Here is a 60,191-nt window from a genome sequence, read left to right on the forward strand (position 1 = left end):
CTTGTTTTTAGTTGTTTACTGTTTTTAATATTTACTGTTTTCAAAAAGTTTCCAATAATTCTTGCTTCTCCAGATAGTAATTGAGTTCTAGTAGAAGATAGATACTTTGTGTACATCTTCCCCGTGTTCGATACCCGGTACTAACCTTTTGCTATACTATACCTACTCTGTATACTTGCCTAGGTATTTATAGTGCAAATAAAAAGTGCATCACGAAGCCGGATAACGGAAAAGCGAAACTACTTGAAAACTAAGCAGTCGAGGTGGGCTTTACTCTAAAAACTCTCTTTTATTTTATCAAAATGTTGTTTGGTGTTATAAGGGTGGTTTAACTGTTATGCCATGCCTATGTTTGTTTTAATGTGATGTTGGATATGCTTATACGAATTCGGGTCTGAGTATGGGCCGCAAGCCCTACCAGGCTGTGTACACGATGGGATCGGGAGCCGTCCTTGCTAGTCGGCCGGTCTCGTGGGCGAAAAGTGTGGCCACACTTTCGTCGCACCATGGAATATTGTGATTGTTATTCTGATGAGAAAATGGGGGATTATTTTGACTGGCCAGTCTATGAAAATATATATTTTGTGATACTTGTGATATTTCTTTTATAACTGCTTAAAACTCGAGTTCACTTGGTAAGGGTGGCATAACTTATAAAACGTTTTGGCAATGAGCTCACTGAGTATTTCAAAATACTCAGCCCTGCATGTGTTTTCCTTATGTGCAGGTTGAACGATGGCGAGTGGTGGTGGGTGTTGAGCTTGTTAATTAATTAAGAATGGTGGTTATGAACTTCAAGTATAGTTGTGTCTTCATACATATCTATTCTTTCTCTTGGTCGTTTTCCGCTGAATTTCGATACACTTTGGAATTTGTTTTGAAACCTTTGCATCTTGCCTTCGGTTTGAGGCCTTAGCCTTTTCCTTGTGATTTCGCCTTGGATATTTCGTCGTACTCTTAAGATATTTTGATCGTCATTTATGATACCTCTCTTTTCTTTAAACTTTTAGGAAGTTATGGTTTTAAATACTCTGATAATTCTTTCGATTCTTTTGGTCAAGCCTATGTTTACTTCTTTGGAGTCTGTTTGGGTAGCAGCCGCCGTATTTATTGTACCCTAGGAGGGCGGGCTGTTACAGATGTGCTCGAGATTATTGAGTATAGAGGAAGCTTTGTTTTGCCTTAGGAGTAGAGCACTAGTGTTTGATTTTATTTCTTAACTTATGTCAACATTGAATTAGTGGCTCATGTTATATCTTTTGGTTTTGGTTTATGCAATGAATGACTGATGAGATTTTGCGAACTTATATCATAAGCTGATTTCATGCTAAAAAAGAGAGTATAAAATTATTTCTCTAGTGGTTCAAAAGCTGAAAATTCCCGTGTGATTATATTTCCAATCAATCAAGATGTAACACTAAGAAGAACCACAAGTTGTACGATATAAAAAACACGATTGGCACGTGTTCACGCAACAATTGTTACCGATTGCACTAATATGAGTTACTCCCTCCGTCCGCGAATAGGAGTTCTGTATTTCCATTTTGGTCCGTTCGCAAATAAGAGTCATAGTTCATAATTACCATAAATGGTAAAAAGACCCCACATTTCAGTACACTAGGGGTGCTTCAACAGTTCTCAGGTTCTCGGTTCGTCCGGTTCGGAACCGGAACCGACCGGTCCTAACCGGGAACCGGATTGTAATTCAATTTTATTTTTTTATAATTTAATATACTAATAAATCTAGTTTAGTTGAATTAATTTTGAATTAAAGTAAAATAATTTGAAACATTGAGTGATTTTCAGATTTAAACTAATCCATTTTTTATGAACTAACTGCAAAGAGTAGGACGTCATAAGTTTGTTTTTAATTTTCAAAAGAACTTATACAAATACAATATCATTTCATATGATAGAAATTTAAATTTATAACAAACTTATGTAACAATTCATTTAACATACGATTTTAACTTGTTTGTTAATAATTTATTAACTGTTCTGTTATAAATCAAAAAGTCACAACAAGATCAATTAGTATTGGAAATTCCAATGAATATTTGGTTAGCCAAAAAAAGGAAAATGAAATTCAATTTTAAAACTAATTTTTTTTTTAAAAATTGCTAAGTTTAGAACTCCTATTTTTGTATTAGAAAATTGCTAACATAAACTAGTGTGACCTACTACACTTGGCATCACTGTTATCCATATATGAATATTATTGTATTGTCGGTTTGTATTTTTTGTGTATTTATTTTGAATTTTTATGTATTATTTGTTATATTTCTAGATATTGGATTATTATTTTTTTAGTATTGAACTATTTAAAATTATAAATAAATTCGGATTAAAATTACACATCGGTTCAGGTTCGGAACCGGAATCGACCGGTTCTGCGATTCCGAACCAGAACAAATCGGTTCCAGTTCCGGTTCCGATTATAGGATTTATGAAAATTTAAAACCGATTAATCGGTCCGGTTAGAACCGGAACATGCCGAATAAGCATCTAAGTACCACTATTCGCGGATGGAAGGAGTAATAGTTTAAATCTCAGGCATTCTAACCGGAACCGGCCGAATAAGCATGCCTAAGTACCACTGCTCGCGGATGGAAGGAGTAACAGTTCAAAAATCTCAGGCACTTGTGTCGGTGGTAGGATTCAACTGCGGCGTGCTATCATAGGAGGAATCTCTCTCACATAAACAACCATATTTTCTATTAAATGAGTAATTCATTAGTTTGACCTACTAAAGTTTTTAAATGTATTAACTAATTATTCAATAATATGAATCCCAGCTGGCTGGCTGGAAATTTGCAACATTTAAAAATATACCATGATAGCTGTACTTTCTTGAAAACAAACATGGAGATTTGGGCAATTTTAGCATATTTTCTCCCTCTTTTCCTTCTTCTTTTCTCGATCATCTGGAGAAACGCCTCCGATGATCGAAAAAAACTCCCTCCCGGCTCCCAGGGCTGGCCGGTTCTAGGGGAGAACCTCAGGTTCTCCCCCAGCCCAGAGAAATTCGTCGCAGAAAGAATGTCGAAACACTCCCCGGAGATTTTCCAAACCTCGTTGCTCGGAGAGAAAATGGCAACTTTCTGCGGCGCAAAAGGCAACAAGTTCCTCTTCTCGAACGAGAACAAACTCGTAACCTCGTGGCTGCCTCAATCCTTGATGAAAGTGCTGACGTTCGCCGAGACAGCCAAGAGCAACGCGGACGGGCATTCCGCCTTCACGCGCATCCTCCACCGCGACATCTTCTCGCCGGAAACCCTCAAGAAATACGTGCCCGAGATGGACGCGCTGGCGCGTGAGCACATGGCGCGTGACTGGAAGCCTAACTCCGTCGTGACGGTTCTCCCGGCGTCGAAGAAGTACACCTTCGAGCTAGCGTGCCGGATATTCCTGTGCGAGGCCGACCCCGAGCGTGTGAGGAAGCTCTCGGAGCCGTTTGCCGTGGCGATGAAGGGGCTTTTTTCGGTGCCCGTGGATCTGCCCGGGACGGCCTACAGACGCGCGATTCGAGCGGGCGAGGCTTTGAGGGAGGAGCTGATGAGGATGGTCGGGAAGCGTAAGAAGGCGAGGGACGAGGGCGAGGCACGGGACATTCTGTCGAAGATGTTGATGGAGAGGAATGGAGATGGGGAGTTTCTGAGTGAGAAGGAGATTTGTAACCGTGTAGTTGGTATGCTGGTGGCTAGCTATGATACAACAAGCTATGCGGTTACTAGTGTCATGGATCATCTTGCTCAATTTCCCCATATTTACAATGAGGTCTTCAAAGGTAATGTTTACTTTGTAAAATACTCCCTCTACCTCTGTCCATGATTAAATGTCCATATCTGATCGACATAGGTTTTAAGAAATTGCTTAACTTCATAAAGTAAAATAGGTAGGAAAAGTTACTAGATTAATGTGGGCCCTACTTTCGTTGGCAGACAGGACGAAAAAGGAAAAATGGAATAATTAATGGTGGACTTAGGGAGTAGTTGATAGACTAATTTTTGTAGATGGACCAAAATGTTAGTATCTGTTTCAAATGAAACAGAGCAAATGGCTATAGCAGAGACGAAAGGCCCTAGTGAGCTGCTGACATGGGATGATATCGAGAAGATGAAGTACTCATGGAACGTCGTCCGTGAATCCCTCAGGGTTACGCCTCCTGCAGCCGGAGCATTCAGGGAAGCCGCAACTGAATTCACCTATGCAGGTTTCACCATTCCTAAAGGATGGAAGGTATCTACATATTTTATATTTTTCTTCTTTAATTTGTTTGTATATATACTCAAAATTCAGTATTAGAAAAATCATAAATTTGCAGACGTTCTGGACGGTGTACTCAACCCACAAGAATCCTGAATACTTCCCAGAGCCGGAGAGGTTTGATCCATCACGGTTTGAGGGGAGTGGGCCAGCGCCTTTTACATTCGTTCCATTTGGAGGAGGACCAAAAATGTGCGCAGGGAAAGAGTATGCCAGGCTTGAATTGTTGGTTATGATTCATAATGTGGTGACAAGGTTCAAACTGGAGAAGACCATTCCTGATGAGAAGATTGTTTACTATGCTACACCTACACCGGTTCACGGCCTTCCACTTCGTCTTCATCCTCATCAACAGTAGGTCTTTTTTGGAAAGTAAAACACAAACCTAATGTTTAGACTTGTGCAAAGAATCTTATACACTAGTACAACTTACATCAAAATGTAGTTTGATACATTGCATTATTTGTTATATTAAAGTTATACTTCCTCCGTCCAGCAATAGAAGTCCCATTTCTAATGGGCACGGGTTTTAAGAAACTATTTGCATATAATAATAGTTGTGTGATAGTTGAATTTGGAACCAACTTATTTAATTTATATATTCAGCTTTTATACCACAATTTTCTGATTGTAGTATTCTTATTTTTTTTGTATTACTTTAATTACAATTGCATCGCTGAATCAAAGAATTCAACTAAATTGCAGGCATAATAGGGAGAAAAAACCGAGAACAAAACCCATTTCTAATCAAATTCACAAGAAATCCACACTCCAATTCAAATCCGCTGGGAATCAATTTTGAAAGACAAGATTGAATCAAAACGTTACAGAATTCAAATAAAAAAGTAAAACCCGTAGAGAGGCCATAAGAACAGATTTCTCAAGAGAAAATTTTGCAAAATTAACAGCCACTAACAATTACACTCAATGCAACAATTAATTTCACAACGGAAGATTAATGAATCAAAGGGCAGGAAGAAGAGGAAGAGAGTGTGAGGCGGCGGCGGGTGAAGGAGGCGGTGGGGACAACAAGCGAGAAGGAGGCGGTGGTGGCGACGGAGCGAGAAGCAGCGGTGGAGGCGATGGTGGCGACGGAGAGAGAAGGAGGCGGTGGGTGAGAAGGAGCAATGGAGGCGGCGGTGAATTAGGGTTTCGCGTAGGAAGAAGAGGGCGAGAGAGTGAGACCGACAGTGAGAGAGAAAGAGGGGGTTGAGAGAGTGAGAGTGAAATTAGACGTGTCACGACCACAACTCCCTAGTGCTAGTGAGCGTAGCTATTTCGTGACTAAACAAATCTCAAACATCAAGGGACAACATAAAAAGGATGAAATCACTCAAACCAAAAGTATCAAAGGCATATGGGTACATAATCAAAACGTGATCAGAGTATCAAGACTAGGTTCAAAGCTTGCTAGTACATAATTCTAGGTTTTGCAGCGGAAGAGTCCAAGACAAAATAGCACGTATGAAGACATACTACTTTGGGCTACCTAACTACTTATTTAATATGCTTGTCCCAACACCTTCGCCTGCTCGTCCACGTTCAACCTGCACATTTGAAAATAACATGCAGGGCTGAGTATTTGATATACTCAGTGGGCACATTGCCAAAATAGTTTTATATTTTAATTGTCAATGCCACAGTTGAGTGATCACGGGGTTTTACTTAAAAGACCCGAGTCACTAAAATACTTTTCCTTTAGTAAAGATTTGATTGCGCAATCACGTAACATAGATATACCATATCTGAACCTTGTGTGAACCGGGAATGTGGCCACATTCCACGACGGTCACTGGACCGGCCAACCCCTTTTGTTAGCTCACGGTCCCCTCATGTGTACACTAGTCCGAGTAGGGTTTGCGGCCCTACTGGGACCCGAATTCGATTTAACTAAATTGGCATAGCCAAGCAGATAGGTAATCATAAAACAAAACATGGCATGACAATATACTTGAGCAAAGATTCACATTTTCATACTGAAATCACATTTTGAAAGAAATGCCCACCTCAAAAGCTAACGCTCCTTCCGGAATTTCCTTAACTCGGTCTTAGATGACGTTCGAAGACGTCCCTTTAGGAAATAAAAGATACTTAATTAGATTTTTGAGGTATCCCTTAAGCTTAGACATGAATGCATCCTAAGTGCGATGATCATTTTATTCTTCCTTTAAAATTTCTAGAAGAGTTCTAGAATTCTTGATTATTAATTAAATCAGCAGATTTAATTAAATTTGAGAAATTTATTCGCTTTACTAGAGGGTGCTACCTCCTAAGCCATTTATTTAAGTACTAAAAATTAGGCTCGAGGTCTATTCATCGTTAGCGTATTATAATTTCTTAAAATTAATCATCCGAGCACTTAAGCTAAGGTCCGGAAAAATTAGACTTATCTTCGTGGAAATAATTAGCGGACTATTAATTAATCCATAACATATAAAGGCCCATGATTTAAATAAATTCTTAGTCCATACTTTAATTAATTGGTGGCCCAATCTATTACTAGAGAGGCCCAACCAAATAAAAATAAGGGAGGCCCAATTACTCCCTACCCTATCCATCGGCCTCTCTCTCTCTTTCTCCCTCATTTCCCCCAAATCAACAAAAACCCTAAACTCTCCTCCCTCTCCTCTCTCGGCTATGTCGCCGCCTCATCCGTCGCCGCCACCTCGCGGCCGTCCGGCGAGCAGGGCTGTCGCCTGTGGTGACGCTCGGCGCCGCTCCACCCCTCTCTGTTCCTTTCTATCTCTTTTTCTTTCTCCATCGGCGGAAATCGCCGCCTCTCTGCCACCGGGGCTCCTCAGTCGCCGCCGCGACTCCGCCTTCCTCTCTGTCTTTCTCTCTCCGCCCCGCTCATGCCACCGCTGTAGCAGCGAGCGCGGCGGCGCACCGCCGCCATGCCCGACCGATCTCCTTCCTCCCTTGCTCGGTCGCCACTGCCGCGGAATCCACCGGCACTCTTCCCTTTTCGGGTATGTCGCCGCCGCCGCCGTTATTCCGTCAGATAAGGTAGGGCAATTTATTTACAGTATTTAATTATTCATCATCTTTCCCTCTTTTTGTTTAAAGGTTGGTGCTTTTAACTTGTAGCTTGTAATTGCTAGGTTGTAGTGGCGGTTCGGAGTGTGGGGTTGTCCAACGGAGAGCCGAAGCTTGCTGCCGGAAGTCCGGCAGATTCACCTCCTCCAGATAAGTTCTCCAGTTGGCTTAGTCATTAGAGTGTCTACTTACTTCTGTTACTTCATGAATTCAGTGATTTTTGGAGCATTAGTCTTTTTGTTAAGGATGGCTTAGTGGTGGAAGGAGATGTTAATTTGTTGTGTATTTATTGGTGTTACTTGGGCAGATTCTACTAACAATTATATATACACATGCTTGAAAAAAAAACAAAAAGGAAGAAAAGGGAGGTTTGGGGGAGGGTTTACTGATCTTACTTATGTTGATTGAGGCTTCTAAGTTATAGAGCTTCTATATGATGACATGAAACTTGATTTGAAGGAGAGAAAAGGGGTGGAGGTGCATTACCTCTGGAAAGGTTGAAGGAGTGGCTGTCTTTGTTGAAATTCTCGGCTATGTGCCACTCTTCACTCTCTATCTTGCTGAAAATTTGAAGTGTGGGTGAAAGGAGTTGGTGTGTGGTGTGGAGGGGGATTTATAGGCAGATGTGTGTACTCTTGAGCCTTAAATGGCTGCTGCATCGTTTGTTGTCATGCTGCAGAAAATATCACTTTTAGTGATCTCCTTGTCTCTCCTTCATGGCTGCAAAACTTGCATCTTTATGAGTAACTAGTACTAGTTATAAATTGGGGTTTGTTGGGATCTTGTTTTTTTTTTTTTACTTATTTTGTAGGTGAAAGAAAAGGCTTGGCTGCCTTGCTGCTGCTTTGAGACGTGGGCCATGCTATCCCGGGCTCGACGGCTCGTTCGGATATGGCGCGGTGGTAGTGCGGCGTGGGCTCGGGAAAAGAAATCCAAGTGCAAGCTACCCTAGACTTTATTTCCTTGAGCTTTCGGTTCATTCAAGAGTATTGTAACATTAATATCCCATCTCATCCTTTTGTAAGACCATCATGAACTTCCAAAGAAACAAATTTTTGGGCATTATGTGGACCTTTTCTTTCGGGAACACTTGAATAGCATTCCTTTTTTTATTCCGCAGCGTACATTAGTTGGTTTAGTTCGTTTGATTATTTCTTTAACTTTTACTTTGCAATTAACACTATTAAGTTCATCAAAGGCTCGAGTTCCATTTATTTTCACGAAACAAGAGAACGATAGATTTCTAGTTCGACGTTAACATATATGAAAAGATAATAAAAGAAGCGGGTGCTACATAAAGTAAGAGAATAAAATAGACATATGAATTTGGGCTAGGCTAACATGTTTTGGGCCAAAAATAATTAAGGATTAACTAAACCCTACTTGAATTAATAAATGATAATTTAAAATTTAATTTGTGGTCGTGTAGGAGTATTAGTTTTAGTAAATTGAAGGTATTAGTTTTAGTAAAGTTTTAATTATGGCCATGTAGGTGTATTAGTTTTAAAATTTTAATTGTGGCAGTGTAGGAGTATTAGTTTTAACAAATTTTATCATCTACTTAAGATGACACATTTTTCTTTTTAGTTTGCTCCAAATAAGATGACACTTTTCTCTTTTTTGAAAACTTTACTTCTTCAATTAATACACTTAACCACGTTTCTCATTCCAATTAAAATATCGAGCTCTTTTTCTCTATTCATTAAAATAGTGCATCGTGCTGGGATTGAACATATGGACAATATTTCATTAGATGGATGGGGCATATAATGATTCGATTCTAAAGTTCACATATATCAATAATACATGATATGTACTTATTTGATTACTAAAAATATCGCCAGTTGCGCATCGCGCCGGGGCTGAAGTGTAAATCCAACACTCCAAGGGTTTAGTAGTACATGAGGTTAGGGTATAGTACCGACTCAATAAAATAGCGTTCGCTATGTGATCGAAGTTAAATCCATCTCTAAAGGGTTTAGTAATCCATAGGGCTAGGTTGTAGTACCGACTTAGTAACATAGTTTACAATTTAACAACATTGTGCAATATACCTTTTTTCTATGTAACATTCTATATGAGATATAAAATATTAACTATATTAAATAGATGAGTTAAGAACATGTGCTTCTCACGTTTTCAAAAATTATATTTTCTTTTTACCATTCACCATAAGAAAATGCTAATTTTTAGTAATTATTCAATATATCAGACTATTAGTCAATATATTATTTAAAATATCAATAACTATACCTATAATTAATTACCTAAATTTCATTGTATAGTTGTAATGGGCTTCAATGAGATCCTTAAATTATGGCTTTCATCTATTTAATTATTCAACCTTTAATAAGCCCGAATCAAATTATTCGATATTAACTTCTAAGTTCCCTAAAGTTTAATAGCACTCTTTATTTTATTATACCCTATAGTTATTATTAGGGTGACCATCATCATTAATAGATCTCTTTATTTTATTATAAACTATAGTCATTATTTTTTATAATTATATATGGATTTTGGTTCCATTCGGAGCTTTAAATTTGAAATTGAATTTCTTTCGATTTTTAAAATCAAAAAATCGAAATGATAGATTAATCGATCATATTTCTGATATGATTTTTAGTATGTCAAAATTATCCCAAGAATAGAGTATTGATTTGCTCTAATTATATAATTGGCAATAGTCTAAAATATGTTTAAATATGTACCCCTATAATCATATAGTATTTATCAATGAGTATTGACTTTGTTCGTTGAGCCATGAATATTTAATTAAAAATTAAAATTAAATTGGTAACCTTGAATTTCCAAAATTAGAAAAACAATATAATTGAATGATTTAATCAACTATGTTTTAAATATGATTTCAATGTGATCTGTTTGCTGATTAATTTTTTTTTATATTTATTATATAAATAAAAAACTGGTGGTAATCTAAAATTTAATCGGGCATGTAATCTATAATAATTGTTTTTTATATTCATCCTTTAGTAGGTATTGTATTGTATTGTATTGTTTAAACTCAAAAAAATTATGGTGTAAACTCAATTTTTTTTATTATACAATATGAAACTTATTATATTGAATGAAGGTATGAAGTTTCTACGGTTAACAAGTATTATACTAAAGCTTTGGATAGGAGTATGTGTGATATTATGTGAATTTGCTATAAATTAAGTATGCGCCATTTGAATAGGAGTTTGCATGTATTGTGTTTGGTGGTGATTTTGACAAATATTACACGTTATTCTTTGGGTTGTCGGTAGGATATTGTCAATGTTACTATTAATACTACTTCATAATTATAAATAGTTAATTAAAAATACGGAAGAATGTGAAGGGATTAATAAAATTGTATCATTGATATAATATCGTAGTAATTTTGTGTTGCAGTGAATGTTAATGTCATAATAATTAATATGATACATGCAAAAATATTAAAATGCTAAACAAATTGCAATAAAAATGATAATCTATTTCGAAAGAAATTTTTTATCATATGTTTATGATTATAAAATGCATACCATTTTTTATTGTTCTTCTATGGGAAATACTCTGAAGAATTTTGGCATATCAGCGTCGATGTATACATCTTTTGTTGATTTAATCATTCATTGACAAAGAGAAAGTTTGGAAAATGGAAATGGTGTAAGACTTGAGAGAAGATTCGGAGTAGTAATTGATTTTGTGTAATTGTAGTAGTTATTACTTTTATAGATTGGTAGGTGAATATTTATTCTTAGTATAGCATTCTGTTTGTACAAATTTAGTTGGTACATAACTTTTTTGTATGAAATACCTAAAATAATCTCCTTAATCTTATCTAGAGAGAGTATGTTTTTCTTATAAATTTATAAGAAAATATGTATTCTTAAATATTGTATTCTTCAATATTGTACCCCCTTTTCTATCAGTAAATTACTTTTAACTGTCAAATATGTAAAATATCATGTATTAGTAATTAAATAATATTATAATTAGATGAATATGTAATTTGCTAATATGATAATTAGATGAATACGTAACTAATTAATATTATTATAAATAGATGAAAAGTTATTAACTATTACTCGTGCATCGTTCAAGTATAATGTTGCATTTGATGTTGTTGTGATTTTTGTTTTCTATGTTTTGCCGAATCTATCTCCTAATTTGCATGTTGTTTTATAATTTTTCGCAATAATTTTTGAGGGTTTGTTGGAAAGATTTGTTTTATCAATTAACATAGAAAAAATTGTAGTTTGTGTTTGCAAATTATATAATAATATGATTTTGTATTTTTAATATTATAACTGGTAGTATTAATATGAAGTACAGTATGGATAAATATAAATTAGTGTACAAAATCATATGAATATCGCGTGTTTTTCTATTGAAATTGTTGGTATGATTTATTTTTAGTATTTCTATATATATTTTGTTTTAGAGTACTGAAGATTGTGAATAATTTAAGGTTTTATATTAATTTTCTTAGAAATAAATATTTGTCATTTTATAAAGAGTGAATGTTGTATTTGTAGAGGGATTTTGTTTTTCTTATTGATTTATAAGAAAATATCTATTCATAAATATTGTATTCTCAAATATTGTACTCCCTCCCTTTGTTTCAACTAATTTAGTACCAAATTATGAATACATATTTGGACGTTGTATACAAAAGATTTGACACGGAATATCGTCAGCAGCGCAACGCGCTGGGGATGTACTAGTAAATATATAAAGCCACAGTATTTTTGGAGAAATTTTGGGGGGAAATCAGTTAGATTTCGCTCATTTATAATACTCCATATCCAATCAATCTGTTAACCAATGGTTAGAAGAATTACTTAACAAAAACTGCTTTTACATGTTTTGACCAATAGTTAATAGTACTAATGCATGTTATCAATAATTCAAACAAATTAAATCAGTTTGCAAATTATGAATTTTCTTTATATTTTTTAATTTATGTATAGAAAATAAGTAGACAACTTACATACAAATTATCTATAAATATTAGTTCCAATGATTCTCTCTTTACCATCTTACAGTTTTTTTCTCTCTCTACGACTCTACCTTTTGGTGGATAACAGTGGGTTGATGGAAGCTTGGAGGAAAGCTTACTTTGAGCCTGTGTTGGCCTCCTTCGCCGTCTCGGAGCAAGATCAAGCATGGTGAGTTTGCCTCATTCTTATAAATTAAATAGTAGTGTTGTTTTTGGTTGCTGTAGTGGTATTTGAATGAATGAACTAAATCTACCATAAAAAAAAAAAATTTGTTGATGCAGTGAGATTTGGAGAAGTGAGACGAATAAAAGTTCTGTATAGCGTAACCACTTCTTCACCATTGCTTTAGTACAGTACTCCTATATTGCAAGGAAGAGAGAGAATGAGAGATATATACAATGAGATATAGGCGGCGCAGAGAGTTGGGATTAAGTTTAGGGGTTATTTTAGTTATAATCCATATATTATGTATTTCCATGGGACAATAATTAGTAGATATTGAGCTTTTAGCGGAGATTGGGCCGCAGAAGTTTATACATAGAGTATTGTTCAAAATACGCAACTTAAGGGTTGTTCGATTATGGCACCCCCTCAATGCTAATAAAGCACCATTCATTTTTTCCACTCAATGTCATTTCTTTCTTTAATTTTAATATAATATAATTTTTTTAAGCCCTAAAATTCCAACGAGCATCATTTATGCGGCAAAATCATTAACCATGTAAAACGATAAAATGGGATGAAATTTTAAATCTGATTTATTAAAATTGTGAAAAGGTAAATGATTTAGTCAAATTTAAGCACGGCATCTCAAGCCTTCTGCTCTTCAACGCTGACTAGAATGCCATATTATTAAATTATTTAACAAAAATAAAATAGAAAGCAAATGATGAAACATCTAATTACACGTAACATACGACATTTAAAAGCTATTGGAAATTTGGAATTACTATTTCCTATTCCTCCACAATTTAACTATTCTTTTGATATACTATTATTTTCTCTTCCTACTTAATCTATTTTCGGCAGATTTTATTTTATATCCTTTTTACTCCAAAAAATTTTCCACCAAAATTTACATTTGTACTGCTTATAAAAAGAGATGAGAGTTTTGAGGGATTTAAATACCCCAAAATTCATATCCACCAAATGATTTCCACATTACAAATTTATTTTGTTTAATTTTATTTTATAAAAGATGAAAAGACCGAAAAGATTGAAAACCTTAATTTGCAGACATTGAGGATTGTGCAAAGAGTGCAAGTTGCTTCCCATTTTGTTTAATTGATTGGATTGCACTATATTAAAAGTAAGTTTTTTTTTTAAAATATTTATATAGAAAATGAAAATTTCTTTAAGGACGAATCTGTATATACACGTGGGTTAAAAATATATCTTTTTGATAAATGCAATTCTTTAAAGTCAAATTCACCAATCAATAATTAATGCATTTGACAGTTACATTAAGTTAAAATCCTATTCTTTTGTAAAGTAAATAAATTTAGAAGAAAGATTTCAACAATCATTAAATACTAATGTAGTATAATATTACTAGGTACTAATATATACATTTTCCTCCCAAATTAATGAGCTCATATGTTTAAATTGTGAGATAGTACATATTACTATAAAACTTGAAACGAAGTACTTATATCATAAATTATAAAAGAATTTCACTTCAAATGAAGATTGGAGTAGTGTGTAAATGACAAATTTAAAAAAAGGTGTGTAAAATGCAAATCAGCTTCTCATTTGTAAAAAAGGTTATGAAGGCTATATTCCTAAAAGAAGTGAGTAAAATGCAAGTTAGAAGCAATGATGCAGTAGTACTATTATTTACCTAATAGGGAAAATGAAAATTCTCTTCTGGCATTGAAACTCACTCTGCTTTGATCTGATTGATTAGATATAATAACATTAAATAAATGGGATATTCTTGAATCATATAAATAATATATTAAATAATATATAAAGGGATATAGGCATTCAATATCATAGAACTTTTAAAAAGTTGGGTTTTTCCTATGAATTTTGAAATTGACAAATAATATCATGAACTTTACCCCGAGTTTGTTATTTCCCACCAATAAAAAAATTTCCATAAATAATAGTATGATACATATTTTTTTCATAATTTTTCGACTACAATTTTGAAAGCTTCAAGTTTTTCAATCTTTGAAGATAGTTTTTCTTGAAACGCATCCTCCAAAATTGTTCTTCAATCCATTAAAATAACATGAATTTTTTCATTCGTGGAAAAAAATAAACCCGGGCTAAAGTTCGTGATATTATTTACCAATTTTAAAGTTCATGGGAAAAATCCAATTTTTTGAAAGTTTCATGATATTAGATGCCAATATTTCCTATATTAATAGCAATGTAAAATTAATTTTGGAGATGAGCAAGAACCTTTATCATTTTCAATGAATAAAAGTTACTATGAGAATTCAAATTAATTTTTTGCTAATTCTATGTCGTAAGTTCTTCCACTACAAAAAAATGTCAGTTTACTGATAAGTCGTATTCTAAGCTTTGGTTACTGGTCAGTATGTCGTGAAATGCATGTATTATCTGCAAAATAGTTGCTCAAGTGTGCGGGATTAAGGGATCCAAGTCAGTAGGAGACGATTCAGGCAACGCAAGTGAAAAGAGCGCTAGAAGGGTGCAATACTGACCAGGATGCATGCCAGAGAAAAGGCTCGAGATGGAGAAGAAGGATAGCTGGGATGATCATTGACAAGCGCAGAAAAGTCAAATCGTGAAGGAAGTCTACCCTAAAAGCAAGGGCAAGCCTCCCTATAAAAGAAGCCACTTGGAGAGAGACAAGGGAGAGTTCTTAGTTCGAAAAGCTCTCTGTTCTCATACACACTTAGTAGAATTCTCTCTAGAAGATCAATCCTTCATCAATCTACTGTTTCAGCCAGTTTTCCGTAGTAGTATAGCAGTATCACCGCCCAGAGTGGCAAAACAATCGTTATTTGCTTTCTAGTTTAATTTTTACCTGCTTTCTTCGTTAGATCTGTTGCAAACATGTATCTTTGTTGCCTTTTGAAGTACTTGGTGAAGATCCAAATGTTTAAGTTATGAAATTTCTATTTCGAATGTCTCTTTGGTTTGAGTTTGCTTCATTTTGCCTAGGAAAGCTAGATCTAGTTATCGCCTTTAATTCTAAGTGCGTGCATGTATTTTCTTTCGAGTAGGCTAGATCTGTAGTTGTTGATCGAAATGTGTAGTTATGTCTCAGTTTGAGTTTTCGTGCATGAGTTTCATGTTCTGCACTGTGATCACCACCTTGCATGTTAGTCAGTAGACGTAGTCTGCAATTTCAGCTGTTAATCTTAAATTAAGCATTTTAATCAATGGGTCTTGAGTTTGAAATTATGAATCTGAGTTTAGTCATGGAGTTTGTGTTCATATGATTTCTGTCAATACTTGGTGAAGAAAAACGTCAAAATCAACTTTACCTTGGACCACTTTTGCTTTTTAGTTGTTTTTGCTTTTGTCCCCTACTTTTCAGTTGTACCTTCCAGACCTGTCAGAAAGCCAACCAGCCACCAGATATGCCTTGTTGTCTAATTTTCCTCTTTTAGTAACTGTCAACTTTTCACATGCCTCTGAGATACCTTGTCCCCTATTTTCACGACCACAACCACATGCCTGTTATTTTCACGCCTACTAGTCAGTAGAGTACCGTCTTTATTTTTCGCCTAGGTAAAATCCTAACCCCAAAAGCGTGGTAGCTAACCAAAAACACTCAGGAATATCACCACAGTTATCCGAACGTGTCCATCCTTGTGGGATTCGACCCTTACCTCCATTATACTAACTAGTAGAAGTGGGTTGAGGAAATTTGTTTGATACCAGGTTCCGGTTATCGTGCCAACGACTCAGCTAGGTCGGGAATTTCATCCTGATCAGTAGGATACACCCCTGCATTTACACCCGTTGACCGAGAAAACCTGCACTTTCATTTACCGACGGAAAATACATCAATTAAAAAGGAAAAAGTTTAGCAACGATAAATTCCGTCGGTAATTCTGTCGCTAATTCGTAGCGAATAATTTTCGTCACTAATTCCGTCGGTAAATTGACATTTTTTTGTAGTGTTTCTCTATCTTCATTCCAGAATCAACTTTTGTATTTGCTATGTTTTTATCTTGTTATTTAGTGTTATTATAGTTTTAGACTCCTAAATAAATGGAATTACAAAAAAAGATACAACTTTAAGTTTTTCCTTTTTTTCATCACTTTTCAATGAATGCTACAAAATTATAGCGTCAGAAAAAAAGAGAATTGAATGTATGGCTACAAAATTATTTCATCATAAAGTAGAAAATAATGATAGATATTTATATTTCATTTGTTTGTTATCTTAATACAGGTAAAGAATATCTTTTACAAAATTATGTTGATTTAAGGCAAAACATATTCTCAGGTCCTTATACTTTAACCAAAATGTTCATTAGGTCCTCATACAAATTTTTCGTTTTAATAGGTCCTTATACCTTTCTCATAAATTTCATCACATCCTCGTACAATTTTTTCGTTTTAGTAGGTCCTTATACTTTAATTATAACTTTTATTAGGTCCTTATACAATTTTTTATTTTAAGATATTCTTTTACTTTTATCTTAGATAATAATTTATATTTAATTAAATTTAATGAACCTTTTAATTTTATCATTTAACTTATCTTATAATTATAAATATTCAGGAAACGTATCTTTCAATATAAATATAAATAATCAATTGAAAATTCGGATAGTTATTCTAAAAAAACTTCGATTTTAATCTTCAATCATCACGGTTAATCTTTTTATTATTCTCTACAACTTATTGAGATTATTGGATAACAAGATGATATTATATTTATAGATTATGCTAAGTTAAATAATGAAATATTAAAAAGTTCATTAAGTTTAATTAAATTTAGATTATTATCCAAGATAAATGTAAAAAAATCCCTAAAATAAAAAGATTGTACAAGGACCTAATGAAAGTTATGATAAAAGTACAAGGACCTACTAAAACGAAAAATTGTACGAGGACCTGATAAAAATATTGTGAAAAGTATAAGGACCTATTAAAACAAAAAAATTGTACAAGGACCTAATGAACATTTTGACTAAAGTATAAGGACCTAAGTATGTATTTTGCCTTGATTTAATGTAAGATGCATGACATGATAGGTTGTCATTGAATAAAGATTATACGTTGCATAATATACATACGAAAAACATGAAGGAGTGTAATTGTCTTGATGTGATTAATAAGATGCTACTGCATAAACCAATGGTCAATAAATTATAAATAAATCAATTTACTAAATGACACAATCTCACTGGTTGATAAGTATTTTTTCAAAAATTTATATATCTTTTATCTATTATATTAAATAATTATAAAAATTATACCTAAATTCATAATTATTCATCCTCCATAAATAGAGACCTCATTTGCAATATTTTTTTATCATAAAAAAATATAATCTTTTCTCCTCATATAATCCTTCTGATTTGGTTGTAGTCTTCTTTATTGTTCACTATGAATGATGATAAAAGTAATATATTCTCCGATTCTCAAAATTACTATTACTAATTTTCATCTTATGTTTCATGTAATTCTCAAAATTATATTACTAATTTTATATTTCAATTATTGTAATTTATGTTGCTTATTTGTTTATTTTATAATTTTCAGTTTATCATTTATTGTTTTTTTTTTATCAATTTTTATTGTGCAATAATAAATATTTCATGTAATAATATTATTATAAAAAAATAGAAATGAATATATAATGGTGTGGTTGGATAGTTACTGATAAATCATCATAAAAGGTATAGTTGAGTTGGATGAATATTGAGCATATCTTAAAATATTATAATTCATTCTCTTATACATATTGTACAAAACAAAAGCTTGATTGCTTGACAGATTTATAATCAATCAACTATAATAAAAAAGTTCAAAAGTTACATCAATTATATAGCTTCTTTAAAAAGCTTTGCACAAAACCTAAATAGAAAGGCAAATGTATACATTGAGCCAATCTATGTAGATTTTTTAATATGTGAGATGGAAATAAACCATTGATTAATAACATAAAAAGGATTAAAACACATATTTCAATACATTTTTGCAGAATTTGTCAATTCTATATGCTCCATATTAATGGTTATAAGAAATATAAATGCAGTTTTGAAAATACAATTAAAAAAACATACAAATTTTTTGTAAAACTAGCGGAAACTCTCTTGGATTTCCTTCCAAAAATTTCCCCAAAAATAATTGTTGCTTTATATATTTATAGATTATAGATTATAAATTAATATGACAGATAGATATATTACAAATTATATAGATTACAGATTCGCAATAATTTTTTTGACTGTATTTTCAAAATTGTATTTATATTTCTTAAATCATTAGTCAATAGAATTATTTTAAAGAAACTACCTTTACGTATTCTCAACCAGCAGTTAATAGCATGAAAAAGTAGATATAGATAAAAGAAATGTGAATGATGAAGATAAATGGATGTCAACCAATGGAGTACATAAAGCTGCAAATCAATATATAGAAAGTGATGCAAATTGTGTTACAGGTGCAAAGTGTGATCAAATACACACAAAAAAAAATAAAAAATTTAGAGTTAGATTAGACATTCAATATAACCAACTTGGAGAAAGAGCTTCTCTGCATCTTGAATTGTGAAATCTGAATTAGGCAATTAGATATAATATCATCCCATTCTTGAGCCATGTGCTCTAAAAAGAAAATCAGAGATAGAGTATGAATCTCATCAATAAAGCCACAATTTTTTCACATATTGTAAGTGGGGTGAAAAGAGACGGTTGTATCTAATGTGTATTTAGTGCCGTGAAAAAAAATAGCTAATCCTCCAAGCTTCAGCCTTTATAAAAAGAGCCAAAATCTTTAAGCATTCTCCCACACAACAAATTCGAACAAAAATTTAATTTAAAAGGCTCTTAAGATCGAGAGGCCACGTAGCAATCGATCAGTTGTGTTAGCGAGGCCATGCAGCAATCGAGGGCGAGGTGGATCTAGAGACGGCAGCCGGAGAAGTATGTCGCAGCGAGATCGAGAGTGAGACAGAGACAATTAATGGGGTCGACCGAAAGAGGCAAAGCTCGTGTTGTGTAAGGTGGAAGCGACAACCGCTTGCTCAACGACACCACTTTTACCATATATATTTTGGTGTATATGCTAAGTATTTTTTTTATCATGGGTTGAGCTTATTATGTATATGTTGCTATAATAGTAGTCCAATAATCATTAATAGTTGTAAATCTGTTTTCATATATTTAACTCTATAAAATTTGAAAGGTTTATAAATTGGTGCAAAATGATGTTTGGATGCATCTTAAACTAAAAGATGGGTGATTTTAAGTATAAAGTTGTGTATCGTAATTTAAATTCTTTTGATATAAATTGAATACAAGATGCAATATTTTGGTTGAAGATGCCATTAATTGTCTCACTCTCAATGATGTATTTCTACTATGAGACCGTTATAATTTAAGTGTTTTGAAGAAATATACCGCCTCCGTCTCAAGATAAACAAGTCATATTCCTTTTTTGGGATGTTCCACAATAAATGAATCATTTTTCTTTTTAGCAAAAAATTCCCCTCTCTTACTTTATTCTCCACCTACTTTATATGAAATTAAAAATAGTTTTTCGATTAAAAATATTTTTATATATGAAATCACGCATAGCGCGGGTGGAAATCTAGTTTAGATAAATTTGAGCAATCAATAAAAAAACAAAAAAAAAATGGTAGCGCTTAAAGCCCTTGGCCATAAGGTGTTTTGCATGCATCTCTCTCCACTATCAATAATGTTGATAGTGGATAATCTTGATAGGGGATAATACAAGTTTTAATAGTAGGAATATCAATGTATCCTGTAACCCACGGACCGGCCCGAATAACCCTAAAAAAATACAGGGTTAGGGTTGCTATTTTGCAATCAGAATTTAAAATCGCGCTATTCAGGCTTACCCGTTTGGATCGTCGGGTTAGGCGGGCGGGCCCATTCAGGTTACGGGTCAGCCCGTCGGGTTGAAGATTTGAATAAAAAATATAATTAATATAGGGTTTATTTAATGCTAGGGTTTCTTACCTTGTATATGTTGGGGTTTGGTGCCCCTTGCACATCGGAAGACTTGTACAAAACAAATAAATCAGATAAGGATCTTTTTGACCGATTATGCGATTAATCAATTCACATGTTAAACAAATAATTACATGCTAGAACGCAAATAATTCATGCTTGGAAAATATAAATCATAAACATGATTTCTACGGTTTAGAGTTACCGATTTTGATTCTCCAAAGAATCAACGATTGCTCGCGCCTTTTCCACGTGATGATCTTCAATACAAGACCACAGATCTTCTAATTGGTTCATGAACTGTATCTCGATATCAGGGTGGGCTGATCTTATCAAAATACTAGGACTCGAATAAAGAAGACATAACTTTCACACGGAGGAGAGTTGAAGAATTTTCGAGCTCCTCTAAAAACTAGAGAGGGACGAAAATTTCATAATGAAAAAAACTGTCATTGTCTCTCCTTTATTCTCCTATTTATATTAAGTTCATATTTTGGCCCGGTCAGGGATCTATGGAAGGTTTTGGATATGAGCTCACCCCAATTAGCTTTTTACTAATTTATTGAACCCACAATTTAATACAATCTTATATTGGAATATTAATAGCAACCACTACAGAAGTAATATTGACTTCCCCATCCAAATCCAAAATTACAAGTAATCCGAGTTTTCGTTATTTATATTATTTATTTCTCATGCTTAAGATATAAATGTGCATAAATTAATTAATGTCTACTATGGACTTAATTAATTAACATCTTATTAATTTCAAGAGTGGACTTAGCAAGAAACACTTATTTATTATTCATAGAGTAATAAAACTCCAACTGACCAGTTTTCCGAATAATAAAACCTTGTTTGAGCTTCTCCTGAGAACATTATCAAACGAGACTCACCTCGCACACGATTCGACATAATAGCAATCCTAGCACCGCTAGATATTAATCACCACTACCCAATATATCAGTATTATTGGGTTGCAAAAAACCTGCACCATTTGATAAGTCAAAGTAGTGCATATCCAATACCGTATGCTCAATGCTAAAGTATGTAAATTAAGAAATAGTTATTTATCAAGATCTAGTCTTTCAGTAGATAGTATAAAGACACGTCTTGCTGTTAGATCCATTCAGTGCTATACCACACCAAAGTCATCTTATTTCAGAAAGACTTAGAAATAATCGGATTGACATTGCAACCTTTCACGATAGGTAGTCTAAGCCTATCTGGGTTTTGAAATTCTTCTTTCTCTTTTGCAAAGCATTGCATAGAACCGACTGTGTTACCTTAAAGTGGACGACGCCCACAACCAGTCTACTAAGCAAAAGACTTAGACTTTGTTTGCTTCTTATACATTTAAATGTTTATAAAACATCTTATAAATGCACAAGCAAACACAATGTAATAATATACTGATCCTATTCGTGCGATACTGCTCGAATAATACTGAATCGGGTTAAAAGTGGATTGTAGAGTTTTTCGTATACAAGCAAGATTCTGTTCGCACGAAACTTGCTCGAAATATGTTTTTCAGTATACCAAACCTAACAGTAGATCTTTGTTACAGATTCTCCACTACGCCTCCAAGTTGTACAACAACAACAGTACAAGTCTACAACTTCTCCCCTCCACTTCTCTCATTGAGTCTCTGCTCCACTTCTGCATCGCGCGATTACTCACACCGCTGTGGCCCAGTGGTCTCGCCTCCATTACTTCTCCACTGCACGTCTCCATCTTCTTAGTTCTTACACACACTGCTGGCAGTCTCCTCGCCTCTACCACTTCTCTATTCCACCCCACGCATCCATCAGATTACATACGATGTCGCCGGTAGTCTCCACTCCGCCGCTTTTGGTTACGACTCCACTGTGTATGTTTTTATTTTACTTGTAGTTTATAGAGAAATTGGTGATAAAATTATTTATTCAGACTACACAAATGATTCAAGCTATGTGTATAATCTAATTAGAGCATCCTCAACACCGAATGTCTCGGCGGACTTCGGAGAGCCTTCGGGGAAGGGCGTGCGGGAAGTCCAGCATTGGGGCGACGGAGGGCGGATACGGATGTCCCGTGCGGACACGGGAAGGGCGCGGCCTTCGCGGGAAGGGCGTGCGGACGTCCGCCATTGCGGCGACGCGCGGACTCCCTGCGGACTTCCCACTGTCTAGTGGGAAGTCATTATGACGTGGCAGTGCTGGGAAGGCTATGGAAGGTCCTTATGACATGGCAGGAGGTGTTTTTGGGAAGTCCGTCGGGAAGGCCATGAAATGTCCGTCCTCGCTGGAGATGCTCTTACTATGTTACTTGTAAATTAATTAATTGCCTGCATATAATTTTAATTGAGGATGAAGCCCTTGGCCTGTTGGCCATAAGGTGTTTTGCCTACGTCTATCCACTATCAATAGTCTTGACACGGGATAATACAAGTTTTAATAGTACTCCGTTAAACTAGTTAAGTAAAAAAGAAAAAAAAATTATTAGAGAGTCGTTGATAGAAGTTAAATAGATAGAACGGAAAGAGAGAAAGTATAAGAAAAGACGGAAATTAATGCCAAGTCGTGTTATCAAAGTGAAATAGAACTAATTTTTGTGAATGGATAAAAAAAAAAAAAACTTGACTATTTATTATAGAGAAATAGAGTACTCCTACTATTTTTGTCTTTTTGATACATTAATATATATAATTTTTAGTCTTTAAATATTATCGAAACTGTGCGTAATAGGAGTAGTATTTATTGTTTCTTTTTGGTTCTCGGATGCAGTTCTGTTGAAAGCTCTTTCGAGTACGAATTTGAGTATAAATTAATTTTGTAGTATATCATTAATTTATATTGCTCGTTTTCTAATTATTTCTCTTATTATCTATTTATATCTCAGTCATGTACTGTTCATGTCATAATTATTTCTGTCGTGACTGATAATTTTTAGTATTCCCTCCTTCTTTCATAATTTGTCACCATTTAATTCGACACGGGTTTTAAGAAATATAATAGAAAGTGGATAGAAAAAGTTAAAAGCATGTGAGTCCTACTTTTATATATTAGTTTTATAATAAAATGTGAGTGGGAATGAGTTAGTGTAATATGAAGTCTACTATAAAAAATGGTAAAAGTGAAAGGTGACAAATTTTTAAGGACGGAAGAACAAGAAAATAGATGACAAATTTTCGGGATACAGTAAGTAATAGTTTTGCCCCCAATATAATAATCTTCGTCCGCCACTGAATCTACTGTATGATTGGTGGATCTAATAATACAGAGAATGAAAATAAAATAGATCTAAGATGATACAACTATGAAAGACGATATAGAACAGATAAAAGAAAAAGATAGATAAGCAGATGGTGTTTCCAACTTATATTTCAGAAATATGAAGAACATAACACACCTATTTGTGTGTGGTATATTTATACTGTACAAAATTGGGGAAGATGAATTGTATGAGTAATTCTAATTGGGAGCCCAAGAGCTCAAATACATAACAGTTCTAAGAGACTCCTCCGATTGCTTCGATTGTTCACGGTGTTGGGCCGAGACTCTGGTGGGCTTGTTAATGTAAGATCTGAGATTGGAGTTGGCTTGCTGCTGAAGAAGCCTGAATGCGTAATTCCATCGGCAGAATCCCTGATCCTTCAGCGCTTCCACTGCCCCAATGCTCGCCGCTACTAACCTTGTTGAACTCATTCTTCTTCTAATATTTGATTTTGTGTTTTTGAGATAAATGTAGATTTGTTTTGGATGGTGTTGAAAACTAAGATTGTGAATATATAAAGGAGGTTGTGGTCAAATAGCCCCTTGTTTTCCCATCTAGGATTGCCACATCACACAAATAGTATGGGCCGCCTAATTATTTATTACTAATTGAAACTATATTATATGCGCCGCAGTATTTTGAAAAACCATTAGCTAGCCAAAAAAAGACAAAAAAATAACTAAGGCTGCTACTGTGACTGGAACCCCCAGATTCATGGCCTACCATGCGCTTGGCTGTTGAATCGCCATCTCCTCACTCTGTATACACTCACTACTTGTATTTCGTACTTCCTCCGTCCTAAGATATTAGACTCGTATATTATTTTGGGATGTCTCAACATATTTGAACCATTTCTATTTATGGTAAAAATTTAATTTACTATCAATTTCACTTACACCACTAAACAACACCTCCTAAATTCTTGTGTCAAAAAAAAAAATGAGTCTAATATCTTAGGATGAAGGGAGTAGTAATTATTATATCAATACCAAGTTTTTTTTTTTCTTGAGCTACTTTCCTCTTCTCCATTGCACTTATTGGATCATATATATGTCGTCTTATTGTCGTTACTAAGTTACACTACTGTAGAAATGGATTATCTTGAATAAATTTTTTTAATAGTAATTTAGTTTTCACATAAAATAACATAAGGGATGATGATATAGGGAGATAATAATTTCATCTCATATTGCCAATTTTGGCCAGCTGGACTTTTGATAGTAGGCTAGTTTCCTTGAAATCGATACTGTTATAGAATTGGACTACCCCCATCCCACGATAAGTCACATTTCACTTTTATTATAAATGGTAATTAGATTATACATGCTTAACACGTATTGATGAAATTCGCGAGATTATACATGCTTAACACGTTCGTGGAAGTTTTCCGTCGAGCAACCTACTGTTTTTGCGGCCATAGAGAGTTTGATAGCAATAAAATAAAACGCACGTAAAAAGAAAGCAAGATAAAAAGAATTTCTAATATTGTTGATTGATTAAAATGAAGGTCTCCTACATATTTATAATATGTGGGGATACAATAATATCTTACCAAAATACGGTAAATCAAATAGGGAAATTGGTAAGAAAAATCGTGAACTTTTACAAAAATTTGGTATTTCCCAACCTTTAAAAGGGGTCTTAAAAATCACCGACTTTTCAAATTGTGCGGATTTTCCCACACTAAAGTTTTCGGCGTAAATTTTGCCTACGTGGAATGCCGAGCATGCATATCATCATCAGTTTCATCTTCCCTATAAGAAGGAATGTAGCTCTGACTATTATACGTAGGCAAAATTTACGCCGAAAACTTTAGTGTGGAAAAATCCGCACAGTTTGAAAAGTTGGTGATTTTTAAGACCACTTTTAAAGGTTTCGGGAAATATATATATTTATGAAAGTTCACGATTTTTCTGACCAATTTCTCAATCAAATAAAATTATATCCCAAGCAAAAGATATGGTGAATCAATAAATTGCGGAAAAAATGTGATAATTCAATAGTACTAAATAAATAATAAGATACTGGAGATATTTCCGAAAATGTGCTTGTATCAACTCGCCCACAGTTGAAATCCATATTGTCCTCAATATGGAAACCAAGAAGCAAGAAGGCATCCCGTCTCCGAAATCTGACCATCAAGAAAACATCATGAAACTCTGTATGCTCATCAATCTTCATCCTCAGACCACTATCAAATAAAATTACATCTCCAAATCCATATTTCTTGTGCTCTGAGTTTCGCACTTATACAACTCATCAATCTCTTAACCACTCCCAAAATGGCAACATTTGTGGAGGCAATAGACACATTGAATTTGATTTTAGCAAATGTGTTGCCATTCCAAATCCTATTGCTCGAAGCTCGATAATTCCAGTCAGCTTTGCAGTAACTGATTTGGCAGATAATTGCTTAGCCATTTCCTATAGATTGCACGATTTTGCACCTATGATGGTCATCCAAGATAACTCCTTCCCGCCCCAGACCTTCAGCAAACTGGCATTCTCCTCTTCCTTCACATCGAATTTGTTGGTGAGCAACACTTGTAAGAGGGAATATCAATGCTCTTGACATCTCCAATATTATTCCCATGCTTCTGTTAAAAGTAGAAAAGAGATAAGGGGTTAACAGATTGCTCTGTAACAGCTTGGGGACGTAATTTTTGACAATCCATGAGTGTTCTGTAGAGTTATAGATGATATCATATACTATCCGTGGATGTATAGCAGCTTGAGTGCTCAGTGAAATGGATTATCACTTAACATCAAGATGCCATTTATATAGAGTTTCATTTTATCATTACTTTTAGGGTATTATTTTCGTCGTTTAAAAATAATTTTTTTTAAAATGAGACGAGTTTTAATGTATAATTGAATAAGGGTGAAAAAAAAAATTATTGAAGCATTATTAGTAGAGAATGACTCTCACTTCATTAAAGAGATTTTTTTTTTTAAATAGAAAAATTATAATTTTAAGGAACATGCCAAAATGAAAATGGTTACTCTCTCCGTCCCACTGTAGTAAATATAATTTTTTTGGGCACGAGTTTTGAAAAATGTATAAAGTGGGTTAAACAGAGAGAAAATTAAGCAGGAAATATAATGAAGTAAAAATATGAAGAGAGAAAAAAATAAGAGATAGGATATGTTTATTTTTTGCTACAAAAATGACTTAATTATAATAGGACAATCCAAAAAAGGAATCCATCTCAGCTACAAAGGGACGAAAGGAGTACTATTTTTTAAAGAAAGATGTTGTAATAATATAAACTCTCTCCATCCCAGTGCAAGTGATTGATTTCCCTTATTTTGGTTGTCCCACTATAAGTGATTAATTTTCATTTTTAAATAGAGTGAACTACATAAATGGTATCTGATCTATCACTTTCGCACATAAATGATACCTGATCTTTATTTTATATCGTTTTTGGTACCCAGTGACAAAAATAACCTTATGTACCAAATATGTGGTATTTTTTCATGGAGGATACTTTTGGAAATTTCAAATAAATAGTACCAAATATGTGATTATTTTTTCTACCTTTCTTATTTCTCTTTTTTTTCTTCTTCTTTCTTTTTTCATCATTTTTTTCTTTCTTTTTAATATTTTTATCTTCCTAGCTTTTTTTATTTTTCTCCTTAGTTTATGTTTCTTCTTCCTTCTTTTTTTCTTTTTTCCTCTTTTTAAAGTAATTAAATCAATTGAATATTTTTTATTAAATTATTTTATACTCATTTTAAGGTTGAAACACCTAACTGAATACAATTCACAATGTTAAATTTTTATTAAGGCTATATTGATTAGTTACTAATTTAATGTAAAATAATAATAATAATAATAATAATAATAATGATAAATATTATTATTATTACATAATATTATATGACTCATAATTTATATAATAATACTACATTTATTTATTAATACTAGCAGTTTTTAGTATTATAATAATAATAATTAAATATATTTAAGTATATTTGAATGATATTAAAAATGAATTAATTATTAATTTATAACATTAAAACAAGAATATTAATATTGATTAATAATAATAGTATAAAGAATTAGGAGAATGAGAGAAGATATTATAATATCACTTTTGGTACTAATTTTATGCACGCCTATAATACCCTTTATGATATAAATGGGAAAATATATTTGTTTAAAGGGCATTTTGGGAAGAAAATTGCATCAGGTACCAAAAATGTGATTTTTAAGTACCAAAAACGATATAAAATAAAAATCAGGTACCATTTACGTGCGAAAGTGAAAGATCAGGTACCATTTATGTAGTTCACTCTTTTAAATAAAAACAAAACATGTCTCTCATACTTTATTCTCTTTCGTACTTTAATACTCTCTCCTTATCTCTCATACTATTCTTTTCACTTAACTTAATTAATACTACTCCCTCCGTTCCTTCATAGTTGAGTCATTTTTCCATTTCGGAAAGTTCCTTCATAGTTGAGTCATTTCTATATATAGTAATTTTTTCTTCTCTCTTACTTTACTCTCTCTTACTTTATTCTCTCTACTTTATTCTCTCTACCTTTTTCTCTTTCTTACTTTTTTATATATTTATTTAACACACTTAACATTCATTTCTTAAACTCCGTGCCGAAAAATTCCGCCCCAACTATGAGGGAACGGAGGGAGTACTACATCTGACCTGGAAAAATAGAAAATTTAAAATGCCACAAGTTTTAATGTACAATGGGTAAAGTTAAAGAGAAGAATTGGTAAATAAGAGAGAAATAAAGAAAAATGGGTAAAGTAAGAAAGAAGAAGAAGAGATAAAAAGAATAAAAGTAATGTTAGTGGATTACGTAATTTACATTCTAAAATAGAAACTTTAAATATTTTTATTTTTAAAGGACGATCCAAAATAAAAATAGTTTCTACTCGTAAAGAATAAAGATAATATTATTTTAATGTCCAAAACAATCAATCATTTATAGCGGAACCAAGGAAGTATTTAGAGCATCCGCAATGGTACATAGGCTAGCCATTCTCTCCCCTGCCACGTCAGCAACACTAAAAAATCCACCTGCCACATCAGATTTAGGGCCATAGGCCAGACCGTAATAAAAATAATTCAAAATATACTACATTTACGGAATTAAAATCACGATTAAATTACCGAATTAAATTTACGAGGCATATACGGGAAAATTCATTAATTTTATTTTTAAAAAAAAATACATTAACTAAAAATAAAAAAAATTGCATAATAAAAAAAAATCCGGGCTTCCACACACGAGCCACCGCCCCACTCTACTCCTCACTAATTTATTAAAAAAATACATAAAAAAATGTTAGTATGCCTTGAATCCGTTATAGTTTGCCGCTAGCCGAACGGGGGCTAGTTTTTGTTTTAGGTCTTAATTTTGTATTGGGCTAGTTGTTGTTGTCCATCGCTAGATGTTGCTCTTGTACAGAAATTTAGAGATAGAGAAAATCATGTTTATATAGTTTTTCAAAAATAAAAAAAGAATAAAAAAAAAAAAAAATTAAAAAAAAAATTAAAAAAGAATTAAAAAAAGAATTAAAAAAAAATTAAAAAATAGCGCTGGCCGATCGGCATTTGCCACAATGGCGGCTAAGCCGATCGGCCAGCGCTTGACACCCGGCCATTTGACAAGCGATCAGCCATTGCCCACGCCGATCTGCTCGCCGATTGCAATGGTTCGGCTAGCCGATCGGCTAGCGCGATGAATCGGCTAGCCGGTCGCTAGCCGACCATTGCGGATGCTCTTAGACATGGAGTTAAAATTGCCTGCCCCAACATGGACCGCATTGGGTATAGCACAAGATATTCATAATGGAAGGATACATGGGCGGTTTCCGCGGTGCTAACGAAAAGCCCCCAGTTTCAAACATTTATTATTTCCATGTGCCCCGCATCTAGATTGGGGAAAATTCCCATATCCGAACATACACTTGGTTTTTGTTTACTTGTTGTAGGTTTAAAATGGAGTTAAGAGTATAATTTACTAATTCTGTCTCCCAAAATAATTGTTATATGTATATAATTTTTCTTTTTGGTAATTAGTTTATAGCATATCCGGTGGTTATTCGCAGTATTTTTTTTCTTTTTTGATAATTATCAAGGATATCTACCAATGGGTCCAGTGATTATTCACGGTGCTGATTTATAGGCATCTCAATGGGATGAGACAGTTGATCATAGGATTGGATTTAAAGCTGCTTCATACTCAAAAGCAGGGATCAAATCCCTAACTATTTGGTTAAGGATGGACGAGTCCCATGTCACTCGCTCCATACCCTTGGGTTTCATATTTTCTTTTTAGTTTGTCCTATAAAATTTGTCATTTCTTAAAAAAAATCTCTTTTACATGAATATACTCCCCCTGTCTCACTATAAGTGGTCAATTTTTCATTTCGGACAATCCACCATAAGTGATAGATTTTCTTTTGTGGTAAAAAAAACACCACTTTTATTTCTCTTACTTTATTCTCTCTTCTCTCATATTTTTTCCTCTCTCATACAATATTCTCTCCACTTAGAGCATCCACAATAGTGCCCTAGCCACCGGCGTGCGGCTAGGCGTTCGGATAGGGCGCTATTGCGAGCGACCAGCCGAGAGGAGGAGAGAGAAATGCCTGGGAGCTAGGGCGTGGACGAGATACCCTTTATTTTAATTTATTATTTCAACCCTGTTTTGACGGAATAGAGTAATTGAGTGATCGAAATAAACTGAAACGAAGAGACACAAATTTACGTGGTTCACAAACTTTGTGTACCATTTGGTTAGCGGCAAACAATATAGATTCAAGACATACTAACAAACTCTATATTTACGGCTCGTTGCATTTCATTTTATTTACACCACTCGTAGAAGTTTTATTTTAATTTTATTTTATTGGAGTATGTTGGAACTTTCTCCAACTTTTTTTCCAATTTAATTTCATATTTGTCATTTTATATTTGTTGGGCTAGCGCATTGCTTGGATTGTTGCTAGGTTGTCTTCCTTTATTTATAAAAAATGAAAAAAATATAAAGTACTACTTATCATCCTTTTCCTTAAAACAATCTTCTGAAAAATTTAGCTATGAATCTACTGTGTGATTAGTGGATAAAATAATATGAAGACGGTGAAGTTAAAATAGATGTTTTTGTTGGCGACACAATTACGAAAGATGATAAATAAAAGGATAAGTAGCATATGGAGAGTAAATTTCCAATTTTTTATATAAATTTGAGAAACATGAAGTACTCCACATAATATCTGTGTTGTATATACAAAATTGGTGAAGAATGAAGATGAATTGTATGACTATGACTAATTGGGAGCCCAAGAACTCAAATACATGACTGTTCTTAGAGACTCCTCCGATTGCTTCAACTTTTCACGTTGTTGGGCCGAGACTCTGGTGGGCTTGTTAATGTAAGATCTGAGATTGGAGTTGGCTTGCTGCTGAAGAAGCCTGAATGCGTAATTCCATCGGCAGAATCCCTGATCCTTCAGCGCCTCCACTGCCCCAATGCTTGCCGCTACTAACCTTGTAGAACTCATTCTTCTACTCTTTGATTTTGAGTTATTGAGATGCGTGTAGATTTGTTTTGATGGTGTTGAAAGCTAAGATTGTGAATATATATATATAGCGTTTAACCGGCACTGCCCGGTAGTCAAATAGCCCCTAGTTTTCATTGCCAGGTCATTTAGTTGTTTATTGCCACGTCACACCACTGGTTTTAGAAAAACCATCAACTAGATGCAAAAAACAAAAACACACACACAGCTGTTAAATTCATGGCCTATAGTATTTTCTAAAACAGGGGCTTGCCCGTTGAAACTACTCCTAAAAACTGAATTTCCATCTTTTCCTCACTATGGAGTAAGAAGTATAAATATAAATAGTTAAATACAGATACTCCCACTCCTTCAACTACATAAAAAACTTCACTCAAACTCGAATTTATTTCATCTCTACTGATAAAAAATGAGCTCTACAAGCAAAGCTTGGTTAGTAGCAGCGAGCGTGGGAGCAGTGGAGGCGCTGAAAGATCAGGGCTTCTGTAGATGGAATTATGCTTTCCGGCTTATTCAGCAGCGCGCCAAAGCCAATCTCAGATCTTATTCTTCTCAGAGTAACAAACTATCTCCGGCGGCGGCGATGAAGACCACAAAGAAGCAATTGATTCAATCGGAGGAGTCTCTTAGAACTGTTATGTACTTGAGTTGTTGGGCCCCCAATTGATTAGTTTATGTATACACTCCCTACTTAATTTGTACAGTATATACTATGATATTATATCAATTCCATTATCACCAACTACTTTCTTCTTCAACTTCATCTCTGCGACTGCGTGTCTCTGAAATTAGCACGCCAATAAAAAGAATGTTGGTGTCGGTAAATCTGAAGTAGATAAGAGAGATGCATCTGTACAATATACACAAAACTAAGTAGAGAGCTGTACTACAGTTAGCTGCTATATGTCTAAAGTCATCTACAAGTAATCTAAGATTTTCAACTAAGACTTGCAATGTCAAAGTCATCTGGCAATCTAAAAGTATTGGCTGCACCTAACTTCTTTCGCTCTTCCTCCTCCTCGTACTCAGTGCTGCATCCATCGTGAAAGGAGCTGTTTGTCGAATATGGTGCTGTAATACTTCTTGAGAGGCAGTGTCTGTTGGCAAGAATGCTAACTTGCCCGAAGTGTGAAATCTCAATCATGACAGTGTCATCATCCTGTGGGAGGGGCTGCTTCCATGGCTCCCCGTCGATCCTCATGTACGCATGATCAGCAGCACCCTTTTCAAACTCGAAACGGATTCTGTTTGCCTATACACAAACATAAGCAACTCTTAATTAACTCAAAAATATCATATGGAGTTTCCAAATCAAGATGGATTGATTAAAGTTTGAGAAATACTATCACTTACTTGCGCTAGGCGAGTCCCATGACCATTCGGAGCATACAATACAAGTCCATGCCAAGCATCTCGAAATCCAACCACTTCGAAGAATCCATCATCCACGTAGGGTGGAGTTAAGTCTCTCTTTGGGTTACAGGGGAGATTAAGTCAGCACATTATTTGGAATATGGTTGTGGGATCAAATCAAATAATACTAACCGAATGAAGCTTCTGCTTACAAGGTCTTCCCCAAGGATTAAGACCTCCTGAGAAACTAGGCAAGTTAAGGCAAACAATGGATCTGATGCTGTATGCAAAATTACAAATAGCAATCCCAGGTCAGAAGAAACATAATATTAAATGAGGAAACAAAACAATATAACTCTATAAGAATTACCTCCGTGGTATGTCAAGATTTATCCATTGTCCTGGCTTTTTCATGATTTTAACCTTTGCCAACTGAGCTATATTTCTGTAAATAAACAAACAGGATTATTATCCTCACTATATTAAAACTTTGGAAGAAAAAGAAACAACACATTATCCAAGCACAGAAAAGATGATGCAGATGGAAATTGGCACACTAGAAAAAACTGATGTATAGGGAATGATCAGAGCATTAAGATTCATGGGAATTGGAGAAGAAGAAAAAACAAATATTTTTAAACTACAAATTTTATGGAGCATCCCATTCATCAATGCATCTGTTTCTTTCCCAATTCTGACATTGTGGATGTGGGCTTGATGTCAACCAAAAAACATGAATACACTAAAAAGAAATATAAGTTTGAGAATCCTGGGAGAGCATGACTCCGTAGAAATGGGAACCAAATGATAAAAAAAAATCAGATAGGAGCGACAGTTGGTGATGTAACCTTGAAGACGGATGTTTCAGGGATGCACAAAACCATCCTTGCGTACAGCTAAGCTTTGCATAAGTAGTCTACATAAATTAACAATGATAATGAGACTAAACAACAATATGATAATCTTAATAAACAAAGATAATAAATTTTCACCAGAAATATATGCCAAAGATGTAAGAGTAGAATAGCCATATATGCTTTTCTAAATTAACAATAACATCCTGATTTAATGATTGAAAACAAAGTCACCGATTTGCGCTAAATAACATTGTTTGAGCCACTTAATTAACTGAATCACAATGCTAGGTTTTGTTACTACAATAGGAAAGATGGAGAAATTTACAAACAGAATATGCAATTCTTCCATAAGAGCAAGCAGTCTAGTTTGGCAAGTTTTATACAAGAATGTGAGACTGACAAGATTCAGGAGAAGAGCCAGCACTTGATTCATGGTCTCATGTGCAGCCATTTCTCATAAGGGAAACACATTTTGGTTCAATTCTTACTTATTCACTTTCACTCATATAGAATCATGCTCTACCATATACCATCTACAATATCCGTAACTTTATTCCCCTTTATGATTGACTAATCTCCATCACTATGTCATATTTTACCTTTCTAAAGTCAAGAATACATATTCTTATTGGAAATGTATCCATTCTATCCAAAGCCCTGTTATCTAAACGAGATGTGCATACAGGAAATTTCAGGCTAGCGTTTGAGAGGTTCTACTATAATTAACTTATAAAGGAAAGGAGCGTCTTGAGATAGAATGCACCAGCTACAGTATGACAGGCTATTATACTATAAGCCATTTAGCATTCTAAGTTGCCACATTACGTTAGATCATGCAACAGGGAAGCAAGTATAGAAGACAGATATGAACCTGATTAACTAATTGATTTTTAAACTTTTCCGGATTCTGCTTTCTCGCTGAATGAAATGCATATGAAACTTGTGCATCCATGCCTGTAAAATAGTTTCGTTTAACCATATGACTTATATGAATTTTAAAACACACACACAGAAAAATAAAATTAGGAATAAATTCAAAAGCCCTCCAAATACTCCATATTTGGAGCATAAAATAAGCCAAAATCAAGCCCTGGTACTTTAAACCATAACCATAGATCTCAGTGTCTAGACTGCAAATACAAAATGCAGATTCTGCATTTAGAAAAGCAGAATACATAGGAGCTGGTTGTTAATTCTTGAGACTTGAGAGAGCACCACTTCACGTCAAAGAGTGACTCTCAATATATAAGCATGAAATGGTTGATTCCAGTATATACTGAATGGACATTCCAAGTATGAATTGAGTTAGTTTGCGTTAATCAATTTATCTAGTTTCCATCCATCATAATATGATCCTCACTTTGTATGATATCAAACTCATTCATACTTCCAGCCTATAGCACTCAACACATTATGAAAAAAAATACTGTGGTGAGTTTTAAGTTTGGTAAAAGGAACATGGTTAGAAACAAATACTGAACCTCCGCATACACCGATGATATTATCAGAAATGAGAATTAAAGGAAAGTTAAACAGAATTAAGCGATTCAAACTAGTAAATGATACCTTCATAAATCCCTAAAATAATTTATCCAAACTTCCAAGAACAAACTAAAATTAAAAAGGCAATACGAAGTTAACTGCTGAAGAAATATGGTTAGGAAGCTGCAAAAGTTCAAAAGAATCTCAAATACACCAAGGGACTCTTAATAACTACAAACATCAAGAGAGGGAGGAAAAATAACAGAAACAAACAAGAACTTACCCATGCTAAAATAATTCCAAAATCCCCCCCTGAATGTATTGTATCCTTCCTGAAACATGCTCATTGTGATTAGTACACTTCAGAGTTAAGTATTCCTGCAACTAATCATGTCATCATAAAAACAGATAAATAGGTGATAAAACAAGATGAGAAATGATGAAGCCCATATTATTAATACTCTCTCTCTCTCTCACACACACACACACGGGCTCTATTTTCATTTATTTAAAGCATCGAGTAGCTCAGTACCTCATTCATTTCATCTGTGGCGGATACACGTTTGAAGGCATGCAAGGAGTGCGGAAGGTCAAGAGGTGCAAGAGGCTCATATGAACCATCTTTAGGAGTTCTCATCCGCATTAGAATATGCCAGCTGCATCAAAACAAAGAAAATATAAGAGGAAATGGGTCTCTTGAATAGAGAATAAAATTTAATATTGACCCAACAGCTAAAATTACCAAAATATGGTAACATGCATTATCTTAAAAGGAAAACTTGGACACTGAAACTGCATCTACCTGTCAATTTTCATCTCTTTAGCACCTTTGACTTTTTTAAAGAATAACTTCACAGATTGACAGTCTGTTCCAGGATTTCTTTTCCCCTTAAAAGGTAGGAAGCAGATTTAGGACAAAGATGTTTTAACAACAGGCAAGTATAAGCTACAGATAACATGAAAATAAGCAGGATGGACTATGTAAATACACAGCTCACGTAGAAAATGTGCAGATGAGGTAATTGCAGAGTGAAATTAATACAAAAGAATTTGAAGGAGGGTCAGTCAGAGATACAAGGATATTCACCAAGTAAAATAAACTAAAATGCATGCATCAAAATTGATAATATTAAGATTCCGCCATAACAAAATACATGGTCAAGTTTCTGCCATAAGCTATTGGACAGGTAAACAAATGAAAGATGTCTACTAAAAGATATAGACAAAAGGTTAAGCAATAGAGTCATGCACCAAGTGCATAAGATGATTTGCACATACATGACACGTTCTCCATCTGAAATTATAAGGATTTTATATTTTTATGAGGTTATTCATTTTGTAATAGAGGCCATGGTAAGGTCTATTCTCACCCAACCAAATGAAAAAGGGAGATTGTTCCCTGTCCCTAGTGGCATGGTAGCGATTGGAGGTGGATGCGATAGCTTAAGATCAGAAACCACTCCGAGGAGCCACCCAGCTGTTCCATCACCACCAGCAACCTGGAATAACAAATGAATTTAGCAGGAGTACATTATTGTGGTAAGACTTTTTTGAAAGAAGTAAAAAAATAAGTGAGCTTGTTAAGATCTCTTGATTTAGTCAACTATTATGTCATTATCTTTGGTACAACTCAACAGAAACTCTATTTTCATAAGTACGCTCATCAATACATTATTCAACTTACTATGATACGTAATCTTGTTTGAATCTCAGCAGAAAATCTATCCCCGTTTTGCTTGTGCTTCTCCAAATTGAAATAAAGCTGGTGGAGCATCTTATCAGGTGCCTTTTCCCCAAGATCAAACACCTGAATACCAGTAAAACTAAGCTAAAATGTCCTCAAGAAAAACTTGAGACTCACCCCCTAGTTCATTCCTGAGCAGTCAAAAACTAGAAACAAACCTGATTTTTGTTAAGAAGACTACAGCATGTTAGTAAAAGTTCACCTCCCAACTGCCCCCCACTTTTTGTGTTGATGAATACGATCAGAGGACATTCAGGAACACAAGCTTGTTGTTCGATTTCTAAATCAGGAAGAAGTATGTAATCTGGAATGTAATAATCCTTCAAAATTTCTACTGCTTCGGAATTACCAACCACAGCTTCTTCACTGAACAACAATAAGAAAGACACGATAAGGAGAAAGCATGTAGTGCAAATGATTATTCAATATTCAATCCCTTCACATTCCTGGAAATCCTCAGCCCAAAGTTGGAATCGGAGCATATTTTGTGTGATTATTGATAAAGGTACTAGTATGCGAATATATTTACAAAGTTCAAGTAATGTAAATAGGCACATATCTTCAGTCACCTTATGCATAGACTAATTTTACATTGTACAAATAGGCACATCATATTATAATGAATATGCATGTTTCTGCTTCCAGAAATAAAGATGAGTATCACAAAGAAAAGAATATATCTGTTTATTAATCGGAACGACATCATCACGCTCAATCACAAAATAATAGTACTCACGTTTTAACAAAAATTCTACGAAACGATCGCCTGAGTTCCTGAGTCATAACGACCGATTCCAGCATCAACCTGGAAGCGTAATTCGGCGAAAATCGGTTCAAAATTAACCACAGCGCAGAGAGGAAAGCAAAACCTGGAATGGTTATGGAATTAAGTAGGAGTAATACGTTACCTAAGGAACAATTATACGACGAAGAGTCAAAAAAAGTGAAAGGCGTAAAGAAACAGATTTGGTAAAGGATATTCAAATTCGTGACGGCGAGAGAAAGCGCGTGAATAGAAGAAGAGTGGAGAGAAGAAACTGGAAATGGAGTTGGTGAGGAACGCATCCTGCGTAGATTCGTAGGCAGGTACCAACCAACTGCTCGTAGAGGAATAGGAAGAAGAAGAAGAGGGAGGAATCTGATTACAGCGCGCCAAATGGGATGGGACCACTATTTACTTTTCTTTAATAATCCAATTTTAAAGAAAGCCGTCGTAATCCGTTTGATTTGAATGGTACTATCCATGGGAATACGCAATCAATTTATTTGTCTGCAGTCATGTCGTTTTGCAGATTTTCTCATAGTTTATCATTTTGTTATCTTCTCACAATTTGATTGCCTCTAATTAATGATCATTACAGTCAAAGAATGAAAATAAGTCTTTAGCATTAAGTTCATTCTCAACTCTGTGACCGGATACGAATTTCAAGAAAGATAAAAAGAAAAGTTATTGAAAAAGTCAGTAAAATATATAATCCATTTTTTTATATTGATTTTATATAAAATGTGAGTTGAGTTAGTTACTGGAATGTAGTACTATCTCTGTTCCATAATAATAGGGGCGTTTTTTTATTTTCATCCGTTCCATAGTAATAGAGTCATTTCCCTTTTTAGTAAAAGTCAACACATTTTTCCACACCTACTTTACTCTCTCTTACTTTTTTCTATCTTCATCTCTCTACCTTTATCATTTTCCACTTTATTTTCTCTTTACTTAACTCACCTAACACAATTTTTCTTAATCTCCGTGCTGAAAAGTTTTGCCTCCATTACTATGGAACGGAGGGAGTACATACTAACTATTTATGGTGAAAATGATGTATGACATTTATTGAAGGACGGACAGAAATAGAAAAGAATGACAATTAATCGTGGACGACGGATGGACTAGTATACTTTATCACGTCAGATAATTGATTTTAAGTCACATGTTTTACTGATCTTTAATCCACGTTTTTTTTACTGATTCACGTTTTAAATTAACTTCACACACATCAATTTTTATTACTTCATAAATGTGTAAATATTTTTAGATTAAAATCTTGTATAAAAAATTGTTTTTAAAATAGTTTAAAATCTTGTATAAAAAATAGTTTTTACTAAAAAATCTTGTACAAAAAATAGTTTTTTATGGAGTACATGAATGTGTAAATAATCAAAGTGGGGCCTTCGTGGAAGGTCAAAAATGCAAAGAGGGGACTTCGTGGAAAGGTCAAATCAAAGAGGGGCATTCATGGAAGGTCAAAAATGCAAAGAGGGGCCTTCGTGGAAAGGTCAAATAATTAAAAGGGACCTGCAGGTCGTATACAATGCATATGAATATTAAATTGTTTATGATATTTATTACTTCTGGTGATATATATTCGTGAAAGAATGTGTTTGATATTTGTGTGTGAAATTAAAGGTAAGGTTTATATACACTGAGTTGTGGCTCATATAAACCACTATAATTTTTCAGGAATAAGATATCAGTGAAATTATTCGTTGACATGGGTCGTAAGAACTCCACATGTTATCAGGGTCGGCGGCTGACCCATTTTGGCAACTTCTCTTCCTCATCATTTTTGCATGTAGATAAATGTGTGTTATATAGAATGGTGAGAGGGTCCCACTACAGTTTAGAATATTTTGAAATATGTACCTGATATAATATGTGGATTTTATGTAGTTGACACGTGGATTATTTATTTTAAATTTTGAATTTATTTATAGTAAGTGCATACGTTATAAGGGTTGATGTGTGACAGTTTAAGTGGTATCAGAGCGGGGATAGAATCCTGCTGGGACATAGCATTCGTGCATATCGTATGATGCATTTTGGTTATAAGTTTCATTTACATTTCAATTATCATAAACATGTGTCACTGAGGATTGTCAGTCGCCCTGCATCATCAATTAATTGTAGAAACATCTCATATACATGCTGCATCATATTGGGATTTTTGGTACATTGACCCATGATGAGGTAAAGAGGTAGAAAATTTAAAGAGCTCGGAAAAGTAGAAGTTGTTGATTTTGGGACTAATTTGACCGAGACTGTGATATAGTTAAAAGTGATAGAACCGGTGTTCAATCAGATGAGTTGTATGTCAGAAGAAGATTTTGATTATAGGGTATCTCTTCTTTGAAGCAATACTTACTCTTGGCGGAAACAGTCCCACAAGCTATGATACAATCTTTGGTATTCAGTTCAGACGATTTTTCTAGAGAACTCAATGCTAAGTATATGTAAAGAAGTGTATTGATAAGAAGCACCGAAGGTTTTGTCTTTAATCAAGGAACTATGTTTGTTGATTATGAGCTAACATTATTTCAATATACATGATTTTCTAGAGAGATGTTGCGAGCTAATTCGATTGAGCTGCCAGTGGATATTGATTCTCTTGTTAATACACAAGTTTTGATATTATCATGGGTATAGATTGGTTTTCACTTCATCGAACCAAGGTAGCTTGTCAAGTAAAAGAAATGGTAATATAATCATCGAGATGGGATCGAGTGAGTATTTTACGGTAATCAATATATTGTTCCAGGTTTTCTTATATTATCTATATCGGCTTTTTGATTTATTGGAAGTGCATATTTATCTGGATTTTCACCTTATCAGGAGACATATTTCTCTATTGAGCACTGCATTTATTTTTATTTCTACTTATCAACCGTCTTCATTAGAGTTTCAAGAATTTAAGAATCAGTTACAAGAGTTGTCTACTTATCAACCGTCTTCACTGTTACGCTCGGATTTTGTACTATTTTAAGGCCTTTATTTGGTCCATTTTTAATGTCAAAACCACAATTCATGTCCATATTTTGCATATTTTGGTATTTTTTCACGTGTTTTGTGAGAAATGTGCATATTTGAACCTAAAAAGACAGCAAAAAGACGAAGTTGAAAATATGGAGCATTCGAGACGCCCAGTGGTCCGCTGCAGACCATACAGCAGCCGCTGGGACCCAATTACCCGCTGAGCCAGTAGCGGTCCGCTCCAGAGAAAGTTATGTTGAAACGAAGAAGACGCCCAACGACCGCTCCAAGAGTTTCCGAGGCTACGGATCAACATGCAGCGACCGCTGGCCAAGGTGCAGCAGCCTGCTGCAAAAATGCGACGCACGGAATTGACCTACTTTCTCCCCGTGATTTACCAAACTTAGCCACCTTTAACCTTAATTGTTGCTGCTCGATTTTTCCTCTATAAATACCCCCTCAAACCTCTTCATTAAGTATCTTCTTTTTGCCATTTAATTCTAGAGCATAAATTTGAGAGTTCTTCATTGTGCAAGAGGTTGAAGAAGGAATCAAGAGAAGAAGATCAAGGCTACAAGGATTCAACATTTGGGTTTTATTACTTTAGTTCTTATGTTCACTTTGTTTTCCCTACAATCTATGTTTTTAGTTTATTCAATTATGTGTAACTAAATTCATAGGATTCTAGTGATGTGTTAGTAACGACTTTGGTTATACAATTTCGTTTTTTATTTAATATCAGTTCTGTTTTTACTTCATTTCTTCCCTAAGTTGTTCTATAATACTTCACGTTTGAGTGACACATTCGGTGATGATTTAATATAACTTGCTACATAATCGTGAGAGGAGGTTGGCGACTTAGATCCACTTAGTAGACACTACAATTAGCTTCCCTTAAAACGGCACTGTTAATTGAGAGTGAGGACTTTTCAAGGGTCTTAGGAGCTTTTAGGAGTTACAGATCTAGGATTGACAACCCTAGTGTTAATAATCTACGCTTGCACCGCATGGACAAAACTTACGTGACTCGTTCTATGAATCGAAGTATAAACTGTGCTAGGTAGGGGGCAAATCGTGCGTGTTGTGTCGTTATCGTGTTGACACAATAACAACAAACACGAACACGGCCCGTTAAGAAAACTCCAAACACGAACACGAACACCACCCACTACCCTCAGACACGAACACGACACGAATCCATTAATGACATGAACCACTTCGGATCAACACGACACAATAACGACACTATAATAATAATATTATAGTATATAAATAATAAAATAATAATATATAAATATTATTTCTTATATTAAATTTAAAAATTTAATTTAAAATTTTAAAATAAATATAAAAAAAATAATATTATAATATATTAATATTATTTCTTAACGTGTATCACGAACACGACACGAACCCAATAAGCCTTGACACATACCCATGAATTTCGTGCGGGTTCATGCCGTGCCAAAAATTGTCAGCCCTAGTGCTAGGGTACTATAGTCGGAATTTGTATAACCATAAGTGTGAACGCACATTCCTGGAATTCTCTGATCTCTCACATTTTACCTCTTTAATTATCTGCAATTAGTTGTTTATTTGCTTTCAAATTGTTTTTAGTTTTCAAAATTTCCAAAACTTTCGGTTTTTCCAAATAGTGAACGAAGCTTAATAGAAGGTAGACAGTCTGTGATTGTTTTCCCCGTGATCGATATCTGGTACTGACCTTTAGCTATACTATTCATACTCTTTATATTTGCAGGTATTTATAGTGCTAATAAAAAGTGCATCAGTCACTATCGCCTTGGGCGACTTGAGGATGTAGACGACGGAGGTCTGTTTGTGGAGGACTTTGTAAACGGTGTCGCCGTTGTTGTGGCTGAGGAACTGGAGCTTCTCGAGATCAGCGGCGGAGATGGTGGAGGTGGTGGGGGCAGAGTGGAGGGGGCGGAATTTAATTATTTTGTCATGAAGATGATTAATTTGGTCAAAATTGCGTTTAAAGACGTTGACTGTTACAATTTGACGGATCCGTCAATTTTGGACAGATTGTGATTCGAGTTGAAATGTTTGGGATGCAAAAATTCAAAACATAATGTTTACGACCAAAATCGTGAAATGGTCATATGTTTAGGACCAATTTTGGCCTTTACTCTAAAAATAATACTTCCTCTCTCCACTCAACACACAAAACAAAATATCATAAAATCTTGTGTCATCTCATAATTGTGACATCTTTTGTGGGACATAGAAAGTAGAATATTTAACCTTTTCTAGAGATCATGAAAAAGTTTTCAAGCTAACCTTTTATTTTTATCCTCCAACTCATGAAAATCTTGTCATAAAATAAGATTTTTTAAATGGTGCATGTAGGGCGTAGCTTAGTTGGTTTCGGAGGGACATAGTTGTGATGCGAATCAAATATTCATCTATTATCCTGTCAAAATTTATTTGTTCTACATAGGGGTGGCGAAACGGGTTACCCGCGGGTACCCGCACCCGACAAGTGGGTACTCGAACCCTATTTCAGCCAAATTTGTTATCCCCAATACCCGCCACGCAACACACCGAGATTACGCAATACCCGTGTCGGATATTCCGTAACTGACATTGCGGGTACCCATACCCGACCCGAAAATAAATTTATAAGAGAATAAATTTACGGGACATTAAATATTTTGTTACTAATTAAGTAAAAATATAAAATTTGAAAGCCCTAATAGTCGACAATGTTTCCTAAATAATTTACTGTATTAATTTTGATGGTAAGGTTTGAATAGAATAGGAATAAAACTGAGGGGAAACTCTATAGCTAGTTTCGGTGAGTTTTCAACTGAATATTCGTTGGAATATAAAAATGTTTCAAAAGATCTCTTAAATCACTTAGATTCTATAAAGTATTACAAGATTACATATAGCTAATACTAATAATTTATCTTGTATTATCGGGACTAACGGGTATACCGCAAAACTATAAAACGTACTACCCGATCCGGCCCTGTTTTCCGTTATCGTCAGGTAGCGGATACCCAATACCCGGCGGGTATTGGGTCGAAATGGGAATTATCCGTTGCTCGCTACTCATTTTGCCACTCCTAGTTCTACACATATTTGGACTCAGTTTAACACAATATTTCCATTTTGGGGCATGAAGTCATGAACAAGGCATGGAATGAAGTTGGAACGAAGTTAGGAGTCAAGGATGAAGTTTGGAAGCATTTTTACCCCACTTGATTGGAAATGTGGCGAGAAGTCACTCGACTAGAGTGAGTCTGGGAAATAAAAAATTCCAAGACAAAAAATTTGACTCAACTGAGTGGGCTTGGGTCTACACTTCGCTCGACCAGAGGAAGTCTAAGAGATCAAAAACTGACAAGACATAAAGTTCCACTCGACCGAGTGGAGTTATTTTCAGAATCCACTCGACTCGAGTGGAGTTACGCACAACCGCAAAAAATAGTTTTTTTAAAAAATCAATTGTAAGTGGTAGTTTTTGGCTTATTCTGGGGTATTTTTTAGTACGGACGAAAAGGGAGAAAGAGGAGGAAGAAGGAAGGAAAAAGGAGCTTCAATCGCTTAACTTCCATCATCCAAGAGGAGATTTGCTACAATCGACATATCAATTTCATGAGTTAAGTGAATGTTCATCTAAAACTCTTTCTACGCATCAAAATTCGTTTCATTTTAAAATATATAACGCGATGTCATTTCAAAAGTTACCACTTTCTATATATTCCATTAAATATCCATTTTTATTACTATTTACTTTTTTAAGTCAAACTTTACACTTAATAGGAAGGATGTACTAATATTTTTGAAAGAGGGAGGGAGTAATTTTTATTCCCATGTCCTCAGTTCAGCTGATCGGTGAACTAAATGTCTCTTTAACTCCGGTATCCATTCCACTTGCCTGATTTCCACCGGAACTTCGTCGGAAACGACTTTTGTGTGATGATTTTGTCGTCGTATTGACTACAAAGTGCCTCACGAGCTCTCTCCTCGATTTCCATGGCTGTTTCGAGGTAATTTCTCCTCGCTTACCTCAGGCGTATGCGTTAGGGCATATTGGCCTTTTTTCCTTCTTGATTGATTATTTTCTTGTTGGAATGAGCTAGGAGTTGTTCCATATGAACTCAAAGAGCCGGTTAATCTATGGACATTTTTTTATCTGTAGTTCATACAATAGATGTTCGATTTTTCATCCTTCTTTTCAAAAAATTCAAATTAAAATCGATTGTTAACTTGATCTCCATGGAACTAGTTTGTTTGTTAAAGAAATACGCTATACCAATCAGGCAATTAAGGTTCAAACAGAGTGCAATTTAAATACAATTGGTTTGATGATTAGTTTCTGCTTCTTCTACTTAGCTTGATTCTGTCACGGACATTTACACTTAGCTATTGAAATGTTAATAAAACCAACTGTAATTTCATGCGTGTTTGAAAATTGTTGTGCTTTTCAACTCGCAGTTTGAGAAGGGTTGCAAAATGCCTTGTACCGAGACCTAGGTCTCGGTGTTGTGAGATAAATCATGGTCTGGGAAAATCCCCTGTTGGATTATGGTATGCTATATTTTACTCACACTGCAATGCTTCCCGGGGAGGGTTTTCGTCACATATGTTTCAAGAGATCAAGTACTTATTATGGAAGAATAAGCGGTATCGTGCTCAAATTGTGTGGAGAAGGCTTTTCCAAACGTATTCTTATAGTGGACCAATGTTGCCACCCATAAGTAGGATAGCACGTGCAATGAGTCTTGCTTTGTCTCGGTCGAACCTGGTAGCTCCTGGTATTCTGGCCTTCATTATTGGAGAGGTAACCTGGAACAAAACAAGTTTAGCACATGCTGAATACTTCCCTATAAAAGACTCTCTCTACATACATGCACAAGGTGGGCATGTTTCTGCAACCTCATTTATATTTTCTCTTTTAGAGGGACTGGTACTAGTTCTGAGAGCCATATACTTGGCAATTTTGTTTTCTCCTTGCATGGTAATGGCTCCTTTTGCTGATTCTCTTGGCATGGAGTTCAGGAGGTCATGGCTTCGTATTGTCCGGGTAACATTAGAGAAGGCTGGCCCAGCATTTATCAAATGGGGCCAATGGGCTGCGGCAAGACCTGATCTGTTCCCAAGTGATCTATGCCAAGAGCTTGCTGAACTTCACAGCAACGCACCGGCACATAGCTTTGCGTACACGAAAAAGGCTGTCGAGAAGGCATTTGGCCGTAGGCTGACTGAGATTTTTGATAAATTTGATGAGGAACCTTTGGCATCCGGCAGTGTAGCTCAAGTTCATCAAGCTACTTTGAAATTCAGATATCCCCAACAACAAGTTAAGCCTATGGTTGTTGCTGTAAAAGTTAGACATCCAGGTGTTGGTGAAGTAATCCAAAGAGATTTTGTATTGATTAATTTATTTGCAAAAGTTTCAAAGTTCATCCCTACATTGAGATGGTTGAGACTAGATGAAAGCATTCAACAATTTGCTATTTTCATGATGTCCCAAGTTGATCTTGCCAGGGAGGCTGCCAACTTGAGTCGATTTATTTACAATTTCCGGCACTGGAAGGACGTCTCTTTCCCCAAACCTCTTTATCTTCTGGTACATCCAGCTGTTTTGGTGGAAACTTATGAACATGGGAAAAGTATCCTACATTATGTCGACAAGCTTGAAGGACAAGAACACATTAAAACTGCCCTTGCTCATATTGGAACTCATGCCCTCCTAAAGATGCTCTTGGTATGAGCTCCTAATTTATGAAACTCGTTTGATGTTGCTTTGACCATCAAAACACCTCTCTTGTTGATGCAGTTCCAATTTTCATATCTGAAATAGATAAATTGATAAGTAATACTGATGTTTACCATATACTCCCTCCGTCCAAGCCTAAGCGAGACGTTTCATTTTCGGACCTGGTTTGAAAAAATGATAGTAGTAAATAGATAAAGTGGAGATAAAATTGAGTAAGTGAGAGAATAATGCAGAAGAGATCCAAAACAGGTCAAAAAATGAAACGTCTCGCTTAGGCTGGGACGGAGGTAGTACAAGCTATGCTCCTATTCAAGTGTCAATAGTGTAGTAGTCATTACAAGCTGCTTAATAATTTTTTTCTACTGAACTGGAGTCATGATGTCGTAGTTTATATGCAAATAACTCTTTATCATGGAAAGTTATTATAAGTTCTTGTTTTACCATAGTTGCTATTGAAATGACTCTTAGGCAATAAATTTGTTCACATTGCTAGCTGGTCTAGTTACTGAACTGATTAATTAATTCTTTAACTTCAGGTAGACAATTTCATCCATGCAGACATGCATCCAGGAAACATTCTTGTCCGGGAATCGCCAAGCATAATCTCAGCAAAGTCTTTGTTTAAACCAAGACCTCATGTTATCTTCCTTGATGTAGGTATGACTGCTGAACTTTCTAAAAGGGACTGAGACAATTTAGTGGAATTCTTCAAGGCTGTGGCACTTCGTGATGGTCGTTGTGCTGCTGAGTGCACTCTGAGGTTATCTAACAAACAGAGCTGCCCATATCCGGAGGATTCATCACGGTTTGTTTGCAACCTGAATTTGCTTGTTTTAAGATTAGGTTCTGCTAGGACCTCTACGGCCGGTGAAAATGACATAATGGAAATCTATATCGATTCCTCTGGTGGATATCCTAAGGCACACAAGTTAGGTGCAATTCAAAGGACTATAAAATATGAGATACTCCCTACACCTACGAAGAGTTCGGTGTTTAAATTTTAGGCATAACCTTATATTGTTGCCTCATTCATTTCACATCACTATAGTATTAACTAAGATCCTACCACTTCTTTTACTTTTTAATGGGCCGAAAACCCCCAACCCTCAAACCAATAGCACTTGTGGGACCCTTTTATCCTTTTCAATTACATCTCTCAATATTTATCTTAAAACCTGTGCCCAGCCCTCCGCACTACACTCTTTGCAGACGGAGGGAGTATTTTTTTTGTTTTGCTCAATGTTGATGATCCTATTAAACTCTGCTGCTGCTTAAGTTATAGTAGTATTCTTTGACAATTGGCTGATAAAAATGCATAAAGTCTGTCCTGCTCCTACCACTAGGATTGGTCGTTCAGTTTTTGAGGCATATGTACTTGAAAATCTTTATTTTAGTCGCTCTATTGCCTCCTATTATGAGAGACTTGGTTAGAAATTCAAGCTGCTTGTTCATTTTTATATAAACTAGCATGGGAATCACATCCAGCTTAACAAAGTTGAAGCTCCTTGGAGGTTTCTCAAAGAAGTTAATTTTATGTCAAAATCACCACCTAGCCTAGGCACAAAACCCATTACCAAAATACCAAATCATGGTTGAAATTGGAATCACCCTGAAAACGTTCATCCCCACTATCTTTTAGCCACCCAATGCTAGTTTTAGATTTATTTCATTGTGTGCTCATAGTTCATAACTAAATTGCTAAATGCTAGGAGAGTACATATCTAAAGTTTCTTTTGGATGTATGAAATCATGATAGTTTCTGATCTGGACAGGAAGTGGACAATATTTTCAAAATATGGGGATCAGATGAAGAAGATCCCCTTCATCCAGCTGATTGCATGCAACTCATGCTCGAACAAGTTAGGCGTCACAAATTTCCACTGTGATCGTAACCACCATGGTGTTGGAGGTACATTCTGAATTCTGTCTAAATTTGTGGCCATTTATGTGGTGTGTGCCTTCAAATATTCAATGTATTCTTGCTCCTCTGATGTCTTTTAACTCTCATGGGTTCAAAGAGCAAAATCTTCCTCTATGCTGTTATGGGTTCATATTCAATTAATGCATCTAAATATATATTTGGATACGTAAAATGATGTAATATCATTTCAAGACCAGTAGAAGTAAATGTTGTTAAACTGAATATGTAAATTTGTTACATGGTGTATTCATTAATTCCTCTACTTTTCCTTTTTTTTCTGGAAGCTGGTAGAAGGCGCAATAAGCCCTTTTAAAAACTATGATATGTTTTGTCATTTCTTATTATTAATTGTTTGATGTAAACAAATTGAATTAGATGGTCAAACCAAACAACCATGATTGTCAACCATGATATGGACAACTCCTATCATCATGTGGTATGAAGTTGGTACAAGTAATTCAAATTGAACAAGCTGTATTCACTCATATTCAAGATATGCGTTCTCTTACTCGTTACTTCTATTGTTACAATTATTATGTTTCATTAATTTTCTTTTACACTACAACTTTCAGATTACCATTTACTAGAAATTTGATTGATGTTTTGATTGTTGGAAATTGAAAATTAGTGTTGTAATTGCTTAATTTATGACAACGATGAAATCAACCAAATTTTGAGATTCATATGCAATTAAACCGTATTACTAATATTTGTGAATACAAAAACCTGAACTTAAGTATGGAACCTCCCAAGCTACTTCAAACAGGTAAGTTAATGTTAGGATGAGTATACGTATAGTTAATATGCAATTTAACTTTTGTAGTAAAATGTCTCCCGTTTGATTTTTTAATCTTGTTGCCTAAGAAAAGAAACTGCTTCCATACAAGGACAAGAGTAGTTGCAGCATGATATTTTGTGTACACCGACCGTAATGAAGTTTAAAATATTTTATACATATACACAATGAAAAAAACATACAATATATATAATGTGGTGTATGCCGTAATTCAATACTCTTTTCCTTGAACTTTTGGTGCAGGGCTGGCAGCAGAAACTTGATCCAGCGTATGACTCTTTACAAGCTTTGCAAGAATTGCTTTTCAAAGTCGATTTGGTGGATTCTCTTGCCTATACAATTGAAGGAGTAATGGCCCCATAGTTGCTGTCAACAAGAAACAAATTTAACAAGATTACTTCCCCGAATACTGACTTATTAAAGGATACTGAGAGGGATTGGAAATAAACTGAACTGATTCCCAAAACCAAACTATGTTTCAGCACTCTGTATTACCGGTTGATTCAAGGATATGTTTCTGCGTTTTCTAAGTAGGAACGACGGTGCTTGGTGCCTATAGACAGATAAAATAGGTCCAGTGCCTCATCTAGACGTTTCTTGGTATTGAATCTAGTCATATAACTAGACAGAATGCTGTTTGATTTCTGTATCGACAATAGCAGAAACTAACAAAACCAATAAACAGGGGAAAATCGATAGGAAATATATACCATAGAAGTAAGAATGTGAATCTGCTTGTTTGAAGTGCTTTAAGAATTAAAAACACTATTGAGTGCAGCGTCAATGAAACGACATCCGGAGAGACATGGATGGACGATGTCATCAACGCTGCACTCAATGAGGTTTTTAACCCCTCAAATCTTGTTTTCTGCATTTTCTCCCTGAATTCAGCTCTAAAATGTTGTTAATATAGTGTGCTTTTCACAAAGTACAAGTTGTATCAACATCGTACATTTGTACTATTCATTTTACTGCATCCAGTTCTTTGATTTGTTGTACTAAAACAGGCATGTACTACATTCAGGCATTTAACATGTTCCACTAGACATTGTATTTTATATTTGGGAATTCAACGCTTGAAAACAGGGATTGGTTGAACTCGATATTTCCCGTCAAATCATTCGAAAATATTGGCTAATCCACTTGGCATTTATTTTATGAGTTCACTACCTCAAAAGTCAGCTAACTTTTTAGATTGTGACACCACATATCCTAACACAAAAATTTCAAGGATTAAATAGCTAATGTCACATGCTTGAATATTTTTTAATTATTAAAGATGTTTTAATTTTATCATAAATGATAAGAAACTATGTAAATTTATATCTAAAGATTGAATGTTCATATGATATTAAAAATTTCAGTTTGACCTAAATTAAAATTCAAGAAAATAATATTGTATCATTTAATTAAATTTGAAATATTTTTTATTCGGTCCATTATTGATTTAGATTTTATTGCATAAATAACTTGACTTTTTCATATTTTTATTGTTTCTCAATGAATTCCCTACATGATATAACCAGTATTGTCACTAACTAGAACTAGATGGGTATAAGAAGTTTTTTTTCTGTACAAATATTAACAAAACTTTAATCACGTATGAAGTACCAGAACTTATTAGGAAATCAAATAAGAAGTTGCAGACAAAAATGTGACAGAATTCATATGTCAGCGAAATTAGGGATTGTAAAAAAATGACCTTCAATTTGGGCATTTTCGTCCGAAAAGTGGCTAAAAACTTCATTTGCGATTATGGTCTTCCAGCGCTATTTGTTTTTTGTTAGAAGTCTATATATAGTGTCACAACCCAAAAAGTTAGGAACTAGTGATACAGTTCACTTTTATTTAATATAGAAGTACTGTGATTGCTAGCCTCACCGACTTTGTTCTTAAACATAACCTTGTAAGAATTATATTTAGCAAGGTAGCAGCAACTTATTACTCCATCTGTCCCATAGAAATTGACCCTTCGGGTTGACACAGTTTTAATATGTACTCTCTCCGTCCCATTGAATATGACTCACTTTCCTTTTTGATTTATCCCGACTAAGATGACTCATTAATAAAAATAGAAATATCTTTCTCTCTACTTAATTCCCTCTCTCTTACTTTACACTCTCCACTTCACACATAAAATAAAGTTGCATAAATTCTCCTGTCGCCCGAGGAAGGGGTCATCTTCCTTGGGGCGGAGGGAATACTAATTGGTAAAATAAGAGAAGAAAAAAAATAGTTGAAATTGTGTAATGGGTGGTAGAGCACATAAATGATAAAGTAAAAGAGAAAAAGAAAAAAATTATCATAAATAGATATGAGAGCTATTTCTATGGGACGGACGAAAAATGAAATATGACCTATTTTTATGAGACGAAGTAAGTACTATATTTTTAAAAGAGAAAAATCTGACATAGGCAAGGAATCTTACTTTAGCATCTGTAAGTTGGTCACAAAGGAATTCTCATCCATCAAAAGATTAAATTTTGGGATAATCAAAATCAAAACCGTCTTAACTGACTAGAGTAGCAGATAACCAATTTACTTCTACAATGTGAGACCTTAGAACACGAGCCGTATAAGTTCATTAGGCTGATAAATGGTAATGAAGGAAAGCATAGTGCAGATGCCAATCATATTGAGGTTTATTAATTGCAGTGTAAGCAAATCAATCTAAGATTTTATCGGAAACCCTGCAACCTTTTCTGAATTTTCCCAAGAGAGAATATTTGATACTCCGTACTGTTTTCTAGATTATAGTGCAGAAACAGCGATGTCAGTCCCTCCATTGTTACCAAATGAAAATAGGAACCAAGTAGGATGATAACAGAACCACAGAAAAAAAAAGGTATAACACTAGTTCTACACCTTCAAATTCGTCGAGGCAATGATAAGCATAGCCAAAAGACACACTAATCGTCCAGCAACAGCAGCAGAGTGTATTAGAGTAACTCAGCCATCAATCCTCTCAAAAAAGTACAAGTAACCCATGTCGATTGGTGGATTCTTTGATGCCCCAACTTTGTCATCGTTGAAAATCACCCACCTGCCATCTTTGCGGATATGGGCAACATAATGCCCACAATGTGTAGATGTACCAATGTGGCTCACCAATCCGATGAGTCGGTATCCTGAAGAGGTCATACGGAAGCATTAAAAGCTAGCAAAAAGGAAACTGAGAACCAGCAGAACAGGAAGCTAATCCTAGTAGGAAAATGGTGGCGGTAACAGAACACAAACAAATTGGTGAAATGAATGAAAATAACTGACTTCCTTGTCCATCTGACATAGCTGCATCAACCACATTTCCACTGCTACTAGGTGTAGTGTCCATATTTGACGTATCAGAAGGCGGATTAAAAATCCATTCAGTAGCCTTCTCAATATCACCATCCTGTAAATAACAGAATTATCTATTACCGGGTAATATCGCATTTCAGTCGACAGACAAGTTCTAATAAAGATTTAAAACTTCAATGCCTGTTAAGTAGTTTTTTACCGATGCCTGTAGAGCTTTACGAGCAACTTCTTCCTCAAACCCAAATGATATCAAAGTCTCAACTTTTGATTGATCAACATGTGGAGCACCCTTTTGTGATTTAGTGATAGGCTCATCAATACCTGGGGGGAGGAAATTATCAAAAGAGGATTTAGCCACAAACAAAAGAAATATAAATGATATCAGCTTCGCAAGGCTAATCCAAATATGAGAATACCTGGATCATTCATATGGTTAAGTAACCAATTCATTGCTTCTTCCACTCCAGCGTTCATGGTATTAATAGCAGCTTTTTGACAATGAAGATTATTAAATCCCATTGACAACAGTTGGTTCACAATGTCTTCATTAGCACTTACCCCGTCATTCTCAGCACCTGAACATAATAAAGAGAATAAAAATAGAAACATAAGCTCACATGAGTCAAGAGCCAATAGATAGCCGGCCTGACAGACAAACTAATTTGGAGCTATCGTTGAGATATATTAGCATGCTAAACCATGTAATATGATATAGTACCAGTCAGCAACATAATGGCATGGTTCCACTTTTAGAGACTATCCATAACCAACAAGGCTGAAGCATAAAGTTGTATGTATCCCATGATGGTGATCTGAAAGATATTTTATCGCAGGTATGGGACTAAGATTGGGGAAATTAACTGGATGATCTTAAAATTCTTGATACCCCTAGTTTGAGCTACAATGGCAATGATTAGTTCGTCTAAACGAGTGAGGCCCAAATCTCAAAGAAAAAGGATAATTTTATTTCATTTACAGCTCATAGTCTCTTCATACAGAATTACAAGGAATCTAAATGAATAAAACTAGAACTAGGACATGTACCTAAATTATTGCCTATAAGGTAGAAAGTCAAGCTTGAACTTCCATTGGAGATATTAATTATCAATACCATGACGATGGGGTGCAGAAATCACTGAAAGGGACCAGACACAATTGCTTGACAAAACAAAGGAGGCGTGATAAATATTATGCATCATTTACATATATAAATCAGCTTAAGTGAGTCATCATGAAAACACTCCATGTATTTCACCTTCAAGATCAATCAGACAGAATTAGAAAATGAAACCAACAATGAGGCATACCAGCATCAGGTAATAATTCCTCCCCAGGTTGAAGACCTTTACTGCGCATAGCACTGATGTCTATAGTATCAGGAACATCTATGTAGACATCTACAGGGAGGAGGAAAAGATGCAAAGAGTAAGTATCATCATAGACAATTCCTATAAATTGGTTATGAAATAATGCAAATATGAAAACGTAGCAGGGTACTTACCAAGTTTTTTGGGGACCCAGCCCTCCTCCAAGACGAATTTTCTCATATGCAATACCAAATAATCGGGAAATGAAGTCAGGCCTACACTTCTGCAAAGACAACTACATTAGCTAGATGTAGCTAACAAGGACAAAACACATATTCAGCACAGCCTGCTTAGTGCTAAATCCTTTTCAGCGCAAGTGCTATACAACCTTCTATGCATCAAGGCAAGGAAGAGTAGGAATGCTGAGGGCAGGATGAAGACTTCTAGAAAGTTTGATTCCGTATTTTCCCAGTAAAATGATAATGTAAGGAAGAGACCACTCACTTGATTGCAGTTGTCTTGACTTTTAATGCAGTACTGTAGAAATCATGTAACTCTTCAGGAGCAGCAAAGCAATCCAAACAGTCCATCAAAGGTACCCTTGGTCGAACAATTTCATCTGAAGAACTGTTACAGAAGACATATTAAGTGAGGTAAGGGATGGAATTAAACAAAGACCACAAAAATAGAAGGGGTCAACTCACAGTTCTTCGCCCTTTGCATCCTTCTCATCTTTTAACCTTTTGAAATCCTCCAACTCTTCTGAAACAAGTAAAGAATTGTGCAAAAAACAGAGATACAATAGTTACATCCTGCATCATCTTCTTATACTTGTAAGTTGCAATAATGAAGTAATCTACGAAGGTGAACCAAACTCACTTTTGTTTGTAGCTTTATGGAGTGGAATGTTTAGAGACAGAATGTAGTCACATCTTTTGTTATAAGCAACTTTGCCTGATGAGCATTGCAGCCTCTCTTCAACACCAAACTTGAAACTTCTTGAAGGATCGGAGACCTGATTCCCAGTGTTAATCCTCTCAATTTGGTCAATAAGATGTAGGAAGAACTCCAAAGCATCCTACATACACCACTTGTCAATAACCACTTTTATACAGAATATACAAAATAGGAAGTGAACATATTTTAACGAATTCCTAGAATCAGCTATACCATACCTAAGCTGCAGCATAGAGCAGTATAAGATATTACAGGAGACACAACAGACACATAAGTCACTATATTGTATGCTAAAAGTCGCCATTTTACTAGGCTGGAGCTACATGTTCGCAATGAAGTTAATAATGAAGATTGGCGACAGCCACACACTAAAACATATAAAAGGTGGCAAACATAAAAATCAAATAACACAAACCTAATAAGTAATGTACCTTATGTCTAAAAACTCAAACCTCATGACTTATTAACAATCCAAGCTTTAAACATACCTGCTGCCGCATAGTAGAAAATTCAGGATGATTTGCAGCAATTACAGACTTGAACATACGAGGGGGAATTCCTTCTTGTTTCTGAAAATTGAAGCCAGTCAACACTTAGAAAAGGGCCAGCATGCATCTTGAGGGAACAGTATAGTGGACAACTTACAGTAATAATGTAATATTTAATCTTTACTCAAAATCAACATTGCAAATTCTTACTAACAAGAAATATAATTGCTAGCTCTGTTTCTAAACACATTTTATATTTTATGACAATATCTCTTGCAAATCATCATACTTGTCATCTCTACTTCCAATGACAAGTGACTATTATAAGTGGATACAAAAATAAAGATGGGCTTACATCCGTCAATGTAGTATGTGCTGAATCTCCTGTGTCGTCTTCCTGTGGGGAAAAAACAAGGCTATCAGCATAAGCAGATAAAGGAACACAGGAGCAACAATCAAAATGCACCGAGCATACCTTGGTAGCTGGAATGGAATATTTTCCAGAAAGCAACCCATGCGCTAACTTTGTGCTGCATATATTGGGATATATCAACCAATGAGCATTGGAAGTGGTACTAATTAATAGTTAATACACTTACAACTCTCTCTCTCTCTCTCAGTCATAGTTCTTAAAAAATCTAAGAGTTTTAAAATTAGACTGGTAATAACCACCAACATGAAAAACATGCATCACATTAGTACAGTTGTGCTACAACAATTCTTGCAAAACCAACTATATGTCACAGAAAACACTTATTATTGGATACAATTAATATTAAAAAGACACTTACAGTTGGGTATTTAAGTCTACAGTTGGATCGGCTGGAGCTGATTCAAAAGCTGCTTCCAAACTTTGGTTCAGATAGTATCTACAAAGTGAATCCAATGAAAGGTGGAACCTTTACAGCTAGTATAATGAGAACAGTAGCTGAACTGCAGCCAAAATTCAACTCCAGATCAAGTCCAAAAGTGAGGTAACTGACCTTGAACAGAAGCCACGCGTGGAGAATACAACCTGCATAGTTGCAGCCAAGTAACAACTGCAAAGTAAAAAATATTAGGAAACAGTGTAGAATAATAAGATTACAATGCTTTTATTACAGAAACAGAACCTGTTGCCAAGATTCACGAGTCCAGTATAACCCGGTCCAAAGAGTGGTTCAACTTCTTGTCCACTCTCTTGAATGCGGTTCCAGTCGAAATTGGTGTTCTGATCAAGTTCTCTCTCAGCAGTTGTCATTTCAGTCTAAACAATTTCACAACCAATACCATGGTCTGTTATGGTATGACAAATTAAACAATAAATAAAAGGAAAAATGGTGCTTAGGAATTGGAAATTATCAGACAATGACGACAAATAAGCTATATCCATAGCCTGTGGGTATCCATGAAACGTAAACACAAGCAAAATACATCAAAATATTAAATATGCATCAAACTTCCTGCCTTTTACCTTTTGCAAGGATGAAAAGTCTATGCCAAAATGTTGCAGATGCTGTGCAAGAAGTGGGTCCACAACACTTTCATCTTCCGCATAAGAGTAAACGTCTGAGCTGCCAAAGTTTGAATTTCATGATTATACAGGAAAAGGTAATGAGGATATTAAGTTGGTTGTTACTCATGCAGTAGCCATTAGGCTGGTTTTATTTCCTGGTCGTTCTGTCAAGAATCTCAAGACTGTTTTCAGAGTATCTATTAAATAGAGCACAGGAAAAACTCAAACCATAAAGATGTTCTTGGATGTTTCATTGGAGAAAATGAAGTGATGGATGGATTTCTAGGAATTGGACCACCCTCCTTAATTTTGACAATATTGTTGTCGGTCTTGTCAGTGTTATTAAGTGAGGATACTAGAACTTTATCTGGACTCTGGAGTGAGTTATTAGTTGTTAGTGGATGCAATAGGGTGTCAACCATCTTTCCAGTTTTCATTGTAATATATGGCTGATACCAGGAAAGTACAACTCCTATCAGGCTATTGGACATAAAACAAGAACAACTTTTGTATCCAGGGAAGCAAGAAATAAAATAAGTCAAGGAAACCAAACTTATGTCTATGTGTTACACTACCAATGATGCCAATCATGCAAAAAAAATTGTCACTAGGCTCATTGGTAACTGACATAAAGATTTAAGAAATACTCCGGAGTACATGAATAAATCAAAGAGCTAACCGTATACGAAGAAACAAATAGACAGACTTAACGGCTGCATCTGTTTCACTTTACCATCACATTAGCATACAACAAATTAAGTACATTTATCCTCATCTATCATAATCTTCACACACGCACACACACATTTCAGTGGAAAGCCGGTCGTTCAAGCTTAAAATGTTACTGAATATATTACTCTCTCAGGAAAATAATCACTCTCTGTTTCCATCGTAGTAGCAAGAGACAAAAGAACGACTAATTTCAAGGAGGTAGATGATGATGAGAATGCAGGCATTACCTGCTGCCTCCAAATCAGCAGTTATAGTTCCAAGCTTCACAGCAAGAGGATAACCAGTTGCATTGTAATGATTAACTGCATGGTCATTGCCCCCAGTTCCATCCCAATTTCTTCTACCACAGTGGGTTGATCCATCAGTTAAGTTCAACCAAAGATTTTCTGTTTTATCACATTTTTCACACTTCCAACCGGATGGAGGAACAATCACCCCATTGTCAAGCTGTTTTAATTCCATTGCATGTTTACTGACATGTTTCCTATCAGCAGTCCATACAGCAACTTGTTCTTTCTTTTCAGCACCCACGTTCATAATAACAGCGTCAACTGCTAATCTGACCTGTGAGTTCAACAAATTAAACTTCACCTATCTACTCTTATTATAATATAATTCAGATATTGTTAGAAAGGAAAAAAACAGAATACCTTTTCTGGCAAATCTACCGATGGAAAGGGAAGGCTGACATAATCAGGTAGCATAACTACTTCATAGCTCTGTTCATATTCTGGGCCATTGTTGTCAAATCCTCCTTCAACACCTGCAAACCAGAAAGCATATTAGCACAAAACGTTTTCAACTAACACACTGATGCATATGACATTCTCCATGAAAACAGCATATAAGAACAAGAAGCCCGCTAAAAAATCATTTGATGCATCTGAAGATCAATGAAAAGGTTAAGAATAGAGTTAGAGGAATTCCCGAAGCGTTGACTAAACAGTCTAAATGGTCAGATCATAGTAAGCCTGCTAACAAAAAAACTGAGTTTATTCAGTTTTAAATTTATTGGAAGCTACATATCAATCACTCAGTCTAAAAGAGAACAACTTCTAAATCTATTGGAAGCTATAAAGGCAGAAATTAGGTTATAAATCTGTTGATGAACCTGTTATAAGAACACCTAATATGAAAGGTCTCCAACTAACACATAATTTATTCAGTAGAATCTGTACCTATCGCTAGAAGTGTTGGTTTCTTTGATGGTCTGTCTTCAGAAACTGCCTTTTTTGTTTCTTTGATGTGCAGATAAACAGGATTTCCACTCTTCTTGTAATTCCAAGCAACAAACTCCTTGCCGAATGCAAGAAATGAATTCATATCCACAAACAGTCCACCTTCTGATCTCTGCAAAACATAAACACAAAAATCATCTTCACACAGTGAAGTCGTACAAAAGGCAAACAGCACCGCATTTTCATAACACGGCATCTTCACACAAAGTTAAATTCTAAATCCACAAGTGAAGCACTGTGAAATTTTAAGCCTATGCTAATTAGTCAAGAAACAACAAACACAAGAACTATGTTTCGTCCTTATTTTAAAATTTCTCATTCCCTAAAATTTCAAATGTCATCCCATAAACCCTAATTCAGTACACAAGAAATCATAGCCCAAAAACAATGGTATACCAATAGGAAAACAACAGCGAAAGAGGAACAAACTAGTTCCCACTGCATAGCACACATTGATAAGCATATCTAAAATTAAAATATAGCGTGAAAGAAAACACAGTAAAAACATACCGGAGTATCAAATGAAATGCAGCATTCCTGCTTGTAGATGCGATTGGTCGGTTCCGGAATTCGAACCCGAGAGAGATTTGATCGGAGCAGCTCCATCACTTTTTCTTATAGTACAAAATAATATCCTAATACAATTTTCCAGCAGCCGATGGTTTCAGAGCGATGGAAAAAATTGACGAGTTTGCGAATATATGTATGTATAGAGGTGTGTATGCTGGTAGCCCTATGTCTTGGGGGAGTCAGAAAGAGAAGTGAAAACAAAGGCGAAGCTTTATGGCGTGTTCAGAAGGTCATCTCTATTCAAATTTCAAATTAAAAAGAAGTGATCCCTAAAAGCACCCGCAGTGGTTGCTACTTCGTCCGGACGATCGCGAGAGCTCGTCCGCGGGCGATAGACGAGTGGGCCGACCGAAAGTTCGGTCGTGGACGTTCTCTCCTCCGTCGCTTGTCCGAAGCGTAGTTCGCCCATTGCCGGACCACGGACGAGTTGGATCGGATCAGCATTGGAAATATCACCGATCCATAAGAGCATCCACAATGGCAATAGGTCAGCCACTCTCTCTCTCTATCTCTCTGTCACGTCATCAGCACTAAAAATCCACCTGCTATATCATCATTTTAATCAAATAGGCTAGCCGCAATAAAAATAATTAAAAAAAAAACTACATTTACGGAATTAAATTTACGATAAATTACGGAATTAAATTTACGAGACATATACGGGAAAATTCATTCATTTCATTTGAATAAAAAAAAGTACATAATTAAAAAAAATCGGGCTTCCACACACGAGCCCCGCCCTCTCTACTCCTCATCGTCGTCGCCGCCGTCCTCGCCGCCGCCATGGCCCTGGGACCTCCACATCGGTGGCATCTAAGCCCGCATCTGAGCCCCCATCTGTGCCCTTGCAGCATCCAAATCGACCCGCATGCTCTCGAGCATCGAGTGAAGAAACCTCTTCTCCGTAGTGGCGGCCCTCCAATCTTGGAAGACCTTGTACATCTGCTCCCGCGTTTTTTGACGCGAGAAGAAGGTGTACGCGGGTGGGGGGCTGCCGACTGGACCTCCTGGGGCGATAGGGGGGAGGATCCCCTCGCTGCCCGTTGTGCCCACTTTTGGCCAACCGGGCGAGTGCGGCGAGCAAACGATGGAGGGGATGGAAACTCCTTAGCATCTGGGGGGAGGTCGTGGGAACCGCCGGCTTTGCCGCTGTGTGTCGCCGGAATAGTTCAGGCTTACTGCTTCTTCGGCCACCCAGGCGTCGACCCCCACCCGGAAC

At 35.3% G+C, this 60,191-nt stretch overlaps 8 protein-coding genes and 1 long non-coding RNA gene across 12 annotated transcripts; 4 read left to right on the top strand and 5 right to left on the bottom strand.

Annotated features, from left to right (window-relative positions):
• Positions 1-2,862: 2,862 nt before the first annotated feature.
• LOC125193514 (beta-amyrin 6-beta-monooxygenase-like) lies at positions 2,863-4,846 on the top strand. The gene is made up of 3 exons (XM_048091327.1): positions 2,863-3,787; positions 4,052-4,239; positions 4,325-4,846. The coding sequence occupies exons 1-3, from the start codon at positions 2,863-2,865 to the stop codon at positions 4,622-4,624; spliced, it is 1,413 nt and encodes a 470-aa protein (XP_047947284.1). The 3' UTR covers positions 4,625-4,846.
• Positions 4,847-6,832: 1,986 nt separating this feature from the next.
• On the top strand, positions 6,833-8,413 carry LOC125192038. 2 transcript variants are annotated; one of them, XM_048089493.1, is made up of 3 exons: positions 6,833-7,272; positions 7,368-7,452; positions 8,103-8,413. In XM_048089493.1, the coding sequence occupies exons 1-3, from the start codon at positions 6,904-6,906 to the stop codon at positions 8,111-8,113; spliced, it is 465 nt and encodes a 154-aa protein (XP_047945450.1). In that variant the 5' UTR covers positions 6,833-6,903; the 3' UTR covers positions 8,114-8,413. The 2 variants fall into 2 exon arrangements, with proteins under 2 accessions (XP_047945450.1, XP_047945449.1); XM_048089492.1 differs by having other exon boundaries at positions 6,834-7,272; positions 8,114-8,413.
• A 15,344-nt stretch (positions 8,414-23,757) lies between these two features.
• On the bottom strand, positions 23,758-24,184 carry LOC125197303. Its single transcript, XM_048096030.1, has one exon. The coding sequence runs from the start codon at positions 24,109-24,111 to the stop codon at positions 23,878-23,880; it is 234 nt and encodes a 77-aa protein (XP_047951987.1). The 5' UTR covers positions 24,112-24,184; the 3' UTR covers positions 23,758-23,877.
• A 6,686-nt stretch (positions 24,185-30,870) lies between these two features.
• LOC125196013 lies at positions 30,871-31,290 on the bottom strand. The gene has a single exon (XM_048094354.1). It carries the CDS (start codon positions 31,218-31,220, stop codon positions 30,987-30,989), a length of 234 nt encoding a protein of 77 aa, XP_047950311.1. The 5' UTR covers positions 31,221-31,290; the 3' UTR covers positions 30,871-30,986.
• A 192-nt stretch (positions 31,291-31,482) lies between these two features.
• On the top strand, positions 31,483-31,996 carry LOC125196012. The gene has a single exon (XM_048094352.1). It carries the CDS (start codon positions 31,648-31,650, stop codon positions 31,903-31,905), a length of 258 nt encoding a protein of 85 aa, XP_047950309.1. The 5' UTR covers positions 31,483-31,647; the 3' UTR covers positions 31,906-31,996.
• Positions 31,997-32,038: 42 nt separating this feature from the next.
• On the bottom strand, positions 32,039-37,829 carry LOC125196011 (diacylglycerol kinase 1-like). Of its 3 annotated transcripts, none has more exons than XM_048094351.1 (14): positions 37,713-37,820; positions 37,411-37,543; positions 36,833-37,040; positions 36,615-36,737; positions 36,301-36,429; positions 35,733-35,818; positions 35,463-35,586; positions 35,214-35,262; positions 34,320-34,402; positions 33,440-33,507; positions 32,962-33,036; positions 32,784-32,871; positions 32,592-32,708; positions 32,039-32,490 (listed from the first exon to the last, which is right to left on the bottom strand). In XM_048094351.1, the coding sequence occupies exons 2-14, from the start codon at positions 37,473-37,475 to the stop codon at positions 32,176-32,178; spliced, it is 1,530 nt and encodes a 509-aa protein (XP_047950308.1). In that variant the 5' UTR covers positions 37,476-37,543; positions 37,713-37,820; the 3' UTR covers positions 32,039-32,175. The 3 variants fall into 3 exon arrangements, with proteins under 3 accessions (XP_047950308.1, XP_047950307.1, XP_047950306.1); XM_048094350.1 differs by having other exon boundaries at positions 37,411-37,479; positions 37,583-37,723; XM_048094349.1 differs by having other exon boundaries at positions 37,411-37,829.
• Positions 37,830-44,252: 6,423 nt separating this feature from the next.
• On the top strand, positions 44,253-49,418 carry LOC125196142 (ABC1 family protein YPL109C, mitochondrial-like). Its single transcript, XM_048094535.1, is given in 6 exon segments — positions 44,253-44,438; positions 44,887-46,159; positions 46,708-46,980; positions 47,944-48,040; positions 48,043-48,080; positions 49,132-49,418. Coding segments are annotated over 6 exon segments (1,815 nt in total). The 5' UTR covers positions 44,253-44,424; the 3' UTR covers positions 49,252-49,418.
• LOC125196143 lies at positions 49,022-49,988 on the bottom strand. Its single transcript, XR_007171837.1, has 2 exons — positions 49,384-49,988; positions 49,022-49,254 (listed from the first exon to the last, which is right to left on the bottom strand). It is a non-coding gene; the product is annotated as an uncharacterized LOC125196143 (long non-coding RNA).
• Positions 49,989-51,564: 1,576 nt separating this feature from the next.
• On the bottom strand, positions 51,565-59,197 carry LOC125196203 (ubiquitin carboxyl-terminal hydrolase 14-like). Its single transcript, XM_048094620.1, has 20 exons — positions 58,913-59,197; positions 58,343-58,514; positions 57,815-57,927; positions 57,392-57,728; positions 56,391-56,485; positions 56,050-56,183; positions 55,921-55,977; positions 55,729-55,806; positions 55,413-55,467; positions 55,293-55,334; positions 54,938-55,018; positions 54,372-54,570; positions 54,197-54,254; positions 53,997-54,119; positions 53,687-53,775; positions 53,493-53,582; positions 52,602-52,760; positions 52,385-52,506; positions 52,156-52,279; positions 51,565-52,016 (listed from the first exon to the last, which is right to left on the bottom strand). The coding sequence occupies exons 1-20, from the start codon at positions 59,006-59,008 to the stop codon at positions 51,838-51,840; spliced, it is 2,403 nt and encodes an 800-aa protein (XP_047950577.1). The 5' UTR covers positions 59,009-59,197; the 3' UTR covers positions 51,565-51,837.
• Positions 59,198-60,191: the final 994 nt, after the last annotated feature.

This window comes from Salvia hispanica, chromosome 6 (genome assembly GCF_023119035.1).
Source record: "Salvia hispanica cultivar TCC Black 2014 chromosome 6, UniMelb_Shisp_WGS_1.0, whole genome shotgun sequence".
In the NCBI taxonomy this organism is placed as follows: domain Eukaryota; kingdom Viridiplantae; phylum Streptophyta; class Magnoliopsida; order Lamiales; family Lamiaceae; genus Salvia; species Salvia hispanica.

Bases quoted from the DNA above. Each gene is read 5' to 3' on its own strand.
- LOC125193514 (XM_048091327.1), top strand. From the start codon at position 2,863: ATGGAGATTTGGGCAATTTTAGCATATTTTCTCCCTCTTTTCCTTCTT. The intron at 3,788-4,051 runs GTAATGTTTACT...CAAATGAAACAG, and splicing joins TTACAATGAGGTCTTCAAAG to AGCAAATGGCTATAGCAGAG. The intron at 4,240-4,324 runs GTATCTACATAT...ATAAATTTGCAG, and splicing joins CCATTCCTAAAGGATGGAAG to ACGTTCTGGACGGTGTACTC.
- LOC125197303 (XM_048096030.1), bottom strand. From the start codon at position 24,111: ATGAGTTCAACAAGGTTAGTAGCGGCGAGCATTGGGGCAGTGGAAGCG.
- LOC125196203 (XM_048094620.1), bottom strand. From the start codon at position 59,008: ATGGAGCTGCTCCGATCAAATCTCTCTCGGGTTCGAATTCCGGAACCG. The intron at 58,515-58,912 runs GTATGTTTTTAC...TATGTTTTGCAG, and splicing joins GCATTTCATTTGATACTCCG to AGATCAGAAGGTGGACTGTT. The intron at 55,335-55,412 runs GTATGCTCGGTG...TTTTCCCCACAG, and splicing joins ATTCCATTCCAGCTACCAAG to GAAGACGACACAGGAGATTC.
- LOC125196011 (XM_048094349.1), bottom strand. From the start codon at position 37,739: ATGCGTTCCTCACCAACTCCATTTCCAGTTTCTTCTCTCCACTCTTCT. The intron at 34,403-35,213 runs GTAAGTTCTTGT...ACTATTTTACAG, and splicing joins TTGGAATTATTTTAGCATGG to GCATGGATGCACAAGTTTCA. The intron at 32,491-32,591 runs GTAAGTGATAGT...GTTTGTGTATAG, and splicing joins ATGGGACTCGCCTAGCGCAA to GCAAACAGAATCCGTTTCGA.
- LOC125192038 (XM_048089492.1), top strand. From the start codon at position 6,904: ATGTCGCCGCCTCATCCGTCGCCGCCACCTCGCGGCCGTCCGGCGAGC. The intron at 7,273-7,367 runs GTAGGGCAATTT...TGTAATTGCTAG, and splicing joins CCGTTATTCCGTCAGATAAG to GTTGTAGTGGCGGTTCGGAG. The intron at 7,453-8,113 runs ATAAGTTCTCCA...CTTATTTTGTAG, and splicing joins GGCAGATTCACCTCCTCCAG to GTGAAAGAAAAGGCTTGGCT.
- LOC125196013 (XM_048094354.1), bottom strand. From the start codon at position 31,220: ATGAGTTCTACAAGGTTAGTAGCGGCAAGCATTGGGGCAGTGGAGGCG.
- LOC125196012 (XM_048094352.1), top strand. From the start codon at position 31,648: ATGAGCTCTACAAGCAAAGCTTGGTTAGTAGCAGCGAGCGTGGGAGCA.